Raw genomic sequence first — 64,677 nt, forward strand, 5'->3', positions numbered from 1 at the left:
ATGATTTGGGGGTGATGGAACTGTTCTGTATCTTGATTGTGCTGCTGGCTACATGGAAGTATACATTTGTCAAAACTCATCAAATTGTATGTTTAAAATGGATGCATTTTATGATATGTAAATTATACCACAAGTTTGACTTAAAATGAAAAAAGAAATTGTATATTCTGCAGTCAAATGCTCTACCACTGAACTATACCCTCGTATATTCTGAATCAACTAAGACTTTGTTGGAAATGTCATAGGCCCTTCCTTTCTGAAAGGGAGATGTGCATAGGATTTGTAAATGGTGAGGCCAGGGACATGCCTGCAGACCCACGTTCGGGCAGCCAGCCCCTAGAACGCTGGGAGAGCCATTTCTCCCCAAGAGATGGACTCCCAGGCTGACACCAAAGATGTGGCTTACAAGGTGACTCAACCAACTTAAAGAGGGACTGCTCAGCAACCGAAGCCCAGAAAAAGGAGCGAGAGGAATGCAAAGAGGGGCCATGTGTTCTGGAAGAGAGGTTCAAAGATGGTCAGGTCACCCACAAGCTCTTCCCGTGCTGTGCGGTGGGGTGGGTCTCCTGCTGAGGCCTCACCATGGCCCAGAGTAAGAGCTTTTGGGTCACAGCCTGTCTCTCTAAATCCACAAGGCCTTCCCACCAATGAAAGGCTTCCTCATCTGGATCAAGCAGGGCCATGGCCCAGGTCATGCTGCCTTGTGCAGCCCGTGGCTAGCTAGCCACTATGCCACTTCCCACAGTCACCCAGGACACAGCCCATGAGAGGAGGCTCAGCAAGGGCAGTGACTGGAAAGCAAGGAGAAAGCAGCAGGCTTCCAGAAGTGGAAAGAGCCAGCTAAGAAGAAAACAGTTCCTGTCTTTGGAAGGAAACGGCTCATACCTGAGCAACCAGCACCCTGACTTAAAGAGGCAGCAGCCAAATCCTGAGGCTGGAAAAGAAAGTATACACATGGGCTAGTGCCTTGTGAGAAGCAGGGGTCCTTGGGACCTTGTGAGCACTGGGGCAGGAAGAGGAAGGAGGACGCCGGGTACTCAGCTGTGGTTAGGAGGAGCAGCAGAGATTAAAAGGGGAAGAGTGGGTGTTGATGAGGAAAGGCAAGTGGAGAGCAGCTCTGTGGTCTGGTGGGGACACAGGGCCTGTTTATACAAATGGCTACCAGACAGCTCCCCCACCTGACCAAACCAGAATGCCCCAGGCTCCTCTTCCCCCCCGAACCTCTGAACACGATCAACAGCACCGCCTTGCATCAGGACCCCCAGCCCCACACTCGTCAGCTTGGCCAACCCACCCGCCCCATAACCCAGCAGTCTGGATTCTGCCCACCCCCCCGACCCAGGAGACTGCTGGAATTAACCTCTGGCCTCCCCACTTGCTGATCTGCACCAAGATGTGCTCAGTCCCAGAGAGGGGAACCAACACATAGGAAGTATTTAATATCCTAGATATTTTAATTACAATTCTCATAACAACCCTGTGAGGAAGGCAGCCCTATCTCCACTTCGCTGACAAAGAACCTGGGGCTCAGAAGGCTCAGTTAATTTGCCCAAATCTAAACAGCTGGAAAGGACCCCCTGCCATGATTCAAACCTCTTCCCTCTCTTCTCTCCCACTCTGAGCTAGACATAAATACAAAATTCATTTCCCTGATGGAAGTGCTTTGGCAATTCCCCATTGCCTACTACAGGTTTTCAGTATTTTCTGTGGTTAAAGATTATTTTCTCCAAAAACTGTTTATGCAGAACACTAACCTATCACATGGACAGGAGCGGGTGTGTGTGTGGTGGGGCGGTGAGGCCCAAGCCCAGCCTGCTTCCTAGTGGTCTCTATGTATGAAGCCACAACCTCACATTAGTCCGTTAAAGATCGGACCCCTGGCCTTTTCCTGAACTTCCCATCTTAATGAATGGTCAGACCATCCACTCGGGAACCTGAGCAACACTTTCTCACCACCTTCTTGTTCCCTCATCTTCCATATGTAATCGGAAAGTCTCCTTGTTTGACCTTCCACATCGCTCTAGAACTAGCCTTCTGCTCTTTGTTCACAGGGCAAACACCCAAGCACCGAGGCCAAGCCATTATGGTCTCTCACCTGGAGTAGTGGTAGACCTCCCCACTTCCCTCCTGGCACCCCCGCAAGCCCAGTCCTCTCCCCACCCAGCAGCCAGAGGAAATCACACAAAATTCCCCACCAAAGAAGGGGGTCACTCTGACACAGGAACTTGCTGACATTTGAGGGGTGCTGTCATTCCCCTCCATCAAATGTGGCCATCTGTTGCTTCTTACTTTTATTTAAAATACTTTTACAACCATCAGAAGAGACTATTCACCAAAAAGTAAGCTAAGAGTCAAAAGAATGGGGTGCTGGTAATTTGATGCGTCGTGTGACCATCGAGTTTCACCAGCCACAGAGCAGAGTTGATAGAATCTGCTCTTTCTGGAAATAACTTACCTAAAAATCTTCAGAATTAATTACAAGGAACATATTCATCTACAGCCTTCTTAGGTTTTCCTGACGTGAAATGATAAATGTGGTTGACAATATGATGTTCTAAGATTTAAAACAAATTTGATGATGTAATGAAGTACCTATCTTTCCATTTTTACTCATGTTTAGAACAAGATCCCTCTCAGACTCTATATTTATACATGGTGTCGGCCACATGGTCATATAAATCATGTGAAGATGTGGAGCAGATGTTACTGGGTAGCTGGAATTCTGTTAGGACTGCATTTTAATGGAAAAATGACCACAAAGCAGACTTCCTACATGCTCCACAAATAGAGTAATATAGCTACTTGAAAGGAATATTTATATTCTAGATAGGCCGATTTGTAATCAACGAACATGATTGCTTTTTGTCTGCCTTTGGATGAGTCAGACAGCAGAGTGTGTAGGCATTTCCAGGCAGGAGGGGAGAGGGCCACTGGGGAGAAGGTTTCCAGAATCATCTTGGTTGGTGTGGTCTCGTGCCCTTTCTCCTCTTGCTGGCTGACAGAGTGCTTTCCCAGGGCATGTTCATGGCAGCCCTCCATGAGCTTGTAGCTTGAAAGGGAAGTAGTCAATGTGAGCTAAAACCAAAGCCCACCAACGACAGAAAAGAGTTCTTTGGCTATGTGCATTTCAAAGATTTTTGAAATCATCCATTTTGTTGGTGTTGACTCCTTAGAGCCAGTTTCATCTGAAGGCTTGTTTGGAATAGTTCTCTAGAAATGATTTTCTAGGGAGGCAGAAGGTCCTTCTGAAGATCCCTGTGCTTCTCAGACAAAGTAGGTGATGTCCTACTTCATGTGGACTCTGGCTTTCTGTGATGTTATTCCTCCCTTTCAAGTTCCCGAGTGGAGTGGAGCATCAGAGAGCCATAATCCAGATTCTTCTTCTTTCTTTTCCTTTCCCCTCCTCCTCTTTCCTTTCACAGTTCCTCCTCCTCCTCCCGCTCCTCCTCCTCCTCCTCCCCTTTCCCTCCCCCCTCTTTCTCCTCCTTGTTCTTCTTTTTTCTCTCTCATAACATGGAAGATGAAGAAGTAAAGCTACAATATTCGACGTGGGAGGTCTGGTGGATAAATGGATTGGACAATGACTTAATCTAAACAATGACTCAGATTTTCTGAGACAGAAGAAGGTTGCTTAACTCTGCTGATCTCACCTTAGGTTAGGTGTTCTGAATAACTTTATACACCATCATCAGCTGGGTGGTTATCTGTGACTTCAGGGGAGAGTTCAGGATGGGTGGACAGAAGAAGCAGGACGATACCAAGAGCACTATACTGAGTGCATGCTGGGCTTGGAGGATGGGGGGATGCAGACATGCTTTCCTCCCTGCACTGAGCCCCTGGGTGCAGAGGCCCCATGGTCCCCATGGTCAGTGTTCTTCCACGGGAAGACTCTGGGGTTGGAAAGGCAGCCCTAGCACCTGGCTTGGGTCATGTCAGAGTAGCCTGGGTTCAGTCTGGCAAAGTGAATGACAGACAAAAAAGAATGACAAGGGGGCGCCTGGGTGGCTCAGTGGGTTAAGCCTCTGCCTTCAGCTCAGGTCATGGTCTCAGGGTCCTGGGATTGAGCCCCACATCGGGCTTTCTGCTCAGCGGAGAGCCTGCTTCCCTTCCTCTCTCTCTCTGCCTGCCTTTCTGCCTACTTGTGATCTCTGTCTGTCAAATAACTAAATAAAAATCTTAAAAAAAATAAAAAAAAAAGAATGAAAAGAATGCCATAAACCTGAAAACCACTTTTCTGGCTAGGGTAATTACCAGGGTCACTGAAAACAGAGTAAATGTTATCAACTTGTTTTATAGAGAGACCTGTGCATGCCTGTTAAACTTGGTGCCAAAGCTAGACCACACTGCCCTTTGTCATTTTATTGTTTCAAAAAATGCACTGAATGCTTACTATGTACTAAGCCCTGTGCAAAGCTCCATGATCATGTGACATCCCAGTGAAACCGATTTCCAGGTTTTCATCGGCATAGGGTATTATTCATAATATATTACTAGTTAAAGAAAAACTAGTTTGAATCACAAAAAGACACACAGGCTGTAAGAACATAAGACAAAATATTAGCTACGGCTCTTACCACTACCTAGGATACATCTAACTCGGGCTACCAGGAAAAAGTCCTCTCAACAGTGACTCATCTACAATTAGCAAGGGCAGCATGATATTTATTGCTGTAACGACCCAAATGGTTCCTGACTGGGTCATATACTGCATTTGCCAATGGAAGCTGATTGACCTCAATTTCTACTTCTTAAAAAGCCCCAAACTTAAGTCCTCTTAGGTTTTTGCAGACCTTTGCAGGACACAGTTCCTTGGCGGATGAGTTTGATTCAAGTCCCAGAGAACCCCTATGCCGATGTCTAATTTGTTTTGGCGTATTTTATGTGCAAGAAAACAGAATTTATGTCAATTTCAAAGCCAACACAAAAACCAGACCTTCCATTTTCCTCCAGAAAACTGTATCAGGCTACTGCTTTACATCTTTTTTCTCGGGCCAAGTTTAGATAAGACATAGACTCCAGGCAATTTGGAATGCACTGAGGTAGGCAGAGACACCTGGTGCTGGGAAATGGAGGACTTCAATGAGTAGCCATGGGGGCACACACACTTGTGAGTGACGGCCAAGGACTTAACTCCTTATAAATACTGATTGCACTGAGTAAGCCTTTTGGGACTTCATGTCAATGTTTCTATCTCAACATACTTGCAGAATCTGTAAGGAAACAACAACAAGAAGCATGAAATATCTGGTGAAACAGGGATGATCAAAGGTCACCTTGCTGCAGGGAAAAGGTGTGTAGACTTGTCCTAAAGGATATCTGATGTGTTGTGAGTCCTGGATACACCCCCAAAGTCACATGACACTTTGATAATTATCCATGGTCAGAGAAAGCCTAACTCACTATTGCTATAAAGTTCAAGGCACAAACTGTATGAAAATTATTTTTGCTTTGTAGTCAATGAGTGGAAAATGCCAGATTTGAATCTGGACCTGCCAAAACGTACCTCTAAGTTGTGCTTTGATTCTCTCAGCATAAATTCTCTTAATATGTTTGCTAAACAGGGTAACATTGCCATGGATACTTTCCGCTGCCCTACAACTTCCCTTACACACTCTGGCATCTTCCCTCCAAGCTACCACATATGATACCAATTGAACACATTAGCATGTCATTTGTTCTCCCTGTGGATGGGAAATCCAGAGAAAAAGCTGCACAGAAATATGACGAAGAGAGAGGAAACATAAAATGGGAGAGAACGAGCAGGGCGGAGACGGGCAACTTGACTCAGAACATGTATTGGGCTGACTTAACCCCTTCTGGGCTCAAGCAGCCGCCATGTTTAGGCTGGTTGAAACCCACTCCCATGTGAGGGATGGAACAGATGGAGCTAGCTGACAACAGGGGATGGGGGAAAGGGTGGTGGGGCACATGGACAAGATGGGAGAAAGCTTTCTCTCTCTAGGGGCTGCTGCGGGAGCTAAGAACCAGCAACCCCTAGTTCCCCAGGGTGCCACATGCAGAGGACCTGTGCTCCCACTTTCACCTTCACACACCTGAGCTGTGTCAGATGAGATGGCTTTGCTGCAGTTGCTCTGGAAGGCACGTGTGGGAACTGACCCTTCTGAATGGTGTGTTGGGCTAATCCAGGAGGCTAAGGGCACTAAAGATATTCATCTGGTTACTTTCTGCTGGGAGGTGACAGACATCGCCTTGAGCACAGCGCCGCAAATGAGTCTTTCTATCTCCTGCTTAATGTCTCCAAACTGTCTGCTTCTCTCCACTTCCACTGTAACTAAAGCCCAGCCACTAATACTGCAATGTCCTCCCCAATGCCCTTTCTCCATCCCTCTCTTTCCTTTGATCCATTTCCCTCACTACAGCCAGAGTCTTCTTCCCACACATAAATTTGATCATGGCTTTTGCTCTGCTTAAACACCTTCAGTGGCTTCCCGTTTTATTCTGAGACAGAATCCAAAGTCTCTCATGTGGTCTATAAAGTCTGTGGGGTGGATGCCTGCACTCCTCCCCCACCCCCACCTACGGGCTCCTCTGATACCACATTCTCCTTTCCTCCCCCTTTAGGGAACATAGGTCATCTTCATGCAGGACACTGGCATGAGCTATGACCTATGCCTGGCTGCCCTCCTCTTCCCTGCCCCTTGGCACTGCCCCAGCCCCCTCTCATCCCCTTTCTTTCAGATCTTGGCTCAGGCCATTACTTCCTCAGAGAAGCCTTCTCCGAGTCTCAGGCTAGGCCAGGCTCCCTTGTTTTAAGAACATGGTTCTCAGTTTAAGAGAACCATGTTCTTGTTCTTCATGGTACTTACTAAAGTTTGAAATGAGATGTTAAGCAAGAAGTTGCAAGAGAAGGAAATGCACACATCCCAAAGGCTCCTTCTCTGTGGCTTTCCCTGAGTTCACTGCCTGAAGGGCTTGGGCCCAATGAAAAGATCGTGGCCTTCTCTTTGGTTCCCCAACTGGGAACCAAAGCATCTTTCATACTGTCTCTTATTTGTCCATGGGTCTGTCTGTCTCTAACAGTCTGTGCTCCTGCAGGTTGAGAATTCTGTCCACTTCTCACCTCAGACAGAACCCATGCAGACTGTGTGCTCAGTATTGAGTGGCAAAGCTGAATAAATAAGTCAGCTCCAGACTTCGCTAAAGAACCGAGAGGACAGCATTCCTTGGAAGATAAGCTGTGTCTGTCCACCCAGACAGCCTGAGTGCGTTCAGTTTCTGTAACTGACGCATGTTTACTGAGCATTTACTATGTGCCAGGTAGATCCTGAGGATATAGCTGTGAACAAGACAAATAAGATTCCTGCCCACATTTAACTATAATGAGCAGACACATAATAAACAACCAACAAAACAAATCAAATAGCAGCAGTAGTTAAAGGAAAGAAAATAGATGACAAAGAATGCTAGGGGTCCTTTAAAGTGAGATCTGAGGACAAAGAGAAGGTAGAGGAAAGAGCATTCCAGATGGCGGACACAGCTAGTGCAAAGGCCCTGAGGCAGAACTCAGCTTGGCATGTTAAAGTAACAGGAAGAAGTCCAGATGGCTGAAGAGCACAGCATGGAAGTGGGGAGTGGGTGGAGTGGGATTAAAGAAGCGGATGGGCTGGGCCAGATGGCACAGATCAGTCTAAATGCATTGTGAAACCACTAGGTGCTTTGTGCTGGGTGGAGAAGGGTGGCACAAATCTGTGGAGGCATTTTGAGAAGACCTCATGATAAAACCTGCATCAAAACCATCCAGAGTTTGTAGGAAACACTCTGACTCAAAAACCTCTGGGGATGGGTCCCAGACATAAGAATGGTCATTTGAGAACCACAGAGCTGAACTTAATTTTCCTCCTTGAAAGGAAATAAAATTTTCCAATTTTATTCTTCGACCTGAATACGTACCTTTTTAGGATAGGGAGAAGGATGGCTATAGAACAAAGCCCATGGTTTTCTTGAATCTCCCATTTGAAGTCACTGGTACTTGGGCTGAGTGAGGGACTTCCACATTATGAAGACTTGGGAGAGAAGAAGTATATTGCTAACATTACAGGAATTATTTTGAATGAGAGAAAGGTATTCCTCTCAATGGCCCCTGGTTGAAGTGATGCAACCTACCGCATAGACATAGAGTCGAAACAAACTTTATGCAGCCTACGGGATCAAGCAATGGAATCCAGAGCCTGTCAACTAGAGAAAGACAGACATTCCGCCACCCCCCACCCCGCAACCTTACCGCTTTGGGCCAAGATGCTCACGAGCTGTGCTCAAGGGAGTAGGAGGAAAAAGAGGAGCTAGGCCTTGGCAGGGACTACACAGTTCATCTCAATCTTGGAGTTCTTTTGCGCTTATCCTGGCTTCTAGGGATGCTTTGGGATCTGGCAAAAGCAAACATAATTCTTCTCTAGAATTATAAAATCATCTCAGTCCTCTATTTCTACAAAAAAATTTTATAAATACAATGTTTCACACAAGATGAAAAATAACCAGAGCCACTCCAAGACATGGCAGCATGAGAGAAAAATGAGAAAAACAATAGAGAGAAGAAAACAAACCCACATGGGCTTCAGATGTTAGAGTTACAACACGGACTTCAAAGCAACTATGCTCATTATGTTCAAAGAGGTAGGAGATAAGTTTGAGAATTTTTGTCAGAGAACCAAAAGTTATTAAAAGAATCAAAGTTAGTTTTGGAAATTAAAAATACAATAGCTGAAATATGGGGCACCTTGGTGGCTCAGTCATTAAGCGTCTGCCTTCGGCTCAGATCCTGATCCCAGGGTCCTGGGATCGAGCCCCACATTGGGCTCCCTGCTCAGTGGAAAGCCTGTTCTCCCTCTCCCACTCCCACTGCTTGTGTTCCCTCTCTCGCTGTCTCTCTCTGTCAAAAAAATAAATAAAATCTTTAAAAAACTCAAAAGATGTGTTTAACAGTAGATTAGATTCAACTGAAGAGAAAATTTGTAAGACAGACTAGAATATTATACTTAATGTATGATTTATAGACCATCATTGACATAATCTGGGAGTGTTTTTTCTTAAGTAGTCTTTTAAATTTTAAAACAGATTCAGATTTCAGAAAAGCTGCAAATATAGTACTAGAAGTTCTCATAAAACTCACACCCAATTCCTACAGTCAGTAATACCTTACATCGATACGGTATATTTGTCACAGTTAATGAACCAACACTTGTATGTTATTACTAATGAAACCCCGGACTTTCTTCATACCTCCTGAGTTTTTATTTAATGTTCTCTCTATGTCTGGGAGCATTTTAGAAATGCAGCATCTCAGGCCCCAGTATAGGCCTAGTATGAATCAGAATCTATATTTTAATGAGATCCCTAGGTGATTTTAAAGACACTAAACTTTGAGAAATGTTGGTCAGAAGAAGGAAATTTTTCCGAACAAAGCATGGGGAAAAAAAAAATAATGAGAAACAGAGAAAGGGAGTGTAAGGTGCAGAGTGAAGACAGCGAGACCCCAGTCTTACAGAGTCTAAATGCCGTCTCCGAGCAAGATTACAGAGAGGATGGACCCAAGGCAGTATTTTCAGAGACAGTGGCTGAGCACTTTCCAAAACTGACATAAGATATCAAGCCATAGATTCTAGACATTCTAGCAACCCCATATATGGGAAATAAAGGAGATCCATACTAGGACCATCACAGCAAATCTGTGGAAGACCACAGACAAAATAAGCAAACAAGAACAATCGTAAAGGCAGCCCAAATAAACACACAAAAACAGGTTCCCTGGAAAGGAGAACCTATTGGACATAGGGCAGCTTTCTAAACAGAAATAATGAGAGCCAAGAGGCATTGGAATACCTCTAGAGTGCCGAAAAAATGTAAAATGTAAACGCTGACTAGAATCCTATAGTCACAACAAAAATTCTTCAGAGAGGGTGACATGTGAAAATGCAGACAAATGAACAATGAACAATTTTTCTCCAGCAGGCCTGCAATGAAGTAAATATTAAAAAGCATCTTTTGGGTAGAAGAAAAAATGATCCCAGACGGAAGTTTGGAGATGCAAAGAAAAAACAAAGAACAACAGAAGTGGAAAAAACATCAGTAAATCGAAATGACATTCAACTGTGTAAAAATGATAATAATGTATTATGGGCTTAAAACACACAAAAATTAAAATATAATCAATAGCAAAGAGTTAAAGCATTAAATAAAATTACTGCATTGTCCAGAAAGAAATAGAAACAATTAATATTGGATTCTGATAAGTCATAATGCATGCTATGATCTCTTGAATAAATATTAAAAGAATGTCTAATGATCTACAGATTCAATGCAATCTCTATCAAAATACCAGTAGTATTTTTCACAGAACTAGAACAAATTATCCTAAAATTTGTACCACAAAAGACCCTGGCCTACCAAAGCAATCTTGAAATAGAAGAACAAAATTGGAGGTATGTCAATCCCAGGTCTGAAGATATACCACAAAGCAGCAGTAATCAAAATAGAATGGCACTGGCACAAAAATAGACACAAAGATCAATAGAACAGAATAGAGAACCCAGAAATAAACCCGTGATTATATGGTCAACTAATCTTCAACAAAGGAGGTAAGAATATGCAATGGCAAAAAGACAGTCTCTTCAACAAATGGTGTTGTGAAAACTGGCCAGCTACATGCAGAGGAATGAAACTGGACCATTTTCTATCATACACAAAAATAAACTCAAAATGGATTAAAGGCCTAAATGCAAGACCTGACACCATAAAACTCCTAAAAGAAAACACAGGGAGTAATCCCTTGAACATTGGCCTTAGCAACATTTTTCTGGATATGCCTCCTGAGGCAAGGGAAACAGAAGCAAAAATAAACTATTGGGACTTCATCAGAATAAAGAGGTTCTGCACAGCGAAGGAAACCATTGCTAAAATAATGAGGCAACATATTGAATGGGAGAAGATATTTGCAAATGATACATCCAATAAGGAGTTAATATCCAAAATATACAAAGAACTCATACAATTCAACAGCAAGAAACCTCAAATAATTCAATAAAAGTGGGCAGAGGGGACACCTGGGTGGTGCAGTCGGTTAAGCATTCAACTCTTGGTTTTGGCTCAGTTTGTGATCTCAGGGTCATGAGGTTGAGCCCCATGCCCTCTGTGCTTGAGGTTTTCTCTCTCTCACCCTGTAATCTTCCCCACCTCCCAAGTAAATAAATAAATCTTTAAAAGAATGGGAAGAGCACTGAATAGACATTTCTCCAAAGAAGACATATAGATAATCAACAGACACATGAAAACATGGTCAACACCACTAACCATTAGGGAAATGCAAATCAAAACCACAATGAGATATCATCCCACCCCTGTCAAAATGGCTGGCTAAAATAAGAAACACAAGAAACAAGTGTTGGAGAGGATGTGGAGAAAAAGGAACCCTTGTGCCCTGTTGGTGGGCACGCGAACTGGGGCAGCCACTGCGGAAAACAGGAAGGAGGTCCTCAAAAAAATTTCAAAGTAGAAATACTATATACAGTCTAGTAATTCCACTACTGGGTATTCACCCAAAGAAAATAAAAACACAACTTAAAAAGATGTAGGCACCCATATGTTTATTGTAGATATATTTGCAATAGCTAAGTTATGGAAGCAATCTAAGCGTCCATCACTGGACGAATGAATAAAGAAGAAATGGTGTAATACACATGCAATGGGATACTATTCAGCCATAATAGGATGAAATCTTGCAATTAGTGACGTGGATGGACCTAGGCGGTGCTATGCTAAGTGAAATAAGTCAGGCAAAGAAAGACAAATACCGTGTGGTTTCACTTAGGTGTGGAGTCTAAAATACAAAATAAAGGAACAAACAGAAGCCGACTCATGAATATAGAGAACCAATTGGGAGTTGCCAGAGGAGTGACAGGTGGGAGGGGGGGCAATGGACAAAATAGGAAGGGAATTAAGAGGTACAAACTTCCAGTTATAAAACAAATGAGTCATGAAGATGAGAGGTATCACATAGGGAATACAGTCAATAATATCATAATAACGTATGGTGGCAGAGGGTAACTACACTTTCTGTGGTCAGTCCAGCATAATGTTCAGAATTATCAAATCACTGTGTAGTACATCTGAGCCAATATAAAACTGTATGTCACCTATGCTTCAGTAAAGAAGAAAAAAAACGACTGAATTCATATAAAATGCTCGAGTTAACAGAGGGATTAATGTAAACAGAAAAATAGTCAAAAAGGAGGCAAGAGTGGAGAGAAAAGGTGACCGAGAACAGGCAAGAAAAACATAAAGCAACTGAGTGAGATGATGGATCTAAACGAAAGCATCGGGTGTTACATCCACTACGCTGGTCTGGGTAGTAAACAGCGTCTGCCTCCATTTTGGGATATTTCACTGCTGACAGTTCTTAAGCCTCAGTCTCCTGTCTTCACATCTAGGAAGAGTGAGAAGCTGATGCTCCCTCCTTTGGCACCAGGAAGAGATTCACACCACACAAGCCCCCATCTCAATCCCCTAACTGCTGTCTCCCTTCCTTGCTCTCCCTAAGCCATTTCAGGCTTGCGTGGGGAGCCTGACCTGTCTTCCCCGACAGCTTCAATTACGTAAGTAATAAACCTTTCCCTATCCGCTGGCATGTATGCACGGTGTCGTCAGCCTCAACATCCAACTCATTTGGGGTAGGGCCGTATTGTGCTTCTTCCATGTGGCTGAGGCAGTTTAGGTGCTCTAACGCATTAGACCGCTGATGGAGGTCTAAGTTCACATGTTCCAGGATTATAAGATCCGGTTTAAAAATACAAACCCCAACCGTATACCATTTATAAGAGATACATCCAAAACACAGGGATCCAGAAGGGCTGAAAGGAAGGACTGAAAGATGATTAACAGGAAGTCACTAAATGCATTTGGTTTTGCTCGATTAATATCCAAAGGCAAAAGGAGATTGAAGGTAAAGTGCATTACCAGAGATAAACACTTTTAAAAATAAATAATTCAGGGGCGCCTGGGTGGCTCAGTGGGTTAAGCCGCTGCCTTCGGCTCAGGTCATGATCCCAGGTCCTGGGTTCAAGCCCCACATCGGGCTTTCTGCTCAGCAGGGAGCCTGCTTCCTCCTCTCTCTCTGCCTGCCTCTCTGCCTACTTGTGATTTCTTTCTGTCAAATAAATAAATAAATAAAATAAAAAATAAATAATTCAATTCAGAGGATGATCAAACTATTCTAGCATTGCATGCATCTAATAAAATAGCAACAAAATGTTAATGCCTGAGTAAAGTGTCAGAAACAATCATGGCAGGAGACTGTTTCATGAGTGTTTGATAACTGAGAGGGCAGACAGCCAGCAGAAACACAGTAAATCTAAACAACATGATTTAGCAAACTGCTGCAACAGACACATCATCTTCACGCCAAACCACAAGAGATACGTTGTTTCCTCGAGTCTACGTGGAGCATTTACAAAAAGTGACCAAGTGGTAGTTACATGGAGCTTTCTTTTTTGATGAATCATTGCACTGTATATTTTTATTTTATTCACATTATTGTTTTTATACCATTTTTTCCATAGTAATCTGGAAAGTCTGTCTAGGATTATTAAGATCCTCCATCGTGTCAAAGACCGAGAGGCTCTTCCTACTCCGTGCTTTCGCTGCGTACACCTCCCATTTTCAAGGCTACCCCCGGCTCAAAATGGCTGCGGAAATTCCAGCTATTGGAATCACATTCCAAACACAGGATGAAGAAAGATAAGGAAAGGGATTTCATGAGCTCATTTAAAAAAAAAAAGAAAAAAGTAAAAAACACTTTCTAGAATTTGCAAGCACTATTTCTGCTTATATCTCGTTGGCCAGAACTTGTTGCTTTCACAGCTAGCTTTACAGAAAGGTGGGGGTAGAAGTTTTATTTTGGTTGGCCATGTGGCCAAAAAAAAAAAAAAAAAAAAAAAAGGATTCGTTGCTACACAGGGAAACCTAAAATGATATCCAGATACTGAAATGGAGAGAGAGAAACAAAAGATTTCCATTCTGATCTTATCTTATTGAAGGGACATTTTTTCCCATCCTATCACTATCACCCCTACCTCCCAAAAAGGGCAAACTTTGTTCTCTAGGGTCCTCTTTGCCTCTATTCCTTTCGTGTGGAATAAGGTGGGAAGGGATGCACCAGGGAGGAACAAGCAAGCAAACAATTATAAAGTCCAAAGAGCTCTGCATCCATACCCTAAACACAGTCCGTTTGACCGATAGCTATGGAAGTCCTACTTTTCAACTTAAAATGAGGGAACTGCATGGTAACTGAAGTCATTAATAAATACCGTCTCTATTTTATGTAGGATGTCCAAGGCTTAATCAAATGCAACTGTGGAAAGGCCAGATGTTATTCCCATTGCTTCACTTCAGTGTTTTCCTGGAAGTGATCTCACCCTGATGGCAATCCTGTCGTCCAACTGTGCATACTATTTATATCTAGAACTCCGGCTTTCAGGTTCAGAATGCAACAAACTGAACACAGCTATTGCTTTGAATGCTGAGCCTGTCAAGAGAATTCAGGCAGAATCTTCCGTCTGGGATGCATTAACTCTGATGGCTGTCCAGAAGGCAGGAGCTTATGTAACTTGTAAACACGTGGGGGATACGGGTACGGGGCTCTAACGTACGGTTCAGACTGCACCACCACATGAACCAGTGCAGGAAATCAAGGTCTCCACGGTCTTTCGCCCTCCCCTTCCGGGAAGAAAAAAGTGAACCACAATTATCTCCTACTGATTAAAAAGTATAAAGTCCCGAAGCCGAAACAGACTTTTGGTCGGAGCCACAAATGGAGTGCTAATCCTTAAAAGAAATCGAGAGACTGTCAGGAAGAAGTGTGAGGATGACTTTGATGCCAAGCGTTCTCTTGTTTTTGTTTTGATCTCTTTAAATGTGGGGGTAAAGAGAGGCATCACGAGGACATAAAGTGGTTTTGAAGACTAGCATAGAGTTTTAAAATCTTTATTTGTTTACTTTTTTGCTTATTTAGACCATGCATGTAGGGGGAGGAAGAGAAGGAGACAGAAAGAGCGAGCGAGCACCAGAGCTGAGTGTGGAGCCTGACATGGGGCTTGATCTCACAATCCTGAGATCATGACCCAAGCCGAAACCAAGAGTCAGAGTCTTAACTGTTGGGAGCCACATAGGTTCTCCTACCATAGATTTTTTTTTCTTTTCGGATAATTATACCACTTTGGTTTTACTTATCCATCCATTTCCCAGTAACATTATTTGTAGGATGAAGAAGAAACAATACAGTTATGAACATATTTATAGCTACGTACACTTTGAATACTTCATTTACATGATAAATGCAACAGAGAATGTAGATAGTTCTTGTGTTGCTTACCAATATGGAGGACACTAATGACTAAGGATGATAGAAATAATAGTTAACATTTCTGGGGTGCTTCCCACGGGCCAGGTCCTGCTAAGTGGCTTATATGCTTTACCTCATTGGATAGAAGGAGGTTCTATTATCATCCCCAGACTCAGCAGAGGAAAATGAGGCTCAGGGAGGGCATACAACTTGTGCCAGCCCACGTGGCTCTTGAGAAGTGAGGTGGAACTTGAGCCCAGGTTGTAGGCTCCAGAGACCACTGTTGTGAGCCCAGACTTCCCGGCCTGGGATTAAATGAGACATAATGTGTTTGAGGGGCTTAGCCTAGCTCTTGGCATATAATGAGTTGCCAAAAAAGGCACCATGAAGGACGTTTATACAAAAATGGACTAATGCAAGCTGCAGCTCACACACCATCCACATCACTGAAGATGTCGGAAAGAAGAACCATGTAGTTGAGAATCCCTTTTTGGTTCTACCTCTGCTTCACAGTCATCCCCGGGTCCCAGTCCTGCCTCACTCCCTGAAGGGTTGGGTGCCTTTGGACCAATCACTTCTCTCTGGACCTGACTTTCTTCCGTAAAACAAGGGGATCTGACGAGAAGGACTCCTAAGCTTTCCCTCTGCTCTGAACCTCTATAAGGTAAGTCACTGCTAAGATTTTGCCTGTGAGATTTAGTCCAGGATCCCAAGGAGGTTGATGCTGCCTTCAATATACAGGAAGAGATTAACTGTCTATTAAGAGAAAGTCAGCATTTTCCACAGGGGATGAACAGTTTCGATGGCAACGGGCTGTGGTAGCAAAACTGCAAGCTTCCAGTGTGGGCATGACTCAAAACCAGAGAGCCAGGGAAGACCTTCAGAAGAGCTGATGGAATCGAATTATGCCAACGACTTCCATAATCCTGCGCCATTTCAGAGCCAAATGCGTCAGTGAGAATGGGAAATGCTGTGGCCTGCTCTGGAAGGCAGAAGCTGAGGCTCTGAAGATTGCTCAATGGCGCCCACTAGTGGACAGCCCAATGTGGCCATGAAGACTAGCTGGTGGCAGGGGTTCCAAGAGCTCTCTGTATCTCACAGGTGGGGAACCCGAAGGAGAAAGAGGAAGTGCCTTGCCCAAGGTCACCAGTTAATTAGAGGTAGGGCTGACCTGTTGGCAGCCATTCTGGACCATGCAGAAAAGTCATCTTCCATACAATACACTAATTGTTCTCCATCATATCCTATCATTTAATATTTATTTCTACTAGATACTAGTCACCACGTTAAAACAAAGTGCAAAGTTCCTCTCTACTTAATCCAAGGAAATATAAAATACCTGGAGAGAGTCCTCTTCTGATTCTATCATAATTTAGTAACTGTGAAAATAAAGTACTTGGGATCCCCTCTCCCATGCACATCTTACTAGAATCAAATGGTTCACAGAGATAAACAATATTGTAAATAAGAATTATTTGACGGATACTTGAATGTCTCATAAGTGACCAGGACAGGATATTTCAAATTCTCAAATAGAAACAATCTGACAAAATCCACCAGTCTCCAAATAAGTATATGCTAGTAATGTCATTTACTGGATAATCAATCAGTAATTTTTTTATTATTAAGCATAGTTGTATTTAAATAGCATTTTATCATGTTGGAAAAATAAAAGCAGCATACGACTCAGTTCTTACACCAGGACAGTTGCAAATCTCCGCAAAGAATTAAGATATATACAATGGATAAAATATATGACTAATTCTGAAGTAATTTAAGTGTCCCAGAAAAAAGTTCTGAGGGAGTTTTGAGAAAGGGTGCTGACAAACCTAGAAATAGCTAGGAGAACTTCATGGAGCAGGTAGGACTTGACCTGAACCTTAAGGATAAGAAGGACATTCAAGCAGAAGGGAAGCAAAAAAAAAAGTGTTCAGGGAAGGCAAACTCACAATGATTCATGGTAGTGGTTGATACAGAAAGGAGTTCCATGGACAGACAGTATCCAGACTAGTCCTGCCAGGGCTCATCTCATGACTTTAGCTCTTCAAGCCTCTTCCATGTTTCCAGCTGACCTCTCTCTTGTTTCCTGTCTAATGAAGAACTCATGGTCAGCACTTCTACTCAAGCTTGTCAACCCTGGGCTTTAGTTACCTTTCGACCTCCCTCTGCTCATCACGTTCTCTGGCCCCACTCCGGGGTGGTCACACACTACTGGAGCGTCCCAGTGGTGGGTTCCCAGGCCCCAGCCACTTGGCAACCCTTTTCTTCATGTCTCATTTCTCGGTTACAGTGGTCAGTTCCAACTCAAGCTCATGGTCATTTCTTCACCATCTTCATATTATCTACTTACCCCATCTCAGAGGACGGTGAAGCTATTCTACAGGAACTTTCCAACATACACTGTCACCACTGTAAAGTGTTTCTTTATTGTCACATATTCTCCATCTGTGTTCCAGACCACCCCCTCACCTTCCCACATCACCGCCTCAGGTAACACGCGATAATTAGGTCCCTCGACTCTTACATTTTCAGCCTCTCTCGGAAGAGAGCAGTGTCTTTGCTTGTGGGCATTTTGTGCTTTAGGTGAATGTGAGATACACAGGGGGAAGAGCTCTCTCCTGCCTATTCAGACCTGGAACTCCCATGGTTCCAAGAGACCAGGAAGTAACAGTCATCCCAGAGAGATCATCCTCAGAGGACAATGGATGCAGAAGGCGTCAAGGTCGGACAGTCACCACGTACCATGACTGAGCCTCAGTTTTGGCACAAATCAGGAGCGGAAACAAAAGAGGTAGTAAATGCAAAAAAAGTGCTTCATTCTTTTTAGAAGAAACACACCAAGAATGAAGTGCTCTAAGTGGTGAAATGGAAGATTTTTGCATAACCCTTCTAATTTGGGCAAAGCAACATTTTTTTTTCTCTTTTCTTATAATACAGTTTGGGGAAGAAAAGGACAAACTGTAACTTCTGATGATGAAAAGATGTTTCAAAATATTTAATAATGATCAACAAATGCACTAAATCATGCAGTAGGTGATTTTTGTTTCAAAATCCTTGGCCAGAAATCCCCCTTCCAACTAACGTTGCTCTTCAGTGATGAATTGGAACAGCCTGTGCTATTTGCTCTTGAAAATGTGGGGGCCTCAGGCTAACCTGAATGCATGCTCCCTTGTGGGGTTCTCTGTTTGCTCCAGCACACCACCTACTCTCCGCTCTTCCCCGATAGCCCTTCTGTTTCTGTATGGTTTGGCACTGGTAAAACACAAAGGATGTACAGAGTTTTCACAAAATGCAAAACATGCTAATGAAATGTGGGAATTAGGGAGGCTTCTCTGGCTTAGTCATTTTCATTATGTCTTACTTCTCCTCTAACTCCTCATCAAAAGTCTTAAATTGGACAGACCATAAGGAAAGTTCTCAGTGACAACATAATTAAGGACATAAAGCTTCCATAAATGAAAGCAACAAAATGAAATTTCCTCAAGTCCCATGAAGGCTCCCACAGCCACAGGCTCCCACAGCATGCCAAGTTTGGTCTCTGTTCTAGTTCAACTCTCGAAGTCGAAGTACATAGTTAAATTCTTATTTCTGAAGCAACGGTGCTGGGATGGTTAATTGTATGGATCCACTTGGCGAGGCCAGGGTATCCAGACATTTGGTCAAACACCAGTTTAAATGTCTCTGTAAAGGCATTTTTTAAAGATGAACGTTTAAATCTGTAGACTTTGAGTAAAGCAGATTACTCCCTACAATGTGGGTGAGCCTCATTCAATCAGTTGAAATCTTAAGAGAAAAAAGATGAAGGTCCCCCAAAGAAGAGGGAATTCTGCCTCCAGGCTGTCTTCGCACTCTAAGCTCCAACATCAACTCTTCCCTGGGTCTTCCTCCTGCCTGCCTACAGATTTTGGACCCGCCAACCTCTATAATTACATGAGCCGATTTCTTAAATAACTCTTCTTGCATTTTCTCTCTCTTCAGCATATAGAGGGTTATTTGGTATATGTAGAATATATATATATATGTATATATATATACATATATATATATATATATATATATAGGATATATTTACAAAAATAATAGTGTTATTTTGTATACACACACACACACACACACACTCACACCCTATTGGTTCTGTTTCTGGGGAGAACCCTGATTAATACAAATGGATACTCTTTTGTTAAGTGCAAAAAGAAGACATCTCCAGAGGAAGGAAATTACAGTTGACCCCGGAACAACATGGGGGTTAGAGGCACTGATGCCCTGGGCAGTCATGTATGATTTTTGATTCCCCCAAGACTTAACTATGAACAGCCTGTTGATCAGAAGCCTTACTAATAACATGAACAGTCAAATGACACCTATTTTGTATCCTTTATATATGTTCCATTCTTTAGTAAAGTAAGCCACAGAAAAGACAATGTTATTAAGAGAGTCAAGGAAGAGAAAAAAACATTTATACTACTATACCATATTGATTAAAAACCCGAATCTGCATGGTAAGTGGACCTGCAGAGTTCAAATCCCTACTGTTTAGGGGACAACTGTACCTGAATGTGAAGCTATGAAAGATACTTCCAGCCGAGAACTATTATATTTTCCCCGAAAACTTCTGTTTACCCTGCTGTCTGGCTAAGGTTCAGTTTAGGTGGGGTGATCTACTTTGAAGGTCACATTCTGTCTTTTATGTCTAAAAGGTCCAACTGCCTTCCTTTTCTTGATAGGTTCTATTTAGCCACCACAAGAAAATTGTTTTATATCTCTGACATAACTTCTCATAAAACAATTTAAAAATAAACTTTGGAGACAGAGAGAAATACAAATGTACCTTGTCCTTGCACAAATGTATTCATGTATCCAAAAATGACTTCCCTATCCTCTTTCATAGCATCCAACACAAATATTCCTGGAGCAGCTCCAGATCTCCCTGGAGTCAAATGAAATTCAAAAATTCCATCTCTACTCTTGGAAACAAGCAAACAGTTGGATTAGGCTTGATTTATAAGGCCCTCTGCAATCCTTCAGGGACTCGGGCAGCTATGGAACAATCAACACTCCCTCTACCTGTTTCACTCATCCTGGCTCATTCTTACCCTCATTTCCACATCCGGGATGGGCCCCTCCCAGGTTCTTAGTCTTTCCAGACTTGCTTGCCTCCAGCCTCATCTTCCATTCTCACAGTGCTGCATATGGTGCCCTGCACACATTGCCTACTGAATGCGGGATGACGTGTGTCATCGAACAGTGAAGTAGTATTGTGACTCTGAAAGTCATTTATACAGATGGTTTCTTTTTTAGGGGATATTGGTAGCTAAAGAGAGCTATTAATCCCTGAACAGAAGAGCATTATTTCTTCCACTGCTATAATTAATTATCATTCAACTTACGATGTTCAGCTGGTCTGAGTCAATCAGAACAATGGTGCCAAGAATGTGTGTGTTGTAACCTCTGGCAATGCTCTGACCATGTCTGTGTGTGGTGCAATTTCAGGGTTCAAAGCTCACTGGGCCAGTTACATCTGTTTACCATGATTTGAGGTAATCTAAGTCTGTGTTTCCCTAGGTGGCCCAAGGCTGTTTGCTCTCTGCTGGTCAAAGTACTAGCAGATGGTGAAAGTGGGTGAGGAAATATACCCACTGTGAGTTGGCAAGTGTTTGATAGAGTGAGGGTTGTCTATTGACTGGGGCTTGGTACATTCTGGAATCTTACAATCAAATGCTCAGCTGTAAGATGAAATTCTCAGGCAGGATTTTATTTATTTATTTATTTATTTTAAAGATTTTATTTGTTTATTTGACAGAGAGAGATCACAAGTAGACAGAGAGGCAGGCAGAGAGAGAGAGAGAGAGAGAGAGAGAGAGGGAAGCAGGCTTCCTGCTGAGCAGAGAGCCCGATGTGGGACTCGATCCCAGGACCCTGAGATCATGACCTGAGCCGAAGGCAGCGGCTTAACCCACTGAGCCACCCACACGCCCCCTCAGGCAGGATTTTAAAACCAACTCTCATTTGGGGGGGGGGGAGGTAGATTTAAATAAAGAATGTGTGTAGGGTCTTTCTTGATTGTATATTTATGCCCAGTGGGACAAAGAAAATTTTATTAGGAAAAGTTCATGTATAATTTAAATCTCACAGATTAGAGTGATCTTATTTTATTTTATGGAGGTGACTACCAATGGCTTCTAGTTGTAAAGGTTTCTCAGAGATGGTGAATCAATCAGTTCACAAGAGTTCCTGAGAGCAACCTCAGGTAAAATATTAGTGGTATAAGCTGTGGAAGCAGACAATGTCATCTGATGAGTCATGAGGAGGAACCTCCCAGTTTTTGATCCTCTGTCCTTAGCACACAGTAGAAAGAGAGAGGACATTTACATTCTCTACAGGTACAAGCACTTCCCGTGGGTTCACAACTTTACGTAAGGACTCAGCACAGAGAGCAGCCTCTGTCATGAGGAAAAACACATGTTGCACAGGCTAGACAAAGACTATAAATCAACTACTTTAAATATGTTCAAAAAATTAAAAGAAATCATATGTAAAGAACTGAAGGAAAGTATGAAAACGATGTCTCACCAAATAATTTCAAGAGAGAGAAATTTTATATATATATATTTTAATATATTTATATATTTATGTGTTTATATAATATATATTATATGCTATATAATGTATATTATAAAATGTATGTTTTATATATTTATTTATATAAATATAAATATATATGTATGTATGTGTGTGTGTGTGTGTGTTATGTGTGTGTGTGTAAAACAAGTAAGAATACTAGAGTTGGAAAACACAATAACTGAAATAAGAAAAAAATTCTCTACAGAAGTTTAATATCAATTTGAGCATAGAGAAGAACAAATCAGCAAACTTGAAGATTTGTTGAGTAAGATTATCGAGTCTCAGGAACAGAAAAAAAAAAATCAATGAAGAAAAATGAACAGAGACTCAGAGACACATGGGGCACTGTCAAGAACACCAATATATGCATAACAGAGTCCAGAAGGAGAGAAGAGAGATAAAAAGGCAGAAAGAATATTTAAACAGGGGCACCTGGATGGCTCAGACCATTAAACATCCAACTCCTGATTTTGGCTCAGGTCATGATCTCAGGGTCATAAAATCAAGGCCTGTGTTGGGCTCCAGACTGGATGTGGAGCCTGCTTAAAATTTTCTCTCTCCTTCTCACTCTGCCTCTCCTTCCCCCCAACTTGTGCTTTTGATGTCTCTAAAAAATTTTTTTTTCAAATTAAGTATTTAAAGAAAACTTCTCAAATTTGATGAAAAACATCAATCTACACAAGTGAGAAACTCAACAAAATCCAGGTAAACTCAAAAACTCGAAGACTAGACACATCATAAGCAAACTACCAAAAGACAAAGGCAATAAAAGAATCTTGAAAGCAACCAGAGAGAAAATATTCATACATACAAGGAATTCTCAATGAGGTTAATGGTTGATTTATCATCAGAAATGGTGGTGGCCAAAAGACAGAGGGATGACATAGTACAGAAAAACAAAACAAAACAAAACTGAAAGTACTAAAAGAAAAACACTTGCCAAATAAGAATTCTACATCTGGCAAGATTATCCTTCAAAAATGAAGAAGTTAAGCTATTCCCAGATAATCAAAAGCTGAGAAAATGTGTTGCTAACACATAAGCTCTACAGGAAATGTTCAGAAAGCCCTTCAGGCTGAAATGAAAGGACACTAGATAATAACTTGAACCCACACAAAGAAATAAAAAGCTTCAGTAAAGGTAACTAACTACTTTATTTACATAGGTAAATAAAACAATAATTATAAATCTGGGTGTTGATGAACACACAAAATATACCAGTATAATTTATATGACAAAGCACAGGAGTGAAAAATGGAGCTATAAAGGGGAAAACCTTTTGTATAACTTGCAATTAAGTTCATATTAAACTGAACTAGATTTTTATAAGTTATAATCAGTCTAACTATTAAGAAAATAACTGAAAAATATATAGAAAAGAAATGACTAGAAATAAAAGGTATACTGAAAATATCTACTGAACCCAAAAGAAGGCAGTTATAAAGGAACAGAGGAATAAAAAAGCTTATTTGCAGATGATGTCAGTGTGTATATAAAAATTCTAAGGAATCCATCAACAAATGAAAACTTTTATTAACATATATTATTTGTTTTAGGGTTATAGGTCTGTGATTCACCAGTCTTACACAAATCACAGTGCTCACCATAGCAAATACACTCCCCAAAGTCCATCACCCAACCACCCCAACCCTTCCACCCCCCTCCCCTCCAGCAACCCTCAGTTTGTTTCCTGAGATTAAGAGTCTCTTATGGTTTGTTTCCCTCTCTGGTTTTACGTTGTTTTATTTTCCCCTCCATTCCCTATGATCCACTGTCTTGTTTCTCAAATTCCTCATACCAGTGAGATCATATGATAATCATCTTTCTTTGATTGACTTATTTCGCTTAGCATAATACCCTCTAGTTCCATCCATGTCTTTGCAAGTAGCAAGATTTCAGCTTGGGGGGTGTTGATAGCTGCATAATATTCCATTGAATATATATATACACCACATCTTCTTTATCCATTCATCTGTTGGATGGACATCTAGGCTCTTTCCATAGTTTGGCTATTGTAGACATTGCTGCTATAAACACTGGGGTGCATGTGCCCCTTCAGATCACTACATTTGTATCTTTAGGGTAAATACCCAGTAGTGCGATTGCTGGGTTGTAGGGTAGCTCTATTTTCAACTTCCTGAGGAACCTCCATACTGTTTTCCAGAGTGGCTGCACCAGCTTGCATTCTCACCAACAGTATAGGAGGGTTCCCCTTTCTCGGCATCCTCGCCAGCATCTGTCATTTCCTGACTTGTTAATTTTAGCCATTCTGACTGGTATGAGGTGGTATCTCATTGTGGTTTTGATTTGTATTTTCCTGATGCCAAGTGATGTTGAGCACTTTTTCATGTGTCTGTTGGCCATTTGGATGTCTTCTTTGCAGAAACGTCTGTTCATGTCTTCTGCCCATTTCTTAACTGGATTATTTGTCCCTTGGGTGTTGAGTTTGATAAGTTCTTTATAGATTTTGGATACTAGCCTGTCATCTGATATGTCACTTGCAAATATTTTCTCCCATTCTGTTGATTGTCTTTTGGTTTTTGTTGACTATTTCCTTTGCTGTGCAGAAGCTTTTTATCTTGATAAAGTCCCAATAGTTCATTTTTGCCCTTGCTTCCCTTGCCTTTGGCAATGTTTCTAGGAACAACTTGCTATGGCTGAGGTCAAAGAGATTGCTACTTGTGTTCTCCCTAACTATTTTGATGGATTTCTGTCTTACACTGCAGGCTTTCAACTGTTTTGAGTCTATTTTTGTGTGTGGTGTAAGGAAATGGTCCAGTTTCATTCTTCTGCATGTGGCTGTCCAATTTTCCCAACACCATTTGTTGAAGAGACTGGTTTTTTTCCACTGGACATTCTTTCCTGCTTTGTTGAAGATTAGTTGACCAGAGTTGAGGGTCCACTTCTGGGCTCTCTATTCTGTTCCACTGATATATGTGTCTGTTTTTGTGACACTATCATACTGTCTTGATGATTATAGCTTTGTAATAGAGGTTGAAGTCCGGAATTGTGATGCCACCAACTTTGGTTTGTTTGTTTGTTTTTTCAACACCCCTCTGGCTATTCGGGGTCTTTTCTGGTGCAAATAAACACAATAAAATTTACATACAATTTTAGGATTATTTGTTCCATTTCTTGGAAAAAAGTTGATGATATTTTGATAGGGATTGCATCAAATGTGTAGATTGCTCTAGGTAGCATAGACATTTTCAAGATTTGTTCTTCCAATCCATGAGCATGGAATGTTTTTCCATTTCTTTGTGTCTTCCTCAATTTCTTTCATGAGTATTCTATAGTTTTCTGAGTATATATTCTTTGTCTCTTTGGTTAGATTTATTCCTAGACATCTTATGTTTTGGGTGCAATTGGAAATGGGATCAACTCCTTAATTTCTCTTTCTTCTATCTTATTGTTGGTGTACAGAAATGCAACTGATTTCTGAGCATTGATTTTATATACTGACACATCACTGAATTCCTGTATGAGTTCTAGCAGTTTTGGGGTGGAGTCTTTTGGATTTTCCACACAGAGAATCATATCATCTGCAAAAGAGTGAAAGTCTGACTTCTTTGCTGACTCAGGTGCATTTTCTTTTTGTTGTCTGATTGCTGAGGCTAGGACTTCTAGTACTATGTTGAATAGCAGTGGTGATAGTGGACAGCCCTACTGTGTTCCTGAGCTTAGGGGAAAAGGTCTCAGTTTTTCCCTATTGAGAATGATGCTTGCTGTGGGCTCTTCGTAGATGGCTTTGATGATATTGAGGTATGTACCCCTTATTCCTAACTGTGAAGAGTTTGGATGAAGACAGGATGCTGTACTTTGTCAGATGCTTTTTCTGCATCTATTTAGAATATCATATGGTTCTTGTTCTTTCTTTTATTAATGTATTGTATCACATCGATTTATTTGCAGATGTTGAACCAACCTTGCAGCCCAGGAATAAATCCTACTCGGTTGTGGTGAATAATCCTTTTAATGTATTGTTGGATCCTACTGGCTAGTTTTTTGGTGAGAATTTTTGCATCCATGTTCATCAGGGATATTGGTCTGTAATTATACTTTTTGATGGGGTCCTTATCTGGTTTTGGGATCAAGGTAATGCTGGCCTCCTAGAATGAGTTTGGAAGTTTTCCTTCCATTTCTATTTTTGGAACAGTTTCAGGAGAATAGGTATTAATTCTTTAAATGTTTGGTAGCATTCCCCTGGGAAGTCATCTGGCCCTGGGCTCTTGTCTGTTGGAAGATTTTTGATGACTGCTTCATTCTCCTTACTGGTTATGGGCCCGTTCAGGTTTTTTATTTCTTCCTTGTCCAGTTTTGGTAGTTTATACATCTCTAGGAATGCATCCATTTCTTCCAGATTGTCAAATTTGCTGGCGTATAGATGCTCATAGTATGTTCTTATAATTGTTTGTATTTCTTTGGTGTTGGTTGTGAGTGCTCCTCTTTCACTCATGATTTTATCAATTTGAGTCCTTTCTGTTTTTCTTTTGGTAAGTCTGGCCAGCGATTTATCAATCTTAGTAATTCTTTCAAAGAAACAGCTCCTACTTTTGTTGATCTGTTCTACTGTCCTTTTGGTTTCTATTTCATTGATTTCTGCTCTGATCTTTATTATTCCTCTTCTCCTGTTGGGTTTAAGCTTTATTTGCTGTTCTTTCTCCAGCTCCTTTAGGTGTAGGGTTAGGTTGTGTATTTGAGACCTTTCTTGTTTCTTCAGAATGGCTTGTATTGCTATATACTTTCCTCTTAGGACCACCTTTACAGCATCCCAAATATTTTGAACAGTTGTGTTTTCATTTCTTGGTTCCATGAATTTTTTCAATTCTTCTTTAATTTCCTGGTTGACCTATTCATTCTTTAACAGGATGGTCTTTAGCCTCCATGTATTTGAGCTCTTTCCAACCTTCCTCTTGCGATTGAGTTCTAGCTTCAGAGCGTTGTGGTCTGAAAATATGCAGGGAATGATCTCAATCTTTTGGTACCAGCTGAGACCTGACTTGTGACCCAGGATGTGATCTATTCTGGAGAATGTCCCAGGTGCACTAGAGAAGAATGTGTGGTCTGTTGATTTGAAATGGAATGTTCTGAATACACCTGTGATGTCCATCTGGTCCTGTGTGTCATTTAAAGCCTTTATTTCCTTGGTGATCTTTTGCTTAGATGACTTGTCCACTTCACTGAGAGGGGTATTAAAGTCCCCTACTATTATTGTACTATTGTCTATGTGTTTCTTTGATTTTGTTGTTAATTGGCTTATATAATTGGCTGCTCCCATGTTAGGGGCATAGATATTTAAAATTATGAGATCTTCCTGTCAGAAAGACTCTTTAAATATGATAAATCGTCCTTCCTCATCGCTAATTATAGTCTTTGGTTTGAAATCTGATTGTCAGCCCAGCTTTCTTTTGATGTCCATTAGCATGGTAAATTGTTTTCCAACCCCTCACTTCAAATCTAGAGGAGTCTTTGGGTCTAAAATGAGTTTCTTGTAGACAGCATATCGATGGGTCTTATTTTTTTAACCATTCAGATACCCTGTGTCTTTTGATTGGGGCATTTAGCCCATTTACATTTAGGGCAACTACTGAAAGACAAGAATTTAGTGCCATTGTATTGTCTGTAAGGTGACTGTTACTGTATATTGCTTCTGTTCCTTTCTGGTCTGTTACTTTTAGGCTTTTTTTTTTTTTTTTTTGCTTAGAGGACCCCTTTCAATATTTCCTGTAGGGCTGGTTTGGTGTTTACAAATTCTTTGGTTTTTGTTTGTCCTGGAAGCTTTTTATCTCTCCTATTTTCAGTGACAACCTTGTTGGATATAGTATTTTTGGCTTCATATTTTTCTCATTTAGTGCTCTGAATATATCATGCCAGTCCTTTCTGACCTGCCAGGTCTCTGTGGATAGGTGTGCTGCCAATTTAATACTTCTACCTTTGTAGGTTACAGACCTCTTGTCCTGAGCTGCTTTCAGGATTTTTCTCTTTGTCTCTAAGACTTGTAAGTTTTACTATTAAATTATAGGATGTTGTCCTATTTATATGGATTTTGCAAGACTAAAGAATGATGGGGGAAAAGCCATGAATTCCATGTGCTGTATTCTCCTAGCTCTGGAGTTCCACAGTTCTCATTGATCAGTAAACTTGGTCTTGGCTGGATGTTCTTGCTGACCTTCTGGAGGAAGGGCCTGTTGCAGTGATTCTCAAATGTCTTTGCCCAAGGCAGAATTGCACCACCCTTGCCAGAAGCCAGGCTAAGTAATCTGCTCAGTTTGCTCTTGGTAGCTTTTGTGCCCTGAATGCTTTCCGTATGGCTTTGGAGGATGGGAATGACGATGGTAACCTCCCAATCTCCAGCCCTGTAGGAACCAAGAGCTCAGGGCCTCACTCCTCAGTGTGCCCTGAGAGAAAAGCAGTCAATCACTCCCATCTCCCTGGTGTCCAGCCACACTCCAAGCTCACCAGGCCTGTGACAGTGTTTCTATCTCTGGCACACAGCTCCATTTGGAGTCTCCAAACCCAGCAGATTCCTGCCATGCGCTCCCTCACTGCTCCTCCTGGAGGAGGAAGGTGAGTTTCCCCAGCTCTGCTGCTTGTTGGATCCCTGATGGAAGAGCAGTAGCCCAGCTGTGCTGGGGCTCACAGTTTATGGCAACCCCAAGTTGAGAGCCTACTCCTAGGCTCTGTCTCTGCAGCCGGCTTCCCCACTCCAGTATCTGAGGGCTCTGCCACACTCAGACACCTCTGGTCTTTCTGTGACCCCAAAGTCCTGAGACTACACTGACCCAGAGACAATTCTACCCCCCCACCCCAGTTTAACCACTGGAGTGATGCCCCTCAGTGAGAAGATTTCTAAAAGGTCCAATTTTGTGCTCCCGCTGCTCTACTGCTTGCTGGGAGCCGGCCTCTACCCCCATGGTCTATCTTCCCAAATGTCACCTCAGATTCACTTCTCTGCATGTCCTACCTTCCAGAATGTAGTTGCTTTTCTATTCACAGAATTGCTGCTATTCTTTTCTTCAATATCCTGTTGAGTTTGTAGGTGTTCAGAATGGTTTGATAACTAACTAGCTGAATTCCTGGGACCAGATGAAATTTAGGTCTCCTACTCCTCCACCATCTTGTTCCTCCCCCCTCAACAAATGAAAACTCTTAAACTGAATAAATGGATTTGACCAGACTGTAGGATATAAGATATATATGCAAAAAGCAGTTGTATTTCTATACCCCAGGAAAGAACAATATAAAAATGCAATTAAGAAAGCAATTTGATTTATAGCAACATCAAAAAAAAAAAAAAAAGAAATACTTAGTCACACATTTAACAAATGAAGTGCAAGATGTGTATCTTGAAAACTATCAAACTTACTAAAATAAATTTAAAGAGAACCTAAACAAATGGAAAAGTATTTCATGTTCAAAAACTTGGGGAGTTAACATCATTAAAATGGCAATACTCCCCAAATGGATCTAAAAATTCAATTCAACCTCTATCAGAATTCCAGCTGCCTTTCAGTTTTTCCAGAAACCAACAAGCTAATTCTAAAATTCATATTAAAGTGCAAAAGATCGAGAATAACCAAAATAATTATGAAAAAGAAGAAAAAGTTGGAAGACTCAGACTTCCTGATTTTGAAATTTACTAGAAAGCTATAGGAATCAAGTTTGTGTGGTAGTAACATGAGACAGACATATAAATCAATGAAACAGAATTGACAGTATAGAATTCCAACAAGGGTGCCAAAAAACATTAAATGAGGGAAATATAAGTCTTTTTAACAAATGGTGCTGGGAAAACTGGATATCTGCATACAAAAAAGATAAATTTAGACTTCCTGCTTCATACCATAAACAACAATTAACTCAAAATGGATCAAAATACATTTCCTAAATGCAAAATTCTGAACTCTTAAAACAAAGGCATAAATAAATCTTCATGACCTTGGATCAGACAAAGATTTTTCAGATATGACACCTAAAACACAAGAGCCAAAGGGAGAAATTATAGTAAATGTCATTAAAATTAAAAACTTCTGTGCTTCAAAGAACACCATCAAAGAAAGTGAAAAGAAAATACATGCAGTGGGACAAAATATTTAGAAATCATGTATCTGACAAAGACTAGTATCTTGGCAGACAGAGATCACAAGTAGGCAGAGAGGCAGGCAGAGAGAGAGAGGAGGAAGCAGGCTCTCCATGGAACAGAGAGCCTGATGTGGGGCTCAATCCCTGGACCCTGGGATCATGACCTGAGCTGAAGGCAGAGGCTTTAACCCACTGAGCCACCCAGGTGCCCCCAAAGACTAGTATCTTGAATATGAAAAGAACCCTTACAACTGAACAATAAAAGGATAAATAACTCAATTAAAAATTGGACAGAACATCTAAACAGACATTTCTCCAAGGAAGATATACAAATGGGCAATAAGCACATGCAAAGATGTTCAGCCTCACTACTTATGAGAGAAATTCAAATCAAAACCACAATGAGATACCACCACATGTCCCCTTGGACAGTTATAATTAAAAAGAAAAATTATAACAACTGTTGGTAAGGATGTGGAGAAAATGGAACTTTCACGCATTGCTGGTGCAAAAATATAAACTGATGTAGCTGTTTTAGAAAACAGTTTAACAGTTTCTCAAAAAAGTTAAACACACAGCAATTCCACTCCTAGAGACAGACCCAAGGGAACTAACATGCATGTCCACACAAAACTTGTAGCTGAATGTGCATGACAGCCATCATAGTCATCACATATCCATCACTATGGCCATCATAGTCATCATATAGACATCATATAGTCATCAGAGCCAAAAGTGAAGACCATCCAAATGTCCACCAACTACAAAATGTAGCATATTCATGCAATGGACTATTTATTATTCAATCATAAAAAGGAATAAAGTTGTGATACATGTTACAACATGGATAACCTTGAAAACATTATGCTGAGTGAGAGAAACCAGACAGAAAGGCCACATATTGTAGGATTTCATTTACATGAAATGTCCAGAATAGGCAAATCCATAAAGAGGAAAAGTAGATTAATAGGTGCTAGATGCTAGAGATAGTAGGAATGGGGAGTGATTACTAAAGTGTAAGGTTTTTCCTTTGCAGTGATAAAAGTATTCTGAAATTAGACAGTGATAATGACTGCATGATTTTGTAAATACACTGAAACCACTGAACTATGTTAAAAGGGTAAATTTTATGGTATGTGAATTAAATGTTAATTTTAAGAAGATTTAATATGTTAGCAGATATAAAAAACACACATTTACTACATACGGTAGTTATTCCTCTTGGCTCATTCTCAAATCCTGAACAAACACTCATATCAAGTGTCACCTTTCCTACCTCCAGGTTCTCCCAATTGAAGAACATGGGTCTAGAGAGCCAGAGAGGGAATCAATGAGACAGAGGTTCATGGGCCCATTTGGTGTCACCCAAGATGGAAACATTTTCTAATCCATTTTATCAAAAGAGAGACAGAGAGATTCCAAATGGCTGGAAAACCCCTTAAAACTCTTTATCTCTTGTTGCTCTCATTCTATATTCATCAAACCACTTTCCCAAAGTTCTAACATTAAGAAGGGAGCAAGCACATCCTGTCAGTAGAGAGAAATCATCTCCACTGAAAATCATACCTACTTACCTACCTACCTACCTCTGTGCTCATTTATTTAACCTCCAGTAACTTGATGAACCTGAATCACCTGCCCTGCCTCAGACTCTGGGATACTGAATAAAAACTAAAAGCCAGATTCTGGATGAAGGTAAATTCGCCTCAATCAAGAATGACAAGTAGATTTCAATCGAGATGCTAATTTCAATATAGTAACAGTTGGGAAAGAATCCACAATGAGCAAGATCGTGAGGACATTCCTAAATAGTCTGACAGAGGAACATGCTTGATACATAGTGTCTGCCTTGAACACAGGCAGGGAAGTCATGCTACCTGTACCCACATAGCTACCACTCTGAGATAGACAATGTTCCTTCAGGGGTCTCTAGCCAGAAAACCTCCAGGTCACATCCCTCTAACCTTGAAGTGCTGTGTCTATATTTTATAAAGATAGCTTTCTGCTTTCAGTAGTACAGAACTTAACTTAAAACACGGAAATTTGAATGCTCCATTCTAAGGACCACAACCTTATCCCGTCCATTATTCCATCAATGACAAAGTAAATGGCTTATTAAAAAATGCTTAAGTTCCTGTTTCCCAGGAGAAGTCAAACACCCCATACTTTAGAAAACTTGGGAACAATTCCCCATGTTAAAATTATTTTTGTAATCAAGTGCCACCCCCTTGCTAATTTCACCTCTCAAAGCTGTGGTGACTAATGTCTCATACTTAAAATTGTTACTGTTCTCTGTCTACACAAAGGATTTGTGAGGGATGACAGGAAAGGGGAAATGAGAGTTGATGAAGGTAGAAAGGATTTAAATAGCATTCTTGAATGAGAGATGGAAGATGCCAAATGGGGCCTCATCATGAGGCTGAGTCTTCTACTAGCCAAAACATGTATTTCATGCCTTCTTTATTCTAATCACGACTAGGGCTGACTTTAGTAGAGCAGTTCTGGACTTACTTCAGGTTTCAGAATGCATTTGTTTAATAAATCAGTAGCTTAACACAACATGCTGTTTCTAGATAGGTTTATCCCAGTGAAACATAGGAGGACTCTATATGTTTGGTCAGGTGATCCAGGCCAACAACGCTTTGCAAAACACACTGGCCTCCCCCCTTTCGCAAAGGCCTCTGAATTGCAGATCGAACCAAATATCAAAGTTATTAAGAAACGGTATCCTTGCCCTCTCACCTACTATTCCCACAGCCAGGGAAAACCAAAAAGGTTTCATGTAAATTTTCCCAAATGGAAGCACTCAGACATACCCAAAACGTCAACTCTTCCATTATTTAGTATTCTATTAAAATCCATAGTCTTTTCTTGCATTTAACTTCTAGTGTTATGCTCAGGTGAAGAGAATATTTAATAGGATATGGATATTTTCCTGAACAAGAGAGACTAGGTCAAAATTAAAAGAGAAACACATATACCCAAAAATGTTAGTGGGGAATGTTCAGTCTCTTCTGAAATGTTGGGAGGGGGGAGGTAATTTATGCCATAAAAATATAGTACGGTGGTGCCTGGGTGGCTCAGTTGGTTAAGCGTCCAGGTCTTGATTTTGGCTCAGGTCTTGGTCTCAGGGTAATGAGATCAAGTCCTAAACTGGGCTCTATGCTGCGTGTGGGTTGCAGGATCAGGTCTGGTATGGGGCTCTGAGCTTAGCATGGAGTCTGCTTGGGGTTCTCTCCCTCCTCCTCTGTTCTTCCCCCAGCTCCCTCTCCCTTTCTCTAAAATAAATAAATAAAATCTTAAAAAGAAAAAAAAAGAATGCATTACTTGCATAATCAGAACAATAAATACAGCTACTTATTAAAATAAATAAATTATTACAAAAGGATAGTATTAGCCCTAAAATAAGATCAAGTGCTTTCTTTGGCTAATCAAAGTATAGGATTCAGTGGTTTTATTTTTTTTATTATTATTTTTTTTTAGATTTTATTTATTTATTTGACACAGAGAGAGATCACAAGCAGGCAGAGAGGCAGGCAGAGAGAGGAGGAAGCAGGATCCCTGCTGAGCAGAGAGCCCGACGCGGGGCTCGATCCCAGGACCCTAAGATCATGACCTGAGCCGGAGGCAGCGGCTCAACCCACTGAGCCACCCAGGCGCCCGGATTCAGTGGTTTTAAATCAGAACCAATTTGTTCATCAACTCCTGGAATCCAACCAGTCCCCTCACTCTGGCATTTTGGGGTGAGTTTACTTCCTACCTCGGAGGAAGCAGAGACAGAGTTACAGAGAAGCAGGGACGAGACAAGAGGAAACAATCGAGTCTGTCAAGTGTGTGAGCTCTCACGTTATTCTACTGCAAACCTTTCTAACAGGAGAGGACAATGATGTGGTAAAAGAGGCAAGTCACTTCTAGTTAGTCTCGATACAGGAAGTAGTTTTTAATACTACTGCCCTCAAACTGGAATTACAGCCAGTTTGAATTTCTCCTCTTCCTCCTGACCCCTTTACCTTTTGTGAAAGTGCTAATAAAAATAAAATGGTCCAGGCATGAGGGATGGGGGAGACATGAGAGGTCAACTTATGCTGATAGTTGACCTTGCAAACGTTAAACATCTTTCCATAACTATAGCCCAACAAGTAACCTGACATCCACATACATTTCCTTGTGAGGAAGTACAGCTCAGAGGAGATGAAGGTCTGACTCAAAAATAGATAACTCAACGTTGTCTACTAACAGGTCAGAGTCTCTAAACAAACGACCTCTACACCATGTAGCCATCACCTCAACGTTCCTTACAATCCCTGACAATACACAAGAAACAGTGAGAGTGCTTTCAGACCCTGGGCTACCACTTCGAAATGGACCTAAGTCAGTCTCCTCCAGAGCACATTTTGTTGGCTAGCTTGTATTTGCTTTAACTCCCTTAATATTTCCTTTACTGTGCTCTGTAACTCTGAGAGCTGATGGTTTTCTAATGTAAATGAAGGGGTGTGCCAGGCTGGCTGTAGGTGGGGCGGCCTGGCTAGGGTGGATCCCTTCCATGTGACTTTCACCCTCAGCTCTCAGAGTTGAGGGGGGTGGCAGCAATTTAGTCTGGGAAGGCTGTCTGCACAGTGAAGGCAGAACACAAGAAGGGGAGAGACAATTCCCTGTAGGGCTCAGGCTCTACTCATTAACTGTCACTTGTGTCTCACTTGATTGGTCAAAGCAGGTTGCAGAGCTGAGACACACAGCAAAGGCTGGGAAAGCTCCCTGCCTCTGAAGAGAACATGGGAAGGGTGGGGATGCAGGGAACGAAAACTGAGGCGACAATCTCAGTCTCCTGCAGCCACTGACAAATTATTTACATGGGCATATTTCCACAGAAAAATCCCAGGGCCTCATACAATATTAAGCATTACAAGAAGAAGGTGTTGACACATACTTAAAATATACAGAAAATCACATATATTAATATACCAATAACCATGCATCTACTTCTGATGATTAATTCATACTTTGATCCATTGGCTTCTCATGCTTTTTACACAGCATTTTAGAGTTTAAGCATTCTGTATACCCCTCCATAATTCTATTTCCCTCCCTCTTCAGAGGTACTTATTATCCTAAAGTTAATCTGTGTATATTTTTGTATTTTTTCTACGTACACAACCATTCAGGAAGCCAGCCACAGCCCAGAAGACAGTCACCTAGCCTTATCATTTTCTGTTAATATTTAGTCAGCATTTCCAATAAAGTTACCTTCTTCTCCAGATCAAACACTTTTACATGGTCCTACATGTGAACCAAATAGGTACCCAGGGAATATTCAACTTGGACTTGCTTCATTCTCATATTTTTTGTGTGCGTCTCACACTAAATTAATGAGAGATGCAACATTCTGAGGCTAAATAATTCAAACTTGGCTCTTTTTCAAAGAGCGTGGGGGCAATTCAAACTGTCAGAGGAAGAAACATCATAAAGAAAGCAAAAGCCAAATGTTTTCCACAGGAGTCCTTCTTTCTGCTGTCTTGATTTCAACGGGTAAGTCAAAAATAATTTTAGAAACTTGGCTAATTTGGAAAAAAAATTTAATAAAAGATTTGAAAGTCATTAATATCACAACCACAACAGAAACTTACATGGTTGACTACTGAAAATGGGCTAGGAAGAATACATGGTCGGGGGTGGGAGGTCCTCCATGATTTCCACTCTTTGATGAGGGAAACAGAAAAATAGAATGGAGGACTTAAAGAAAGGTTTATCAATCTTGGTCTAGGATTTAACTGGAACATCATTAGAAAATAAAAAGTCTGTGTGAGAATTTGATTTGGAGAATTCCTGATAATAGCAACTAGTATGGATTAAGACAAGGGAAACACTCCCTTAAGAGTCAGGAGAAGAAAATGAGTCATTTAATAAGTTGTCTAATATCTGCCTCAATTCCCAGGGATAAATATTTGTTGCCAAAGTGATGGTATTATATCTCGATCAAGATACTGACTTGAAGCTTGGCTCAAAGGTATAAGACATCTGAAACCCATCATCTAAAAAGTATATTAAAGAATATACAAAAGGCCATATTCTGTAGCTCCTCTTATACCACGTATATCAATGAATAGTAAAATATCTTTAAACAAGATCAACAATCAAATTAGCTCATTCTTGTTTTTGCTTCTATTTTGATAGTTTATTTCAAAATAAAAAGATGAGTTTGCTAACTGCATCTCTCTATGAATATTAACACCGAAAGCCTGGGAAATTTAACTCAATTGAGTATTTACTGCTTACCATACTAAAGAGAAGCTATACCTCAAACAAGTGTGGACAAAATACACTGAGAGAGCCAGCCCCTTCTCCATGTTTTACTGCTATACAATTTTTCATACAATTACTTCTACTTCCTTCTTTCCCTTTTCTTTTCTTTCCACTCTAAATTGGTCTGACATGTTCTTATTTCTAAGAATCTCCCTCTTCCATGTTTGCAAATATGAAAAGAGATTTATTTAGTGCTAAATAAACTTTGCTAGTTCAGAGTCTGTTTCCTCTTTAATTCAAACATTTTCTTGGATTTGATTATTAAGACTGGCTATAAGGGAACATTTCAAAGTTACTGTAGAATTTCTAGAATTATTTCTTTGAGCCACGCTGTTCATTTTTGCTTACCCTGAACATAATGGTCCAAAGTAATAAGCAAAGAAAATTTGAAATGCACAATCTATGTCACTCATTAGTCAATAATCTGAAACAGACTGTAATGGTGGAGATGTATTTATGTTTACCAATAAATAGTTACAAGTACACTGTATGTAATAAAAGTTATTTTATGGCCATGGAAAAAGCTAATTTTCCATCTGAATCAGGAGTTAAAAGGAAGACCTGCCCATAACCTACAGAAAGAGAAAAGCAATAGTGAAAACAGAATTTTTGAATCCAATGGGAGACATATAAGATAAAGAGAGACTGGAAAATGGAGGTCAGAAAACCTGCTTCTCATGTTCCTCTTTTTTAGCACTGGCTGGACCATGGGCTAATATCTGCGCTGGCAAGTCTTCCAATGAGATCAGGACATGTGACAGTCACGGCTGTGGCCAGTACACGGCCCAAAGGTATTCTTATTGTTCTTACCTCTTTGCTTAATGTCCTTGCCTCAAGTGCTCACAGTCATCTCCCTCTGACAGTAGGATCCAGGGGTGAAAAGCAGCTGTACTAATGCCTTTATAGCAGCTTCCAAGACCTCTGCTTCAAGGACGGACTCTGAATTGGGAACAGAGCATATAATAAAGAGGCTAACAAACATACAACAATCATCATGAATCTGATTTTTCAGGTGCTGGCCTTTTACAGAGGAGAAGAGGTTGGTAAGAGTGGGCATAAGGACAACAGTGAGGGTTGTCAGAGACAACTTAGAAATCTCACAAGCTGGGGTCATTTTGTGTTTGTGCTCCATTCACTCTGATAAACTCAGGAGTATTAAACTCACTGTATTAAAATATCATATACAGTAAATGATTTTTTAAAAATATTTATTTACTGGAGAGAGGGAGAGAGAGAATCCCAAGCAGACTCCCCAATGAGAGGACAACGCAACTCAGGGCTCCATCCCATGACCCCAAGATCACGACCTGAACTGAAACCAAGAGTTGGATGCTTCATAGCTGGAACCACCCACATGCCCCAACAGTAAATGATGTTTATAATCACTTTGGGATTACTGAGACAAAAGTAAGATGAGGGTAATGTAATTCATTTATAATAGGTCTCCATAAAAAGACAACTTTTTAAGTGGACTTGAAGGGGTCAAGATTCATGTATCTATAAAATTTACTTACATAGATTGGCTCATTTCCCCAAAATGCCATATAATAACCATAGTTCATAAATTATTAAAGGTTGTATACATACCAAATACTATCTGAAATGTTTTAATCTTTACAATATGGTTATTACTAACTTCAGTGGGGGAGGTTAAAATTGAGATAAAGAAGAGTAAGGACATCCCAACATGTTCTCCAGTTCTAGGGTTTGATATCCTGGCCTGGGAACGAGTTAACACCACGTTTCTGGACAAAAAAGTTCCAAGGGCAGTTCCTCAGTCTGTTCATTCTTATTTACATTCTAGAACTCACAGGCTTCACCAGGGTGTGGATGTCTTGTGCTCTGATGGATCCACCGTGTATGCACCTTTCACCGGAATGATTGTGGGCCAGGCGAAGCCATATAAAAACAAAAATGCCATTAATAATGGTGTTCGGATATCTGGAAGAGGTAAGAGGTATTGTATACACCTGGGACACATACTGGAAATGTTTGATGCTTATCTATTTAATGCATTTGCCATATACTGAAGTTTCATACTTAATTCAAAATGGTGACATCTATAATAGAAAGAACATAGGGTACCAAACTAAAAAGTCCCTCCCGAGATGTTTATGCGCACACTCTACCTAACCCCACAGCCAATCGAAGGACTTTCTTCTTGTGGCCCATGTGGTTTAGTCTAATAGTCTACAAACAAAATCACTTTCAAGAGTATTTACTAGAATAAACAGATATTTTCCTTTACCAAAATCCCACACTTCTAAGATGGCATTTCTGCAAAAGTAGACTAGAAATATTTTCAAGGCTTTTATGTTCTAGGTAAAGTTGGGTCATCGAGTACTCCAGGTATGGGCCTATTCTTTATCTGTTTTTTGGGGTTTTTTGTTTGTTTGTTTTAAATCCACTGAGGTCTAACATTCACACAGAAAAGTGCACAAAGCATAAGCACGCAGCTCCTAAACTTACACAAAGTGAGAACACCTGTTTAACCAGCACCCGAATCAAGGAAAAAAAAAATCAACAGGATCCCAGAGACCACCCCCTGTGCTACATATACTCATTCCTCCCACAAGGATAATCACTATACCACCATACACCAGTTTTGCCTATCTTGGGAAATGATATAAACAGAATTAAACAGTAATGCAGTCTTTTTTTTTTTTTTTAAAGAATTTATTTATTTATTTGACAGACAGAGATCACAAGTAGGCAGAGAAGCAGGCAGAGAGAGAGGAGGAAGCAGGCTCCCCGCAGAGCAGAGAGCCCAACGTGGGGGGAGATCATGACCTGAGCCGAAGGCAGAGGCTTTAACCCACTGAGCCACCCAAGCGCCCCGTAATGCAGTCTTCTTTGTGGGGTTCTTCCATTCCACTCATGTTTGCAAGATTTGCTTTGCATGCCATTTCGCTCTCAATGGTGTAGACTGTTCCATTATATGCATACATCTTCATCTATGTAATTACCCTTCTCTAAATGGACATTTCTGTAGCATCCAGTTTTAGGTGACTAAGAAGATGCTGTGAACTTTCCTGCACATGTCCTGTAACGAACATAAATGTGCAGTCCTGTTGGGAGTGGGCCTAGAGGACACTGCCCTCATCCCGGCTGTAAGAAACATTCTGTGAGGGACGTCAGGTCCTCAAGGATCTCTATGGTGGCTGTCCTCTGTATGCGTGAAATGACAAGAGAAACTGCTGCTACTGGACAGGGTGCACTTAGGAGGCAAGGCCAAGGTTGGCATGGTTACCCAGTGGACAACACAGCTGAAGTGCTAATCAGATTCGTCTGAAGCACAGAGATCTGTGGCATTGTCTGGTTAATTACGGTGACCCAGGAGCTGAACAAATGGGCAGCCTACTAAAACCTGACTTATTTGTGTAAATGGGAACTCTGATGAACAAAATTGTGACTTCAATCATCACAAGAGTGGGACACAAAACCTCTCCCTACCCCCTACCAAATGCCAGGATCGAGCCAGTTTATGATCCCAGAGCCCCTTGAAAGAAACCAGGACCGGGTCCCTTTGAAGAAGGGCTCTGTCACTCGGCCAAAAATTTATACCATAAAACTTACTTCTCGCTATCCTCAATGGGACCTGCAGCTATTTTGCAGGACGGGTGCACACTGGGGAAGAAGAAACACTTGGGCTTCTCAGAGATTACTGGATACTCGCTCAAAGAGGACACTAATCCTGGACATCCAAAAGGCCACTGTGGTCAACCAGTCAGACTAGAGGCTTCCAGGGTCAGGTGATCAATGTAGTTTCTCATCAGGGTCCATCTGACAGTGGTCCCAGTGTGTCCACACATCCGCTCTGTGGCCATTTCCCCAGTTCCAGGATGCATAATTGGCATCGACACAGTGAGGGCAGAATGCTGTAGGAATGGGCATGCTGGGTCACTTGGGCTGTGTTCATCTTCCACGTTAGCCACCACTGCGACAGTTTCCCCGAGTATTACTTCCAATTTATACGCCAACCAGGAGTGCATAAAAGTTCCAGTCGCTCCATGCACAATATTTGATGCTATTTACTTTTTTCATTCCAGCCATTCTGATGAGTATGCAGCGGTATCTCATTGACTTTAATGTGCATTTCCCTGATGGCTAATGCAGCTGAGCACCTTTTCATATTTATTGATGACATGGATAATATATTTTGCAAGGTGCCTATTCAAGTATTTTGCCCTGTATTTTCTGACTTTTCTTACTGGTATATAGGAGTTTTTGGTATATTGTACATACGAGTCCTCTGTCAGATCTGTGTGTTGTAAATATCTTCTCCCACTTCATGAGTTACATTTCACTTTCTTTTTAAAAGATTTATTTGACAGAGAGTGAGAGAGAGAGAGATGGAGAGAGGGAGGGATCACAAGTAGGAAGGCAGCAGGCAGAAGGAGAGGGAGAAGCAGGCTCCCCGCTGAGCAAGGAGCCTGATGTGGGTGGGACTCAATCCCATGACCTGACCCAAAGACAGACGCTTAACCAACTGAGCCACTGAGGATCCTCTACCTTTCACTTTCTTTATGCTATCTTTTAATACAAAATTCTTATTTTTAGTGCAATCTAATTTAGTATTTTCCTTTATTGTTAACATATTTTTTATCTAAAACCCATTTCTCACCCTAAAATCATAAAAATATTTTCATCTTTCATATTTAAATTTACAATCCATTTGGGATTTGGTTTTGTGTAAGGAATGAGGTAGGGATCAAAATCTTTTTCCTCATGTTGGTGCCTGACTTAGTACCATTAACTCGACAAGATTGTTTTCTCCCCTACTGTATTGCAATATAGTATCTATTGTCATAAATTGTGGTCTGAATATAAATAAGTCTGTTTCTGGTCTTTCTACTGTGTTTCATTGGTCAGTGTGTCAATCTTGCACAAATACCACACTGCCTTAATTACTGAAGCATTAAAATACATCTTGATATCTGATAGTATAAATCTTTCAACTTTTGTCCTTTCAGATTGCCTTGACAATTCTTGGTCACTTGCATTTCCAGATACTTTATAGAATCAGCTTATCAGTTTCCACCAAAAATTCTGCTGAGACTTTGAGTGGGTTTGCCCTGACTATATAGATCAAATCAAGAAGAATGGAGATCTTAAAAGTAATGAGTCTTCCAATGCGTAAACACGTTATAGCCTCCATTTATTTAGGTCTCCCTGCACTGTTGTATTAGTAGCTGTCATACTGTTGAGATTGTGCACGTATTCTGTTTAACGTGTACCTAAGACATACTGTATTAGATTTTCTATAGCAGTACTGTCCAACAGAAATAAAAGTAACACATATAATTCAAAATTTTCTAGTAGTTATGTTAAGAAAGTTAAACAACGAAAATTAACTTTAATAATGTTTTATTTTACTACATATCTTCAAAATATTCATTTCAAAATGCAACATAAAAATTACTAATATTTTACCTTCTTTGTACAGTCTTCAAAATAAGCATGCATCTTATACTTTAAGTACATCTAACTCAGATTAGCTACATTTCAGGTACAGACTAACCACATGTGGTTAATGGTTACCATGGTGGATAGCTACAATTTTAAGGCGTTTCTTATGTTTTCTGTCCACTTGCCCTGTTTTCACGGATATGTGTGTTAAAATCTTCTATTACTAGTGGGTTTCTATTTCTTCCAGTATCTCAGATAGTCTCTGCTTTCTATACATGGTTTCTGTGCTATCTTGTCCATGGACAATTGTAACTGCTGTATCTTCATTGTATCTTTCAGTATAAATAATTGTATATATTTGCATATTGTAGCATAAATTCTCCTCCTTTGTCTTGTTTAATTGCAGTATAACTTCAGTATAAATTGTCCTCCTTTGTCTTGTTTCTGTGATTTTTGGCTTGAGTTCTACTCTCTGATAACAGAATCATAACCCTTGCTTGCCTTATTATTTCCATCTGCTTGACAAATCTTGATATAGCCCTTAATTTTTTGCCTTTTTTCTTTTTTTATTTAAAGATTTAATTTATTTATTTGCAAGAGTAACAAAGAGACAGAGAGAGCACAAACAGGGGGAGGGGAAGGGGGAGAGGGAGAAGCAGACACCCTGCTCAGCAGGGAACCCGATATGGGGCTCTATCCCAGGATCCTGAGATCAAGACCTGAGATGAAATGAATGCTTAACCCACTGTAACTTAACACTGTATTGTGTTTTACTGGATACAACATAGAACTGGGTTTTGCTTTTCAAGCCAGTAGGAATTTTTTTTTTTTTAACAGAGGAGTTAACATTTATAGATTTACCTCATGTATGCGTCCCAACATTGTCATATTACATCATAATTATGGTATTAAATTAACCTTACTTATTTGGTGGGTCTTTGTTTTTAATTTTTTTTCTTTTAGTACTTAGTAAGATTTGCATTCTTGTGCCAATTATGTCCATTTTTCTTTTTCCTTTAAATCTAATCACTTTATTAAACTAGGTCTTGGAGTTGAAATTATTCTGGGTAAGAACAAAAAAATAGGATAAAAGTTTCAATTTTCTCAGCAGCCTAGTGCTTTCTGCTATTCCTCAGTGTCTTCATTAAATTTTCATTTTCATCTACTCTCTCTTGGACATCCAGTCTTCATCTCTGATATGATTTTGATGTCTTCTTCTGTTCCCTCACTGAGTTCAACCAAGTCTCAGTTCTTTTTTTTTTTTTTTAAGTTTTATTTATTTATTTATTTGACAGAGATCACAAGTAGGCAGAGAGGCAGACAGAGAGAGACGAGGGAGCAGGCTCCCTGCTGAGCAGAGAGCCCGATATGGGGCTCAATCCCAGGACCCTGGGATCATGACCCAAGCCAAAGGCGGAGGCTTTAACCCACTGAGCCACCCAGGCGCCCCACCAAGGCTCATTTCTTTTTGTCTTCTCTTTCATTTCTGTTCTTATTTTTTGAATTTCTGATTCGAGGTTACTGAAACCCAGATATTGACTAAATTAACTTCTGATTTCTTTTAGGTTTCTGTATTAAAATGTTCTACATTAAGCCAATTAAATATAAAGGCTCTATCAAGAAGGGAGAAAAACTAGGAACTCTACTGCCCTTGCAGAAAGTCTATCCTGGCATACAATCCCACATACATATTGAAAACTGTGACCTGAGTGATCCTACCGTGTACCTGTAAGTGGAAGACACATGACCACATCTTCTAAATAGAAAACCATCTTCTTAAAAACCTGGATGCATATCCTACTCTTCAAGAAATTTGTGTCCAAATAAAAACATGATGAATGTAAGAAAGAAAATAGCATTTTTATTTCAACTCATTGCCACTTGAATGTCAACTAATTTCTGAGAGTTCTCTGATTTTTCTGTCACCTATGGGATCTGAGGGGTTTTACTTGTTTGTTTTTTAAAGTTTCTCAGTCCTAAATACACAGGATAAATAAACATACAAATTCTGGCCTCTCCAGACCACGTTTTTGACACTTCTAAGACTAGCTACCTTTCTGCCTAAGAACAGGAAAAAACCTGAAGCTGTTCTCCTGGTACAAGAATAGAGTGTTGCACAGTGCTGGACACACATACATACTTCATAAATATTAAGTGAATAAACTGGAGTTAAACTCTGAGTAAAAGTAGGGAAGGGTTTCAGCAATAACCTCAGGTTTGTCAAACCGGTCAAAGGGTGAACTGTTTGCACGGAGAAGACAGAATTCGCTGGTTTTCACATCTGCACTTGCCCAAACTATATGAGCAAAACATTTTCTAAACATAAATATAAGAAGATACATCAGTATTCTGGATTTCAGTAAGACTGCATTACAGGAATTTATCATCCTGGAAACTTTCCATGAATTTTTGCTTAAATCCTTTTGGAATGTAGAAAACTCCAGCAGAAAGATTCCGTTCTTAGTACAGATGTGCTAGAGGAAAATGTAATTAACTGAGCTTTATTATTGGAGAATTAGCTGCATTTGTATGCTACGATATATGTATGAGAACGTTCATATCACTATTTGTCATGGCAAACCCTGGAACAACTCAAATGTTTACTATAGTTGATATGAACAAGTGAGCTATGAATTAGTTACAGAATGGAATAGTATACAGTGGTCACAGTAAATGAGCCTCGGCTAAACATAACAAAATGGATGAATCATAGCAATATAATTTTGAGTTAAAAAAAAGTCCTAAAGATTATATATAGTAGGATACTCTTTTTTTTATAAAGTCAAAACAATTAAAACCAAAATGTAATTTTTAGGAACACATATATGCGATAAGAGTAAATTTAAAGGAAATCAAGCAAATAATGGACACTTGTTACCACAGGACTAAGTAAGAGAAGCCACAAAGAAACATTTAAGTTACTGTCATGTCAATGTTGTCATTTTACAGCTAGGAGGTAAGTATTTATTATAATATGTTATAGTAGTAACAGGATTTGCTGGTGAGTGGTCAGGAAGAAGAGTTCATGATGACTCTTGATTCAGAGCCTCTACTGGGACGTTCCCATATGCAATTACATAGTATTCTCTACTGGATCATAACATCTCATGTAAGGCTAACAAATTAAGAATTTTAATTTCTGTTTTTTTTAAAAAAACTATAACCAACACTGTTCGGTTTGATCATCTACCTTATTAATCTCCTTAGTGCCAAATCACTTCAGGTTGTTTTCTGAAATTAAAGTTGCTTTTAAAAGACTAGGCTGTGTTCTCATTCAGAACACAGAATAGAAATTAGCACAGAGACTTCGAAAACAATTTTTAAAGGAGCTCTAAGACGTCTGAACAACAAATAATCAACCTTATTTAGTGATTGTTTTAAAAACCAGACCTGTTGACTGGAACGGAGAGCCTCCCCAAGGTAGGGCAAGACGGATGCCTTCTGTCTAGCATTCCATAAAGCAATCTTGTAGCTGTTAAATGGAAATGCAAACTTTAGACTAAAGGACTGCTCTTAGAAAGAACCAGCATACAGCGCCCTCTGGTGCATTTCATCAGAGGGCTGTTTTGTTTTGTTTAAAATTTCCTTTCCTTTTTAGATTTGAGTGTCAAAACGTTCAGTTTAAAGTATTGTTAAGGTTCAAATGACAGAATAGTACTGAATAACATATTTTTCCTTAGTGAAAATGACTGTAAAATATACTTTAAAAACTGTGACACATACTAGGCTTGATGGCTGTTAAGATAATAATGCAAACAAAATTAGTTTTTACTTGTAAAATGTTTTGAGTTTTCTGCAGAAAAGTAATTTAATGGAAGAACAAGATAAGTGGCCATTTTAATCTAGAATCCTCTAATCTTAAGTAAACAGTACTTTTTATAGACTTCCAAAGTAAATGGAGACATTTTCATTAGATAAAGCATTAAAAATACTATTTTCTTGTCTTGATTTTGGCTATCCTAAAAATGTTTGCTGTTGAATTTATAAATGCAGTTAGACCAACCAGGGTTATGAAAATGAGCTGATCAATTCTACTGCGTTTGCCTTTAAGAGTTCTTATAGTGCTTAGTTCACTAAGTCCGACTACTAAAAACCACCACTAAAGACCACTACTAAAGGCCACCATTTAGAGTGGCAACATCTCACTCAATGTACGAGAGGCGATAGGTACTCATTATCGTTCTGTGCTAGCAGGCAATAGGGAGAAACTCCACCTTGATCACCTTTCATCTGTCCCTCTCTGTTTTGCTCTTTAGTGAAACCAACACAGGCATCCTATCACCTACTATTCAGATAGGTATACTCCCACCCCACCTCTCCACTACACATCACCTTATCCCGTGAGACCAGAGTTCACCTCTTCAGTATTTCCACCACTGCTCTGACCTCCAAAGAGCCTGACCCTCCTCTCAGTTATGCCATTTCCTCCATGTGTGTCCTGTTAGCCTAACCAGACCTTGAGTGCCCTACAATGTGCTGCTTCTGTACTCTCGTGAAATCCTAAGGTATAAATCACATGATCTGCAATAGTAACAACTGTCTTTGAGAATCTGATATTTTTAACCAGTATTTCAGCCCCACTCACATTTACTAATGTGCTACACAGCGGTCTGAGAGTCCCAAACACAAAATTGAAGAAGGAAAGATGCCCATTTTTACAGAGCTCAAAGTGAGAAAGGATGTGGCACACTGCAGAGAATGCTTGCACAAGTAACTCTCTTAAAAAAAAAAAAAAGACAGAAAATATGCTCTTTTTTTAAAGTTACCACTTACAAATCACAAGGTATCCTAATTCTAATTTCTTTAACAGGTGAGAAGACTTAAAATTTTTTCCCAATTAAAAAACATTTAAGGGGTGTCTGGGTGGCCCAGTAGGTTAAAGCCTCTGCTTTTGGCTCAGGTCATGGTGCCAGGGTCCTGGGATAGAGCCCCACATCGGGCTCTCTGCTCAGCGAGGAACCTGCTTCCTCCTCTCTCTCTCTCTGCCTACTTGTGATCTCTGTCAAATAAATAAATAAAATCTTTTAAAAAAATTTAAAACTGGAAAATAATAAACTTTTTAAGTTTAATTGCTTTCTTAGAAAGTAAATAAAGATACTGGGGGAAGACATAAGGGAACTCTGGAAATGAAAGTATCTAAGTAAAACTTACTGAGTATCTACTATTTGCTAAATATTAAGCTAGATACTGGGGATACAACAGTGAACCAAACCTGACAGTGATCTTGCACTGATAAAGCTCATAGGGCAGTGGAATTAGCAGATATTAATCTAATCATACAAGTAAATGGCAAATTATAATAGTAGTAAGTGCTGCAAATGAAAGTCACAGAGTGCTGAGAGTCAGAGGCTTCCCTAAGGAAATGACTTCTAAAGGAAAGACCCGAGGAAGCAAACAGAGTGATGGAGGTAGAAAGAGACTATATCCTCAGGCGCCCTGACTAGAGGGTGCATTGCTGTCTTTTGGACCTGCAAGAGAATGGAGCAGAAGGGCAAGGGGAAGCTCTGAGAGCAAATGAGGGCAAAGAATCAGGGAGATGCCAGACCATGTAGGGTACTGTAGGTCATTTTAAGGATATATCTTCACCCTAAAAGCAATCTATAACTACTAAAGAGTTTTAGCTGTGCTACTAATTACATTATAAGATCACTCCTGCAAAGGATCTCTAGCACAGTTCCAGACAGAGTAGTAGGCCATCAGTACATGCAGATTCCCTCCCAAAGACACTCTGCAGAATGTACTTTTTTCACTTGAGCTTAGACAAAAGGCTGATAACTATATTTAATCAACTAATAATCACAGTATCTTTACAAATTGATCAGTGTTAATTCTGATCTAATGCCCATCTTCTCCTGAGTTAAATAAAGTAGAATTCAATGTGTTAGAAATTAGAAATTGTTTATTGAGTTATAATATGATCTTATGTAGTGCTAAAAATTAAGTACAATTAAGTCAGCTTCTGTGTCTATACTTTTATTTTACTCTTGGATTTAATCCTATATATCTTGTAAAACATACTCATACCAAGATGAAAGAGAAGCAATTAAAGCAGTATAAAGTTACAAATGTCATAGTTTAGGGATCCAAAGCTCAATATTATAAATTTATTGAGCAAGCTAAAATGTACCTTCAGCAAAGGCTAAGGAACTCAAGTACAAACAATATGCAGTTTTTAGCCTATCAACTACCTAACACACAATATAGGATCTATGTCCTATTTATGGAAATTTCTGGCGTTGTCCATTTCTCATACTTTTTTCAAATGTTTCTATTCCAATCCATTAAGACAGTTTGCAAATGATAAGATATTTTACCTAAAATAGTTCAGCAATATATGTTAAAATTTATATTTGCATAGAAAGAAGCTAATTTTAATAATTTTTAAAAAATTAAGAATCTTTGGAAGCCAATCACCAGACAGGCAGGACATCAGGGAACCACATTCTTCCCAAATGTTTGGAGACCTCAGTGTGAACTTTATCTAGGCTATACTCGTCATCAGGGATCAAAACGTCTTCCATTACAGAGAGCTGGGTTAGTCTTTTCCCACACAGTCTTACAAATTCAATGAACGCACTGCAGCTAACTTCACATTCACTGAGGCCCAAGGCTATTAAGTTTTTACAGTGTTCAGCAATACAAATAAGTTCAGTATCAAGAGTCTGAAGACCATTAGCACATACCACTAACTCAATTAGTCGTGGACAGTTAAGACCTATCCGTCCTAGAATCGCTTTACTTACTGAGCGACCAAAATAAAGGTGAGTAACAGGAGTTTCTTCTTTGAAGAATGCCTCAAATTCTTCTTCATATAAAAAGAAATACATAACAACATTCACTCCAGGGGAGTGTTTGATAAGTGCATCCCAACTTTGTTTTTTAATAGAATGAAATTCAATTTGCCCAGGATTTTCACTCACAACATCAATTCGAAGATGTTCTAGGTTAACATGAGTTTCACTTGAAAGTGCTAGGAGAAGTTCATCACTTAGAATGTAATAATTCAATGCCAGTTCTCTAAGGCCTTGACAGAGATCAGCTACACAAAGGATTCCTGTGGGAAATGGGGAAAAATTCTTAAGAACAAAGAATCACACTGATAGCAATATGATAGCTTATAAACTTAAATTTGACATCAGTTATTCATTATTTACTAAAATAGATATCAAACAGGCTGCCTGGGTGGCTTGGTCAGTCAAGCGACCCAGTCTAGATTTCATAGATTTCAGCTCATGTCATGATCTCAGGGTCCTGGGATTGAGTCCCATGTTGGGCTCTGCACTCAGCAGGGAGTCTGCTTGAGGATTCTCTCTTCCTCTCTTTCTCCCCCTCCCCACCCCACACTCACTAGCTTTCTCCCTCTGGCTCTCTCTCTCTCTGAAATAAATAAATCTTTTTAAAAAAAGATAATTCAAAATAAAATATAATAAAATAGACATCAAATGACTTCTGAGGAGATGGATGTCAAGATATGTATATAATTACATATAAAAGTAAAAAACATATGTATAATAAAATATACATATGACTAAAATATCTTTAGAAGCAATTTAAACTGGGAAACCTGTGTGGCTCAGTCAGTTAGGCGTCTGCCTTTGGCTCAGGTCATGATCCCAGAGTCCTGAGATCGAGTCCCACACTGGGCTCCTTGCTCGGTGGGGAGCCTATTTCACCCTCCGCCTGCTGCTCCCCCTGCTTGTGCCCTCTCTCCCCACCTCCCTCTGACAAATAATAAATTAAAAAATAAATAAAATCCTTAAAAATATTTATTAAAAAAAGCAATTTAAACTATGTCTACCTTACAGATTAAGACTTCTTTCGAAAAAAGATTACTTTTTTCAATTATGTTTCATAAGCTTGTAGTATTCTATGTGAAATTGCATTGTTACACATAATATAACATAAAGAGTACAGTAGAATATACATACATATAGTATATACGTATAATACATATAGTATATTATACATACATATAGTATATATTATATATACTATTCTACTATATATTATATAGTATATAAGAATACAAAAGTATATATTATATGGATTACATATGATATATATTATACTAATAGTATAACAAAAACATCATGCTTGCTTACAAAAGATATAACTTACCATCAGAGGAAACATGCGGACAGCTACTCATTTTTAGGAGTCTTAGGGTATCACTATTATTGGCCACAAGAATTTTCAATGAAGGATCATCCACTGGTGTGCCTTCAATTTTGATCGACGATAATGATTTTGAGTTGACAAAGACAACTGTAAGTGCTGACACAAAATGAGACTTGCACAGCAATAAGAAAAGAATTAGGAAAACATTATTTAAAATCTACAGATTCAATCAAATAGTTCATTGAAACTATATCAACAGATACTAACAATAACATAGTAAAAACAATCAACAAATTAGCATTTTAATGACACCATTAGTCAAAAATCCATCTCAAAGATCTCATACACATACCTTCCAATTACTTCAATCCTAAGGATTTGATTTTCAGTATTAAAAGGATATAACTGCATTTATTTCCTAGAACAGGGGTCGACAATTGTGACCTGCCAGCCAAATCCAGCCTAGTCTGTTACCGTATTGATCTTGAGTTCAGAATAGCTATTATATTTATAAATAGTTGAAAGAAGTTTTGTCCAGAATATTTTATAACATGTGAAAATTACAAGAAACATCCAGTGCCCACAATTTATGTTTGACTGGAACACAACCACACTCCTCCATCTATGTACTATGTCTGCTTTCACACTACGATGCTGTTGGGGAGGAGCTCCAGAATCACAGCCTGTGAAGCCCATAATACTTACTGTCTGAACCTTTTCCACCCCTGCCATAGAATAAAGATAACTTTCATGTTTTAGTCTCTCCTATATTTCCAGCACCTAAAATAATATCTGGCACACTGCAGGAGATCAGTAAATATTTCTCAATGAATAAACAAATGATCTTATTCTTCAGTGATACGCATTTTGCTAGAAAGTCATCTAAATAAATGTTTTAAGATTTTAAAAAACATTTTAAAATTTTTAATTTTTAACATTTTTAAGACTTTTAATTTATTCAAGAGAGAGGAGGGAGAGCATGAACAAGAGGAAGGAAGGAGCAGGGGATACGGAGAAGCAGACTCTCCACTGCGCAGGGAGCCCAATGAGGGGCTCAATTCCAGGACCCTGAGATCATGACCCAAGATGAAGGCAGATGTTTAACCAACTGAGCCACCTAGGCATCCCAATAAAGGTACATTTTTAAAACTATGTTTTAAAAATTGACAAACGGGTGCCTGGGCGGCTCAGTGGGTTAAAGCCTCTGCCTTCAGATCGGGTCATGATCTCAGGGTCCTGGGATCAAACCCCGTGTTGGGCTCTCTGCTCAGCAGGGAGCCTGCTTTCCTTCCTCTCTCTCTGGCTGCCTCTCTGCCTACTTGGGATCTCTGTCTGTCAAATGAATAAGTAAAATCTTTTAAAAAATTATAAAAATTGACAAACAAAAGCCTATTTATAGTTTGACTCCAAAATGGAAAAAATTTCACAAGGTTCAGATCCAGTATTTTTTGACACAGATAGAAAATCTGAAAACCAAATACAGGCATGATCATTTTTTCTCTTTTCAAAGTCAATGTGGATTCTGCCAAAGATACTAATACTCCTATGACAATGACCAATTGGTTATAATTCTCATTCATTTATTAGAAACCATACTGATTTATACTAATTATATATTGATTAATATAAATTTTTAAATGGTGGATGGCTAGATCTCTTTGCTAAATTTTATTGTGCTAAAAATCATGAGAGAAATACATTACTTTTTCCTTAAGAAATACAAGGCTTATTTTCCCTTTAATCAATTCTCACTGGACTCTTAGCCCTGCAGGATGTATTTCAGCATTACAGGACCTACCACATCATGGTGTCCACATAATTCCTTTAGCACTCTTTACGCCCAGCAAAATACTCTATTTTTACCCTATCCTTTCCTCAGTTCACAGGTGAAAAAACTGAAACTCAGAAAGATGCTCGACTTTGCCAGAAGCTACTCAGTCATTTGACTGTAGAGGCAGAGCCTGCAAGGACGTGTGCTCATCATGGCTGCCTAACCCCGGCGACTGCACCAGCTCCCTAGAACTGAAGCTGATGTGTGGCATCTGACATAGCTGAGAATCTAAGAATTTCAGGCTAAGCTGACTCCATCACTCATACACAAGGAAATAACTATTGAGAAGTAGTAAGTTTCCATCTGATTACTTATATTACACTAATCCCCAAATGACCCATTTTCCCTATCTCTCAAAAAGACAAACAGGCTGGTGGAAATGCTTGAGAGCCATGACCCAGTTTATGAGCGAGAAGATGCTACTATTCCCCTATCATCTTCCACAGGAAGAGGATAACCTTACTGCAGGAAGGTTTCCATCAGACAGTTTTACTGACAACCAGAATTAATGTTTATCATGTATCAGGCATTACTCTAACTCTTGGCTTGTAATGGTAAATAAACAAAACAGAGTCCCTGCCTTCAAAGAGCGTACACTTTGTTGTAGGGGATGAGAATAAACGTGTTAAAGAATGACATAAAGAAAATACTGTAACACATCAGAATGTAACTGGAAGAAGGGGTACTGCTTTAGCAAAGTGGTCAAGGAAGGCCTGCCTGAGGAGATAGGACCCAAGCTGAAGCCTGAATGAAGACAGTTATTAGTTTATGCTTCTGGCAAAGTCGTGCATCTCTCTGAGTGTCAGAGACAGCTGGTGGCTTCCTAACACCCATTCATCCTTTCTTTCTTTGCTAATCAGGTCACAATTTTGAGCTGAGCATGTTACCAGTCAGCTAAAAAATGGTTCCTTGTCACCCAGAAACCTAGTGTGGCCACACAGTTAAGTGCTCGTCAGTGAGACATCAACAAAAGCATTACACAGTACTCATGGCTGGGGTTCTTGAAAAACAGTGGGCATACCCTTCTTTCCCCCTTTCCTCCAGCCTCTGGCCGTGATGGCTGGAGCTCAGAAAGCCATCTGAAACACCTACAAGAACACGAGATGCCTCAAAGGAGCTTGGAATCCTAACAACTTCATACAGGCTCTGCTCATGCATGGATTCCTTTAATGTAAAAGAAAGAAACTCCAGCCATGTTGTTTAAGCTACTATTGTTTTGGAGTTTCTATTACACAGAATCTGACGTCATCCTAACTGGTATAGTTCATTTAGTATTATGTTGTTCTAACCTCCAATGGAGAGGCTACAGAATTACAAGAAAAACATCCACTACTGGTCATACATGCTCTATATTCAAAGAAACTAACTGGCACTTGAAAATTCCAAGTATAACATCTAAATTTTATATTAATGACAGCTACTGTAGAAACAATAATTAGAATTACAAAATATGTCGAAAGGATGAAGCCATACATAAGCTATTTCAGGAGGTAAGTGCTAATCAATAGGAAACTGCTTTAAGTAATTCTTTGAAGATAAGGAGGATGTGGCCTATTTTATGGAAAATAATTCTTTTTGCCTAGATTGAAATCTTTGAGAATTTGTGTGTCTCTCACAAAAAAGCCCGGCATCTTTACCTTTGACACATTCATAAAACTTGGCTTGGCCGTTGAAATCAAGCCCAAGGTCTGGATAGAACAATTTACCAGCTGAGAAAGTATATCGCAGGCAGCTTCCGCTGATTCAGTACTACTATCCACCTATAAAAACAATTTTAAATCTTCATTTCCCAAAGGTGAGTTATCAGAAACTTACTGGCAATTTAACTATGTAAAAGAATCCCAATGCAAAACTGTATTTATTCCATCAAACTATATAACAAATTAGTATTTCTTCTTTCCACAAAAGGTCTCAGACAAAAAGTGAGGAATAGAGCTGATGACAGCATAACTTTCTAAGTGCTCCATACTTCCCAATCCCTTACAATGACCTGAATTTTAGTAGTACCATCCAGATGAAGGAAACTGACTTTTAAGTCACAGCTCAAGTTCCTCACTTCAATCTGTGCAAACGATTACAGAAAAACAGGACATAGGTTGGAGTAAAAATTCTGCAAAATTCACCGACTGCCTCAGCATAAGGATCTAGATACATGAAAATGACACTAACAAAACCTAAGCTGTTTCTATTTAATGCTTATTTTTCTTACCTTAAAGCTAACATACTGGAGATGGGTAGCATGCTTTTTAATGATCTGCTGAATGAGATCAGGATGTGTGGACTTAAAATAGGAAGTCGCTGACTGGTTCAGTTCAAATTCAAACTTTCTCCAAAGGTCAGGAATATGAAAAACTTCATTCCATTTCTTACATACCGAAGACGCCCGGGCCCGATCTATTAAAGGAAGATACTGAAAAATGCGTAATACTACATAGTGAGGCAAACTCCCCCAGTCTAGAAGGACAGTGTGCATGTGGGTGTGATTGAGAGAAGAGAAGAAGCCAACTTTTGGTTGTTTCACTGCTGGTGAAGACCAGACGATTTTATTCACAAGAGATAAATTGTTCCTCTTCATTCTGTAAACATTAAAAGATTTTGTGATCATATTTTCCACATTTCCATCAGACACCTGTACCCCAACTGCACAAAGTAACATTAGAAAATGAAAAACAGTTCAGCAGATTTTAATAGTAATCTTCCACTATCATGCACTGATAGGTACTCCCACGGGCTACGGATACAGAGGTAAGAGGGAGCCTGCTCTCCAAGAGCTACGGTCAAATGGTGAAAGACCATGATAAATGCCTTCCCTGACATTGGGACAAGTCACACTGGAAGAATAAAGCAATGACATGTGACTGAGTTCGTGTATGGGAGGGAATGGTTGGGGAGGCTTCCAGGAGGGAATGTCCACAGAAGCGGTGTGTCTCACAGGTTTATTCCTGGTCAATTACTGTATTCTTACTATCTCCTACAGAGAAGAAAGCATCACCATGCAATTCTGCTAACAACTCCTGAGGTCCTGAAAGAGAGTAAAACATTATCAAAAGCAGAGGCCTGGAAAAGCCCCAGCTCAGCCATTTACTAACCATGTGATCTTGTCTGCATAAATTTAAGCCTCAGGTTCCTCATCTGAAAAGCATGGAAAACAGCAGTACCTAATTTCATAAGGCAGTCGGGAGGATTAAAGTCCACAAGTACCAGAACACAGTAAAGGCTTAAGAAATGTTACAGTCATTCTTGTTGTACTAAATTGTCCAGTGAATTTTTCTAAACTAATTTTGTTACTTAATTTGAAGCACAATTTCCAGGTGACACCCAGGACACAGCAGCTCTAGAGAAACTGGGCGTAGCAACACACCTGACCCTCAGTAGCAAATGTAAAACAGCAAAGGGATGAGCATTCTTCCCCAACAAAAAGGCAGGATGACTGTCCAGGGAGGAGCCAGCTTGAGACACACCTAAGTTACAACAAATTTCAAGTCCAGATATACCCAAGTATATAGGGTTACTGTGTACATATAGTCTACATAAGAATGCAAAGTGCTTTATATATATAATTATTTGAGAGGCAGAATAATGGTAGGAATGGCTCTCAACTTTATTTAACTTTGCTTGACTACTTAACTCTCTTTTCATCCTTGAATGTTAGAAATATATATATCTCTGCCTGATGTGAAATACTTCTTAGCCATAATAGAGAGCTGGATCCCAAAGCAGGGCTGACCCATAATTATAGTTGCTGAACAAAATGAAAGGACATCTTTAGGGTTTGGAAAACTAAAATAGGTGCAAAGTTGTATCTCAAGCATGAGGCAAAGAGCTACCACACAAATTAAATACGACTCAACTAGTTATACACATAACTGAGAATTGGCCCAATAATATAGAATATATCAAACTGCTGACACCAATAATTCAAAGCATATTTAAAACATGCTTATTTTGGCAAAATATGCTTATTTTGAAAAGGCTGCCCTACTCTTTAATTTTAATTTGCTAAAATGAAATACATTGGCCCCGGTAAGGTAAAAGAATGAACAATGGATCCTAAAATCTGATATGAAGCACATTAATGGGCATTTTGCTTGTATGTGTTTCATTTGGTAAACTTATAGAATGGATTGTTAAAATTTCACTAAGTGATCGCAAAAAGAGTTATCCCTAATATAACCCCTTACTGGAAAAGCAGCACAGCCGAAAGGAAAATAAGATTTCAATGAAAGGTCAGGTTAGCAAACTGCCTTAGAGTTGTAAACAAAAGGACTGTGCTATACATTAAAGTGACTCTAGGTAACCTGGACAGATTGTTTCCTTTATTCAGCAAAATATTAAATTGCCAGTTCACGGACAGAATCACCATAAACGACAGACATTCAATGAATACCAGTCATCCTATTAAAATAATATTTTAATTATCTTTTTCTTTGTGAACATTCATTTTCAGAGTCTAAGGCTCGTCTAAAAGTCAAATGTTTTATATTTAAGTCAGTATCGACGAACATCAGTTAAATATATCTTAGAATGCAAGGCAAATTCATCTTTATTAGCTTGAAAACCTTTATATAAAAAACTCCAACCTAAACATACAGGATCGTTTAAAAAAACTGACGGTTGCTTTTTCAAACTGCCAACTTTCTTACCTAAAGAAGGCTTCCAAGTTATAGTTCACTCTGAGCAAACAAACTGTTGCCATGGGGTACTCACCAACATCCATTTGATCTCACTTCCTAGCTTGGCAAAATACCACAAAAACACATTCATCAGAATGTATAAGTAAAAATCCAGTGACTTTTATGCTTAGGACATTTGCCTATCATGGCATTATGTTGAAGGATTTTGTTACGAAATTGTTGATTCCCAAACAACTGTTTTCTACTTGGGAGGAAACTGGTCCATCCAAACAACTGGCTAGGTGAGCGGCAATATGGTAACCTTTGCCAGGAATCAGGCTAGAAGATCTACTAAGAAAGCCGTGGATCAAACAAAGGGCTCTGAATATTTCTATTTTAATGAACACGTATGGAGAGATTTTACGAAGTGTCTAAGTAGTCCAAGCTTACATTTATTTGTAGGCTGTGTAAATCTTTCAGTTCCAGATTTTAAGAGCACATGCCACTACAGTTGCAATAATTAAATAAGAAGACAGAAAAATTTAATTGAATATAGTTTGACTTATCTAATAACTGTAGATTTTTTTTTACGTTTTTCACTTATGTTGACAGATGTAATTGATTCATTCATACTCAATCCATTCATTCATACTGTCTTTGAGGTCTGACCAATTTCAGGCAAAGTTAACTTGCCAGAGTTGTGAGCAGTCTATGGACATGGAAGAAAACAGTAATGGGTCTATACCAGGATAATACTCACTGCCTTGGCATCATGAATAAATGTTGTAAAGTCAAAGTAAATAAATAAAGCACTCTACTACCTTCATAAGTCAAATTCAATGGTACAGGGGAGGTGGAGGAAACAACCCATTAACACACTAAAATATTGACTGCTGTGTGCTACCTGTCAGGTCTCAATTTCTCTCTGAATCTTACTCCTAACAGAGCTCTGGTGAACAAATAGGGAGAAAGAATTTGAGCTCCAACATCCACAGTTTAATTTCTTCCTCCACTATCTGTATTTACAAGGTAATGTCAAGGTTGGTTCTCCCGCTTTATATTCCACTCCAGAAGTAGGCAGAAAAGGAGCTACTGGCGCCATTTTCAAAAGAACATCACAAATAAGAGAAGGAACAAGTCACGTGACTTGTGTTTCCTTCATCAGATGTCACGCATAAGTTTACTTACCGCAGAAACTTTTCTACTGGGTAATCGAGACAGCTCTGTGTTTGCAGGCCCTCCTGTATGCTGGAGAATACAGCAGTAATATACTAATGGTACATAAACAGTAAATCACTAGAAGCCTAAGAAGATGGCGAGCAAGCACCTGTCTCAGATCAATTCCCTGGAGTTTTCAGGACCAGATGAACTACTTCCCTGGGTACTGAAGAAACTTGATTGCTCTTTCTGAGTCACTATCAGAATTCTGAGCAACAGGAGAACTTAAAACCAGAATATGAGACCCCATCAAGTGAGGAGACAAACTTACAATTGCAATATTCTAGAGCCTGAAAAAGGTTTATTAGCATTTGGGAAAGAATGTAACAATGACTCAAAGTCCACTCAGTGACTTCGCTAACCATCCTAACCCGATTTTCCTTTTTATTATGTTTACTAATTTGGTGGAACAGGTGACCATGTGAATTGGATCTTCTGAGTATCTAAGAAGCCTCCAAAAGTTTTCTTTAGAATAACATTTTCAAAGACAGAGTAAATGAAAGACAGAACACCCAAAGCCCACCTGGTGCCTGCGGTGGAAACAACCACCTTCTGCAGCATCGCCAGATTCTTCCAGATTGGTTAAATGAAGACAAAGGAAGTACTTTGAAAAGTTCCAAGTATTCAATCATCACAGCGCTAGAAATGTTGTGTAAATATTACAGATAAGAGAATAAAGATTCAAAACGACCTAAAAGGCTAGACAAATTTGTTGGAAGCACCAAGATGAAAATGAACAGAAATAATTACCAAATGTCCTTTATTTAAGTTGCTTTCTAAACTAAAAACCTTACTGCGGTTACCAAAATCAGAAAGTGTGGCCTGGGCAGGAGAACTGAAGATCTGCTTCAAAATACAGCTTTCAAACACACAACTTTCTAATAATAGAGCCAATTATGTTAAGGGCCAACACTTTCTCCCAATAAATATCACTCAAGGACAGAGAAAAACATTTTTTTTAGAGATACTGTAAAATAAACATTTACATTCTTTGCAGCCGATGTCACCTTAGTTGCCAATTTAAATCTAAAAACTGCATTTTTTTAAGAATACAAAAGTCAAATTACAATATCATCAAGGATTCAACAAGACAAACAGAATAAGTGTTATATCAAGTAAATCTTTTCTAAAGCACTGATTTCCAGAATTTGGGCGTTCTCATATTTCACCACTGATTTAGCAATTTTCTATACTGTCTCCAAAGTCTCTCTGTGGTCTTAAGTATACTCATTTAAAAAAGTAAAAAGAAAAATTTAAATTTTAAAATAGGCGTCTTTCCTTTTAGTGACTCATAGGAAAACTGAAGTTTTCAAAATATACGTAGACTTAAAGCACCTGTAATCCTCTATTACAGAGAATCTGAAGCAGGCAATCTGTGAGAATCCCTGAACTGGGGAGGGGAAGCTGTTAGGCTGCTTTTCCCTCTCCATTCCCCACTCCCCACCCTCTCCCACTCCCAACCTCACAGGCCAGACTCTGAAAAAGAAAAGGCAGTGAGGACACCAAGCCAGGCCCTCTACAGGGAAACCCTTGGAACTGGGGAGGAGGGTCCCAATCCTAGGGTTGGTCACATTAAGGGATCTAACATTAATACAAGGGATTCAAGAAAGCATTCTGCAACATTTTTCTGAGAATATAATCAATTCATTCAACTTCACATTTTTGGAAGAATGTCTGCGCAGGTGCCAAGGCAAAACTAGTCCACCTTTGAGTGCAGACTCTCCCAAGCCACGGGAAAGGCTGGTGTCTGCCTCTCTCTGGCTATTTCTTTGTGGCAGACATAAACGCCCCGCTACCCTCCTGTTACCTAAAAACCCTTCCAGATGTTCTGCAAAAGCGACCCCGTCTATCAGTGACCACCGCTCACTATCCCCAACTACCCTTATTCAAAATATCCGCGAGGGAGCGTTCGAGGGCCGCGTTACGATGCAGACAATCCCCTCAAAGCTTACCCTCCAAAGACGGAAAAAAATGACCGAATTCAGGAAGGTGGGTCCCGCAGAGGCCCCTGTTGGAAAAACGCACACGGTGAGAAGCGAACCACGCGCAGCCATAAAACCGGCTAGACTACACCCCCACCCCGGACAAATCAAATGCCGGCTTTGCCAGGCTGCCCGGCCCGCGGTCTGGAGTGGGGCCGCGCCACCGGGCTCCCACCACCCCCATCCTAGGGCTGCGCTCGGGTCCGCAGCGGCCCCGCGAGGAGGCCAGGTCACGCCTCCTCGTGCCCGGAGCGGGCGCGGGGACCGACGGCGCCTCCCCATCCCCACATCGCCACCAGCCTGAGCCAGGCAGGACCCGGGCTCCGACCCCCGACCCCCTCAAAGTCTGCGGAGATGCACCCCTCTAAAACCACTGCGACCCCCACAAGGAACTGCTACCTTCAATCCTGTAACCGCGGGACTTCCGCGGGCGCCTGTGCGCGTCCGCCTGTATGCGTCCACGGACAGGGCTGTTCGGGAAAGACCGCCCACCCCGCCGGGGCTCCAGTGGCTGTTAGGGTGCTGGAGGCGCGGGGTCGCAGACCGAGACCCCGGCGGCAGTGGCCGTAGTCCCTTGGGCCGGCCTTGCCTCGGCCCCGCCCCGGCCCCGCCTCGCATGCGTCCGGCTCCCCCTTCCTCGGGAGGTCCACGTGCGCGGACGCACATCTGCTCCGAGGCCCCGGGGGCGCCTCCTCCGGACGTGAGTGGGAGGGCTTCTGCCTGGTGGTCTTCAGCTACACCTCTGTGCCCCCCTGCGCTGTCAAACTGAGGGCCAAAGGAGAGTGAACTTAGAGTTCCAGTTCCTAGAAATGAGCCTCCCCGGGGGAAGGTCACGATTTATTAATATGCAAATAGATGAAACTTAAAATATCAAAAGTGGTAACAGGTCAGTGTTAAATATGTATATATTACCTCTCTGTCCTGTGTCCCATCTCTTTCCCTGGGGCTAACTACCGCAACAGTTCATTGTGTAAACTACCAGACCATCAATATATACACACACAAAAAGTGTACCTTCATAGGGTAAGGATTTTATTACTTTTTCTTACACATTAGTTCTTTTAAAATCTGAAATCAAACTATACGTAATGTTCTGGAACTTCTGTTTTTGCTTGTCATGGACATAGTTCCATATCAACACAGATGGTGCCTCACAGACTTTTTTTTTTTTTCTTTAGATGGCTTTATTAAGGTATAATGAACAAACTGCACACTTAAAGCATAGAATTTGGTAAATTTTGACACCGTTTAGACAATCACTACAATCAAGATAATGAATATATGTACATCTTCCAAAGTTTCTTTACACCCTTCTGTAATCCCTCCTTCAACTCCTCCCGCACCAGTTTTCTGACACTACTATACGTTACTTGGCACTTTCTCAAATTTTATGTGAACTGAGTCACAGAGCACTCAGCATAATTGTGTCCAGATTCATCCAGGTTACTGGTTGTTATACTTTGTTTCTTTTTATTGCCAAGTAGTATTCCATCGTATGGATATGCCACAGTGTGTGTATCCATTCACCTCAAGATGGACACTAAGAGGGGCACCTGGGTGGCTCAGTGGGTTAAGCCTCTGCCTTTGGCTCAGGTCATGATCCCAGGGTCCTGGGATCGAGCCCCGCATTGGGCTCTCTGCTTGGCAGGGAGCCTGCTTCCTCCCCTCTCTGCCTGCTGCTCTGCCTACTTGTAATCTCTCTCTCTCTCTGTTAAATTAAAAAAAAAAAAAAGATGGACACTAAGGTTATTTCTAGTTTGGGGCCACTGCAAAATTAAGGTGCTGTGAGCATTACTGTACGCATCATTATGTACAATTATGCTTTCATTTCTCTTGGTTAAATACCCAGGAGTGCAATAGTTGTATTGCATATAAGGCATAGGCTTAACTTCTAAAGAAGACTGCCAATGTGTTTCCAACAAGGCTATTTTATATTGCTGCCAGCAGTTTACTGGAGATCCATTTCTTCCACATCCTCACCCACAGTTTTTAATCCAATAGGTATCTGGGAGATAACAGTGCGGTTTTAATTTACATTTCCCTAGTGAATAATGATGTTAAGCATTTTTTTTTCATGTAGTTATTTACTATCTGTATAACTTCTTTGGTGAAGTCTATTTAAATCTTTTGCCTAATTTTAATTGGTTCATTTTTCTCATTATTGCGTTTGGAAAAATATTTAGATATTTATATAAAATTCCTCTATTAGACATACAATTGTTAGAAGGTGGGGGAAGGACTAGAAAGTATTCCCCAAATCAAGAAGGCACTTTGAGACTGAAAAATGAAGCAGGCCACTCCATACAGTTTTAATACAGAGTTACTTTCAGGGTAACATACTCACAGGGAAGATTTGGTGGGTGACAGTCCAGCTGTGCAATTATTCTCCATAAAGTCTGGACCTTGGTCGACAGATTTGATAGTGCAAGGGGACTGGCAGAAGGGCAGTGTAGTGAGACAGAAGGGCTCAGGTACACCTATTTGACATCAAACATTCCATTAGATCTTGTGGCACCACCTGTACTAGGAAGGCGAGAGATTAGGTTATCTTTAACAAATTTACAGAGGGCCAAAGCAAGCCTCCCCCACATTCTGGCCTTGGCTGGGATTTCTAAGATGTGTCTATTAATCCCCAAAGGGTCCCAGAAGTCTGCAGTGGTGATGGTGGGAGGAGGGGGGGGGCTATCAGTGATCAGACTTGAAGGAACAGACGGCTAAAGGTGGAGAGATGGAGTCAGTAGGGTTGGTTCTCCTACATATGACTTATAACTACGTTTCTTCTCAGTCTTTGGATTTTCTTCCTATTCTTCCTTTGAAGACCATAAGTTTTCATTTTGATAAAGTTCAGTTTATCAATTTATTCTTTCATGCATCATGATGTCAAATCCAAGAAATCCTTTCCTAAGCCAAGTTCACAAAGATTTTCTCCCATACAGTTTATAACTTCATGTCTTACATTTAGACATATGATTCATTTGAGTTAATATTTGTGCGTGGTGCAAGGTAGGAATCAAAGTTCACTATTTTTGTATACATATATCCAATTATTCCATCTCCAGCTTTTGAAGAGACTTTTTTCTCCACGTAATTGCCCTTGCACCTTTGTGGAAAACCCATTGATCATGTATGTGTCGATCTATTTTTAAACCATTTATTCTGTGTGATAGATTTGCCTATCTTTATGCTATTATCACACTGCCTTGATTTCTATAGCTTTATATTATTATTGAAATCAGGTAGTTTTCACCCTCCAAGTCTTTCTTTTTTCAAAGTTGTTTGGCTATTCTATATTCATTCTATATGAATTCTAGAATCATCTTGTCAATATCTACAAAATGTCTTGCTGGGATATTGCTAGAGATGGCCTGCAATTTAGAAATCTGTATGAGAACTGACTTAAAAATATTGAATCTTTGGGGCACCTGGGTGGCTCAGTGGGTTAAAGCCTCTGCCTTCGGTTCAGGTCATGATCCTAGGGTCCTGGGATCGAGCCCCGCATCGGGCTCTCTGCTCAGCGGTGAGCCTGCTCCTCCCCCCTTCTCTGCCTGCCTCTCTGCCTACTTGTGATCTCTGTCTGTCAAATAAATAAAATCTTTTTAAAAAAATATTGAATCTTCAAACCCATGAACACAATATATCTCTCTATTTATTTAGATCTTTAATTTCTCTCAGCAGGGTCTATAGTTTTCATACAGGTCTTGCAGAGATCTCTCCTTGTATGGCACATTTTTTAAAAATGTAAATTGTGTTATTTTAAAAATTTTAATTTCTAATTATTTTTGCCAGAAATAGTTAATTTTTCAATATTGATCTTGTATATTGCAACCTTGCTAAAATCACTTATTAGTTCTAAGAGCTTCCATTGGAATCTAGTACACTCCATTGGATTTTCTACATAGACAATCAAGTTGTCTGTGAATGAAAAGCTTAACTTCCTCCTTTCCAATATAAGTGCTTTTTATTTCTTTTCCTTGCCTGATTGCACTGTACTTGCAGTACAGTGTTGAATACTAGTGGTGAGCACAGACATCCTTGGCTTGTTCCTGATCTTAGGGGGAAAGCATTCACTCTTTAACCAGTAAGAATGTGGTTACCTATAGGCTTTTCATAATGCTCTTCGTCAGGTTGAGGAGATTCCTTACTCCTACTTTGCTGAGAGGTTTTTTTGATTAATAAAAAATAGATTTTTGTCAAATGCTTTTCCTCATAACTACTGAGATGGTCTTATGATTTTATTTTTCATTTGTTAAAATGGAGAATTACATTGATTGCTTTTCAAAATGTTAATCAAACATTGTTTTCCTGGGATAAAACTCATTCAGTCATAATTCATTATCTTTTTACCAATTGTTAAATTCAGTTTGCTAAAATTTTGTTTCGAGTTTCAGCATCTATATTCATGGGGGGATATCGGTTTGTAACTTCCTTTTCTTGTAATATCTTTGGCAGAGTTTGATATCAAGTAATGCTGGTTCCATAGAACAAGTCTAGAAGTACTTCCTCCTCTTCAGTATTCTGGAGCAGTGTGTAATAATGGTACTACTTATTCATTAAATGCTTGGTATAATCAGCTAACGAAGCCATCTGGGACTGGAGTTTCTTTTGCAGGACAGTTTTTATCTACAAATTCAGGTATCTACTTTAGTGGATATACTCAGGTTACCTATTCTTTCTTGAATGAGCTTTGGAAATTTGTCTTTTAAGAAATTTCTCTACTTCATTTAAGTGGTTAAATTGGTTGGCATAACATTGTTCCTAATATTATCCTATTACCCTTTTGTGTCTATCGTATCTGTGAGGATGTCACCTCTCTCATTCCTGATGCTGGTACACTCTTCTTTAGTTATCAGTTTAGCGAAAGAATTATCAATTTTATTGATCTTCTCCGGGAACTGGTTTTGGTTCACTGATTTCTGGAACTGTTTTTTCTGTTTTATATTTCACTGACTTCAGTTCTTACCTTTATTTCTTCTCTTTTGTTCACTTTGGACTTAATTTAATATTCTCTTTCTAGTTTCTTAAGGTAGAAGCAAAGTACATTTTTGTAAGACATTTTCTTCTATTCTCAATGGGCTTTAGTGCTTTAAGTATTCCCCTCAATACTCCCTTAGTGGCCTATCACTTATGCCTAAATTTAGGGAGTCTACTAAACAG

The 64,677-nt window shown here is 40.0% G+C and overlaps 2 protein-coding genes across 6 annotated transcripts; one reads left to right on the plus strand and one right to left on the minus strand.

Annotated features, from left to right (window-relative positions):
- The first annotated feature begins 35,314 nt into the window (after positions 1 to 35,314).
- On the plus strand, positions 35,315 to 44,234 carry LOC111141301 (leukocyte cell derived chemotaxin 2). The gene is made up of 4 exons (XM_022493761.1): positions 35,315 to 35,578; positions 37,047 to 37,143; positions 38,157 to 38,302; positions 43,327 to 44,234. The coding sequence occupies exons 1-4, from the start codon at positions 35,533 to 35,535 to the stop codon at positions 43,491 to 43,493; spliced, it is 456 nt and encodes a 151-aa protein (XP_022349469.1). The 5' UTR covers positions 35,315 to 35,532; the 3' UTR covers positions 43,494 to 44,234.
- Positions 44,235 to 47,629: 3,395 nt separating this feature from the next.
- LOC111141106 (F-box and leucine rich repeat protein 21) lies at positions 47,630 to 60,081 on the minus strand. 5 transcript variants are annotated; one of them, XM_022493440.1, is made up of 7 exons: positions 59,923 to 60,081; positions 59,494 to 59,549; positions 58,065 to 58,180; positions 53,920 to 54,286; positions 53,348 to 53,470; positions 49,880 to 50,051; positions 47,630 to 48,815 (listed from the first exon to the last, which is right to left on the minus strand). In XM_022493440.1, exons 3-7 carry the CDS (start codon positions 58,100 to 58,102, stop codon positions 48,172 to 48,174), a joined length of 1,344 nt encoding a protein of 447 aa, XP_022349148.1. In that variant the 5' UTR covers positions 58,103 to 58,180; positions 59,494 to 59,549; positions 59,923 to 60,081; the 3' UTR covers positions 47,630 to 48,171. The 5 variants fall into 5 exon arrangements, with proteins under 5 accessions (XP_022349148.1, XP_022349150.1, XP_022349147.1 ...); XM_022493442.1 differs by lacking the exon at positions 58,065 to 58,180; XM_022493439.1 differs by having other exon boundaries at positions 58,065 to 59,549.
- Positions 60,082 to 64,677: the final 4,596 nt, after the last annotated feature.

The sequence above is a fragment of the Enhydra lutris genome, unplaced genomic scaffold (assembly GCF_002288905.1).
Source record: "Enhydra lutris kenyoni isolate GAN:26980312 unplaced genomic scaffold, ASM228890v2 scaffoldscaffold5, whole genome shotgun sequence".
Lineage (NCBI taxonomy): Eukaryota > Metazoa > Chordata > Mammalia > Carnivora > Mustelidae > Enhydra > Enhydra lutris.

Coding starts and splice junctions, on each gene's coding strand:
- LOC111141301 (XM_022493761.1), top strand. CDS start 35,533: ATGTTTTCCACAGGAGTCCTTCTTTCTGCTGTCTTGATTTCAACGG. Junction 35,579..37,046: donor TGCTGTCTTGATTTCAACGG/GTAAGTCAAAAA, acceptor CCTCTTTTTTAG/CACTGGCTGGACCATGGGCT. Junction 37,144..38,156: donor GGCCAGTACACGGCCCAAAG/GTATTCTTATTG, acceptor TTTACATTCTAG/AACTCACAGGCTTCACCAGG.
- LOC111141106 (XM_022493438.1), bottom strand. CDS start 54,366: ATGTTACTTTGTGCAGTTGGGGTACAGGTGTCTGATGGAAATGTGGAA. Junction 53,471..53,919: donor TCCAGTATGTTAGCTTTAAG/GTAAGAAAAATA, acceptor TTGTTTTTATAG/GTGGATAGTAGTACTGAATC. Junction 50,052..53,347: donor GTTTTATGAATGTGTCAAAG/GTAAAGATGCCG, acceptor TTGCTGTGCAAG/TCTCATTTTGTGTCAGCACT.